Source organism: Ziziphus jujuba, chromosome 8, assembly GCF_031755915.1.
Source record: "Ziziphus jujuba cultivar Dongzao chromosome 8, ASM3175591v1".
NCBI lineage: Eukaryota > Viridiplantae > Streptophyta > Magnoliopsida > Rosales > Rhamnaceae > Ziziphus > Ziziphus jujuba.
The window spans coordinates 26,154,842-26,222,500 of NC_083386.1; the positions used below are offsets into that span (position 1 = coordinate 26,154,842).

The 67,659-nt window shown below is 35.3% G+C and overlaps 2 protein-coding genes and 1 pseudogene across 6 annotated transcripts; all 3 read right to left on the reverse strand.

Moving 5' to 3' along the window:
- Positions 1–892: 892 nt before the first annotated feature.
- Positions 893–44,503, reverse strand: LOC107423386 (uncharacterized protein At3g49055-like; annotated as a pseudogene).
- Positions 44,504–50,013: 5,510 nt separating this feature from the next.
- Positions 50,014–52,824, reverse strand: LOC107423559 (uncharacterized protein At3g49055). Its single transcript, XM_016033137.4, has 5 exons — positions 51,667–52,824; positions 51,213–51,289; positions 50,944–51,055; positions 50,727–50,843; positions 50,014–50,426 (listed from the first exon to the last, which is right to left on the reverse strand). Exons 1-5 carry the CDS (start codon positions 52,639–52,641, stop codon positions 50,085–50,087), a joined length of 1,623 nt encoding a protein of 540 aa, XP_015888623.3. The 5' UTR covers positions 52,642–52,824; the 3' UTR covers positions 50,014–50,084.
- Positions 52,825–53,141: 317 nt separating this feature from the next.
- On the reverse strand, positions 53,142–59,840 carry LOC107423689 (U-box domain-containing protein 32). 5 transcript variants are annotated; one of them, XM_025072988.3, is made up of 11 exons: positions 59,704–59,840; positions 59,235–59,628; positions 58,353–58,471; positions 57,916–58,037; positions 57,111–57,215; positions 56,626–56,750; positions 56,395–56,525; positions 55,847–55,996; positions 54,703–55,230; positions 53,730–54,479; positions 53,142–53,540 (listed from the first exon to the last, which is right to left on the reverse strand). In XM_025072988.3, exons 2-11 carry the CDS (start codon positions 59,449–59,451, stop codon positions 53,361–53,363), a joined length of 2,427 nt encoding a protein of 808 aa, XP_024928756.3. In that variant the 5' UTR covers positions 59,452–59,628; positions 59,704–59,840; the 3' UTR covers positions 53,142–53,360. The 5 variants fall into 5 exon arrangements, with proteins under 5 accessions (XP_024928756.3, XP_024928753.3, XP_024928758.3 ...); XM_025072985.3 differs by having other exon boundaries at positions 55,847–55,993; positions 58,353–58,474; XM_025072990.3 differs by having other exon boundaries at positions 56,632–56,750; positions 58,353–58,474; positions 59,704–59,839.
- Between the last annotated feature and the right edge of the window lie 7,819 nt (positions 59,841–67,659).

Consider the following 67,659-nt stretch of genomic DNA (forward strand, 5'->3'; position numbering starts at 1 on the left):
TTCTACTCCGATAATGGAGGAGAATTTTTGAAACTAAAACCTTTTTTTGAGGCAAATGGAATTAGTCACTTTCTTACCACTCCCCATACTCCACAGCAAAATGGGTATGCTGAACGTCGTCATCGGCATATCTGTGAAACTGGTCTTTCTTTGCTATCTCAAGCTCAATTGCCGCTCAAATTTTGGTCCTCTTCCTTCACCACTGCTGTTCATTTAATCAATAGGGTGGAATTGATGATGATGATAAAAATAGTTTTCTGATTGAAAGGAAAATATTAACAGATGAAATGTGGAGTACCGATTAGGAATTTAAAAATGATAGCAGTGAATTGGTCATTTCAAACTGTTTCAATATTTTCCTTTGAAAAACTGTTCAAAAAAAAAAAAAAAGAGCAGAACTTGTTAACGAGGGCTTGAATAGTATTTGCAATGGTTGGGCATATCATCCAACCATATCATTTCAGACATTTTCTTTCTTTCTTTCTTTATTTCTTTCTTTTTGTTTGTAAAGAAAAATTCTAGTTCCACTAATCAACGAGAAGAAATTCCACTAACCTAGTAAAATGTGAGTGTAAAAGAAAAAAAAATGAAGAGAAGTTACAAATATAAATAAAGTTTCATAAGAAGAAAGAATTGAAATAAATTATAAGGTTTCAGACATTAATGGAGCAAGTCTTGCATTTTGACAGCATCCTTCTTACATTCTTCATTGTATTGTTCATAGTAGCAGTACTCAGTTTGACAGCATCCTTCTTGCATTTTGACAGCATCCTTTTTACAATCTTCACTCTATTGTTCATAGTAGCAGTATTCAGTTTGAGTGCTCTCCAAGGCTTGCAGTTTGATAACATCCTTCTTACATTCTTCACTTTATTGTTCATAGTAGCAGAATTTACTTTGACAGCATCCTTTTTACATTCTTCACTCTATTGTTCATAGTAGCAGTACTCAGTTTGAGTGTTTTCCATGGCCAACATATGTGTCTGAGCTTGTATCTATTCCGGTATCGGCTCTCTGCTTCTTCTAATTGTTTTGACAGCTCTTCTACCAGCTCGCGGAGTCTTGCAGCTGTGCTGTCAGCCAGTTGCAGGGACTTCTCTGCTGTTGCCTGGGCAGCAGCTGCAAGTTCTTCTTTTTTATTTAATTTGCGATTTGATATGTCCAAATCAGTCTTTCTTTTCTCTAGTTCTTGGGTGAGAATGGCAACCTAATAAAACAGAAATGTGAGAAAATAATTCTTGAGGATTAGTACAAAATACATGAGGAAGAAAAAAAAAAGTAAGATTAGATATATATATATATATATATCTAGTTTTGCTACGAAGAGAAGAGGCTCTCTCCATATCTTGAGAAACTTAATGCCAGATAACATTTTAGGAGTCAATTTTTCTTCAAAATGTACAAATTCACAATGTAAACATTTTTTGTTAAGACTTGTAAATTTGGAACAAAATTGGCCCACCCGAAATGGTGTTTGACATTATATTCTCACTCAATTGCAGCCTTTGCTTTAAATAAATTTGATCCATGATTTTTCACTTTTTAACTGTAGTCTCTATAATTTGATTGTGATGTTTCATATCTGGTTAATCAATTGCAGCCTCTAAAATTTGTTTTAAATTAAATTTAATCCCTCATTTATCACATTTTAATTGTAGTTCCTATAATTTGATTACCGTTTGAAAATTCGACTCTCTCTCCTATGTGATAACTTATATTACTTTTATACCCATAATAATTAATTTTGTTTTTTACTTTATTTTTTTACGCCACTTTTTTCATGTTCATTTTTATTTCTTTAAAATAAAATGAAAGAAAAGGAAAAATAAAAAACAAAAAATAAATGCATATGTTCTAAAGAATAATGCGCATTTTTTTTAAAATGTGCAATTACATATTTTTCAAAAAAAAAAAAAAGTAATGTGCATTAAAAAGAAATAGATTTTTTTTCATATTAGTTTTTTTTTCCCCTTTTTTTTCTAGTTCATATATATATTTTTAAATATTTTAGTAAAAAATGTATCAAATTATATTTAAAGTAGTTCTATCGACATTATAAGACATACTAAATATACTACAATCTATGTATTGAAACTTATTTTTGCTAGCTACATTAATAATTTATACCTATTTTATCTTAAAATGAAACCTACATGCATAACAACTCATAATTTTCTTCAATATCTTTAATAAAATACCATAATTTTTCAAAATCTATATTTTGTGATAAGGTTCCAAATTGAAATTCCACATCACAGTCACTCTCTTCTTCTTCTCATTCCTCCCCTTCTGCTTCTCATTGACAGACAAATAGAAGAAGACGAGGAAACTTAAGTAAGTAGTCTTCCACAAAAGAAAGATTGTAAAATGGTTCAATTTTTATATCCAAAGTATATATATATATATATATCAATAATGTTACGACAGGTTGTATATACAGGATAGCGAAACATACCAATATATGTAAACCGGACAATTAATCATTGATAAATTTCATCAATAAATAAGTGTAGATCTAATTGTACAAAGGAATCAGTTTGTAATTGTAGTGTATTTAATAATTTATTATTCTTCTTCTTTTTTTAATAATTAAGATTCTTTATGACATTTTATTCATGAATATTATTAAAATACTAAAAAATTATTAAAATTATAGTGCAGCTAGTATGTTTTGTAGTGTAGATAGAATTGCTTTTATATTTAATAGTTAATATATTGAGTTGAAAGACCATTTTTGTAACAGCTCAACCCACCCGTATGCGATATTGTCCTCTTTGGACCTGGAGAATCTTCTTACAACCCAGCCCTCAAGGTTTTAAAAGGACTCACAAGGGAAAAGTATCCACACCCACTTATATGGAGTGTTTCGTTCCCCTTTCCAACTGATGTGGGACTTCACAATTTTACCCTTCAATTGTTAAGTTTAATGGATTGTTCTAACGATAGGTTTATAATTGAATTGTCAGAAAGGTTAAGAATTAAATTTGGTTTATTAAACCTCAAAGGTTGCAGTTACTAGTGTGTGTGTGTGTGTGTTTATGTATGTGCGTATATGTGTTTGTAACTAACAAACCTAAAACAAAAAGGGATAAAATCTTTTTACCACTGTGTCACGTTGTTCAATCTCATGTTTCCCAGATTGAATTTCTAATTCACATGCTTCCCTCCATCTAGCAACCTCTGCTTCAGCTTCTTTTATTTTCACCATGAGTCTCTCAACCTTATGTATTCAAAAAATGAGGGAATAAGTGAGAAAAAAAAATGTTGGAACGCAAGTAAACAACCATAGCATTTCTTAGTAATTGAAATGACCTACATTTTGAGCCAACATCCTCTCTCTATCTTCTAACTCCTTGATATATAGCATGTTTTCAACAATATCTTGAGCATGTTTCTCTGTAAGACTCTGCAGGTGCTCATTATTTGACCTGGCAAAGAATCGGCAATTAAGTAACAGAAAACCGCTCAATGTGCTAACTAGGTTCAATAGAGCAGGTTTTTGCTCTTAGAGAGCTCTATCACATTTTAGTATTATCATTATTTAAACCATTCTATAAAATAACATCATTTCTTTTTTTCTTTTTTCTTTTTTTTTTAATATCAAAATACATTTTCGTAACTGAATGATCATATAATATAATAAATAACAAAGTGATCATATTTTGATAATGAAATACCTAGACTCTTCCAAAGATCTCCTCAATTGAGTGATTTTAAGGTTTAAATTCTTCATTATCCTCTCCACAGTTGATGCCTGATAAGAACAATTACAAATAACAGAACAATGCTCAAAGGTAGATTTGTTATTTGCCAGAACAAACTGAGATAAATAGACATAAATAGGTGCATCAAAGCAATAAAAACATTGATAAATTCACAACAAACTTAAAAATTTACTATTAAAATTTAATGGTTTTCTTTTCTTCTTTTTTTTCTATCTTTTTTTCCAAAAGAAGAGTTGCTATTCATCACTAGTTAGGAACACAATCGGTAAATTTCAATAAAAGTTCAATTCGATAGCAATTTAAAGCACTTTTTCCTTCTAGCCAATTTAACTTAAACAACGAAAAATGGTAGAAGTAAAAAGGGAACAAAAGCAGAACATACCAGGCTTTCAACCTCCTCTTCACGCTCACTACTATCACCAGAAGTATCCACCTTAGTTCTTGAACTCTCCAATGAATTCTCACCACTCCCAAACCCAATGCTCTGCAACCCACTTTCCACAATCTGCAAAATGGCTGCCCTTTTCTGCTCAATGTTCTAATTCAACCTACTCAAGCTCATCTCCACAGCCTCCATCTCCACCAAAGCAATCTTAAGCAAACTATTTATATTTTTCTTCTCCTCTATCAAACTCACCACACTGTTCTCCAATTTGATCTTTTCCTTCTTCCTTGATTCTTTATACTCATACACTTTCAATTCAGCCACTTTCATAATGTTTGTGACCGCATTAACTCCTTTGAAACCGCCTTTAATTCTTCTTCCAATTCAAATTCTACACCCAGCTCATCTATCTCTTTTGTATAAATTTCAACCTTTTCTTTATCAGCAAAGTCATAGGTGATCTTAATCAATGTCTCCTTCACCAAACGGAGCGATATCGAGAGTTTTAGCATAAACACATTGCTTTTTTCCTTTGCAGATTCCAATCTTTTCACTCTCTCTTTACAAATTGCTTTTCTATCTCACAGCTTTGCTTCTCAACTTGCAAGCACCTATTTCTGTTCTCACAATCGCTTAGTTTTTCCTCACAATTATCTTTTTGAATAGACTCTCCCGTGACCGTGCCAGCAACCTAGCTAGCCCCGCCAACGGCATCGGCAACCCAAACAATGGCATCGGCAACCCAGCCAACGGCCGTGGCAGTGGCAGTGTCCCCTACAATGGCCCCGCCAACACCCAGGGCAACCATCCCGGGAAGAGCCACGGCCATCGCATGTGCCTAGAAAGAAAGAAAGGCCTTCAAAAAATTATCTAATATATGTATTTTTTTTTTTATTCGTGAGGTAAACTTTGTAGTAATTTTTTTTTTTTTTTTTTTTGAAACAAAGAAAGTTTGTTTAGGGACTTATAAATTCCTCTAAACTTTTATATTGGAATCAATCAAGCATTTCTATTGGTAAATAACTCTAATTAATTTTTTTGGTAAATAACTAAGCTAATCAAGTTGACATAAACAAATTTCTTTCAAAAAAAAAAAAGTATTCTACAATTTGAACAAGCAATATTTAATGTCCAAAGAAAACAAGTTGAGGTCCAAACTGTCCAAGGGGTGTCGGAGTTGACTTTTTATTCATGCAAATTTGAGCATTGACTCATGCATGGTTGTGAAGTGCTAGTCGATACGAGTCCGTAGACTAGCGGCACATCCGATTTGGACATGTGGTTTGAAAGTTATGGACCTGTAAAGTTTTTCAAATACTGTATTATTTTAATATTATTTTTTTAAAACGCGTAACGATGTGCCACGTGTGACTTAATGAAGGTGACCATGTGTCACCATGTTGAGAAGCCACATGTCAACCATGTGTAATATCAAATTATTTTTATTATTATTTTAAATAATAATATTATTTAATTGATTTTATTTAATCATTTTTATTTTCCTTTTTCTTTTTCTTTTTCTTTCCTTTTTCTTTTCTTTTTCTTTTTCTTCCTTTTTCCCCACGTGGGAAAACGCCCTTCCCTTTCTTTTCCTTTCCTTCCCTTCTTCTTCCCCGAGCCCGACAGAGACAAAACGCACAGCTTTCTCTCCCTCCCGTCGTCTCTCTCTCTCCCGTGTTTTTCAAATTCCGGCCACCCATACGCTACACGCGCCGGCCACCGTCCAAGCCCACACGCCGACGAGCTCACCAGCCAAATTTGGCGACCGGCCGGCCGGCGACGCGCCCAAATCGGGCCAGCGAAGTCGCGGTGGCGGGTGGAAATTTTTCTGGCGATTTCGCCGTATTCCGGCCAGACCAGTCTGAATTAAGCCTCATCTCCCCCTATTTTGGGTCCTCTAAGTTCAAATATGGCCTCCAATCTAAAAAATTTGAAGCGGTTTGCGAGATACGAGGAATTGAAAACCGACCGAAACTTTCCGGCCACCTCCGGCGGAACTGGGGTCGATGGAGACCGGATTTGTAATCCTCGTCGCTCAAGCTTCGATTCAGTATATTATTCGACCATTTCGGTTAAAGTTTATTTTTGACCCCCCGAGGTACCGGGTATTATTTACCCGAATAAAATATTAATTTATTTGACTGTGTGTGAATTGTGTTCTAGGAGCACCGGTGAGTCGTGGAATTGATCCCATGGTGGATCATGGTTTAATTGCGTGCTCCAAGTGGGTGACCCACCTTTAAAAATATTTTTGGGGTAATTAATTGTATTTATGTGGCGTATTTTAAATATAATCGGGAAAAATATTATTTATATATATATTTATCCATTGGTGCTAAATGAAATTTTGGGATCATTAGAAATTCCCGATTATTATTTTATTGTGATTAAATGGTATTTATTACACATGAGCAAGTATTTTCAATAATTAATTGTGTTTGGATTTTATATTGTTTTCAGGCATAATTGGGATAAATATTTTGTGAAAATATTTGTTTAAGTTGGTGGTTTAATTTTATAAATTATGCCCGCGGTACTTCAATCGTTAAATCTCGTATTACGAGAAAAGTTATGGTTTTATGTGTTATTGATGTTTTCGTACCGGTTGGTTAAATTAAAAATATGTGGGATGGTAAGTGTGAAATTTTAATGTTTTTCCCACGGTAATTTTGGAAAACGGTACGGTTGGTTAATAATGTTTATTTTTAGACGCACTCATACAGTATTGGTGTTCTGATGTATGGACACGTGGTAGCACGCAGGTATTATGTGGTTTAGCACGCGGTTATTATTTCTCCCGTTGTTGCCATTGGACCGTGGGCAGGCAAGTTTGTTATTGGCCACAGCCGCCCCCCTCCTTGGCCGGGGATGGTTTCAGCAGCGGTACTGTCGAGACGCCGAAGTGCCGTTTGCAGGTTTCTCTCTTTAACCACCCCCCCCCCCCCCGCGCGCGCGCGCCAGTCGATGCTCAGGACGCTGGGTATCGGAGGGCATCACCGGTATATGGTGTGGTGCATCAGGTGTAAATTGTAAATAATGTTTTAAACCCCAAAGGTGTTCAAAATTATCTACTATAGTTTATTATGTTTTAATTATATATTGGGGTATGTATTTATTTATTTATTGTTTATCAAATGGTTTAATCCCTTGGTTTTCGGGAAGTACGTACATCGGGTTTTGTGAAAAGGTTTTAAAAAGGGAACATTTCAAACGGAGCGATTGGTGAGAGTTTTGAGGGAAATTATTATTTCCAACAGTTATTATTATTTATTTATTTATTTATTGTTGGTATTTATTCAATTCCCTTAATTATTATTATCATTATTTTATTATTATTAAAAGTGTTCAGTAGTTAGGGTCACTCACTGAGATGATTAGCATCTCACACTCTTAAATTCTGTTCCCCTAGGTCCAGGTTGGAGACGTTGATTGTACGGGGCGAGCCCAACGTCTCAGTCCGTTGCCGAAGGTTCAAGAAGTTTTTCTTCCCTTTTTCCTCTCCATCCTGTATTACTTCTTATATGTCATTGTATAAATTCCATATTTTATTGTATAATGCTCTGTATACTGTATTGTTTTATTTATGCACTGGGTTGCTGCTGTTGTTTTTTTATTTTGAAGTGCTGAAATTTGTGGAACCAATTTGTAGTATCGTGGGAGGAATAAGGGGATGTTTATTTTTGAAGTGTGTTTTCAGTGCAGGTAATTTTTGGTTAGTCCTACCCTTAGGGGAGGTGCTGCCGGATTTTCCGTTGGAAGGTTCGGTGGTATTTCCCTGGGATCAGGGCTTGTCTAGGATTCCGGGGAAGGAATTCTGGACGGGTCCTGACACTAGGCATCAAATGAAAAGTACACGCAAACTAAAAATATCAAACAATAAAGCTCCTAACCTTGTTTATGACTCTTGGCACCAAATTGAAAGTAGATGAATTAAAAGATCAAAACTAAAAACATCAAACAATAAAAGCTCCTAACCTTGTTTATGACTCTAAGACACCAAATCGAAAGTACGAGAATTAAAAGAAAGAACCATGCAAACTAAAATTACAAACAATAAAGCTCCTTACCTCCAGCTGCAAGCTTACGGACCACATGTAAAGCTTCTAAACAGATCCATGCAATCAGTTTCCACGTGCACATTATCACTCGCTCTGTTTGGTAACCTTTTCTTCTTTTTTTTAATTAATTTAACTATGTAGTAATACAACATTGCATGAATATAAGGGTTTTTTTTTTTATCTTTTTGCATTATTTGATTAAAAAAATGTAATCTTTTTTTAACTTTTTCCCTTTTTTTTTTTTGGGGGGGGGGGGGGGGGAAAGGTGTTACATGTTTCTACTGTATGAGAAATTATTTAATACATCATGTGTATTGACTTGGAAAATGATATAATACACACATCCAATAATAATATGCCATATTTTAAAATTTTACATGTCATATTATTATCCAAGGGAGCAGGAGTAAGAGATTTTAACACCGTTAGCCTTCCAATTTTTCACTTCCGGATATTTTGCAACTTTACAAAACTGATAAGGAAGCTTCATTGATTATCCCATAAAAGAACCTAATTTATATTTTAAATGCTTAAATAAGCAATCCTCCAGAAATAATTTTAAAACCCTTAATTATAATTCCATTTAGTATCAAAAACAAAATAAAAATAAAAATAAAAAATCCAATCCATATAACTTTGGCAAATCATCAACCTCATTCAAATTGAACTATATTCAAAAGAAAAAGAAAAATACAAATCAAAATATTTAAGTCCTCTTTTGCTCACTAGGTTCTGCATAGAGGAGAACATTCATTCTTATTAAGCTTTTCTTTTTTTAAGATTCGGTACAAGAAAATATCCCTTTAATCTTGAGATGCAAATAAAGGGAATAGAATAAGAGGAAATTATGAATAGAAGTTGAGAAACTAACTCTAACACTCCGTCCCGAAGTATATCGAAAATTTCTAAAATTTGACCAAGGTTGACCGAGTTTGATTGTCGTTGACCGAGAAGGGGCCAAATGTTGACTTTTTGCTCCTAATGGAATTTCACATTGACCGAGCTACCGTAAAAAAAATACACGTTGTCACGAGTTCATAGACTAATAGTACGTCGAAAACGGAGCTACGGTTTGAAAGTTATGAGCAAAACAAGTTGATGTCTAAACTGTCCAAGGGGTGCCGGAGTTGGTTTTTTGTTTATGCAAAGTTGATCTTTAACTCATGCATGGTTGTGAAGTACTCATCGATATGAGTTTATAGACTAGCGGTACGTCCGATTTGAACATGTGGTTTGAAAGTTATGGACGTGTAGAGTTTTTCAAATACAGTATTATTTTAATATTATTTTTAAATATGTGAACAGTGTGCCACGTGTGACTTAATAAAGGGTGCCACGTGTCACAATGGTGAGATGCCACATGTCAATTATGATTAAATACCATATTATTTTATTATTATTCTATACAATAATATTATTTAATTATTTCTTTTATTTTCTTTTTATTTCTTTTTCTTTTCTTTTTTTTTCTTTTTTCTTTTTTTCCTTCCCCCACGTGGGAAAACACCCCAGCCCCCTCAGCCTTTCTTCTTCTTCTTCTTCTTTCTTCTTTCTTTTCCTTTCCTTTTCCTCCTCTCGGGTCCTTACCGTTTGTCGAATTCCAGCCACCGAACGGCCACACGCGCCGGCCAGGGAAGGAGCCTATTCTTCGGTGATGCCACCCTCTAAATTTCCCAGCCAAATGCCGCCGGACGTGCCCAGATCGGGCCGATGAAGTCGGCGGTGGTGGGTTTGAGTTTTCCGATGATTCTCGCCGTTTCCGGCCAACCCAATCCGATCTTCCACCCCTTTCCTCCTATTTTGGGTCCTCTGATTTCAAATATGGTCTCCAATTGTTTAAATTCGAAGTGGTTCGCGAGTGATGAGGAGGTGAATTTCGGCCGGTACTTCCCGGGCAAATTCCGACCACCATTGGCGGAATTGGGGTCAGTGGAGGCCGGTAATGCAATCCTCGTTTCATAAGCTTCGTTTTAGTATATTACTCGTAAATTTTGGTTAACGTTTGTGTTTAACCCCCTGGGTACCGGGTATTATTTACCCGAATAAAATATTAATTTATTTAAGTTGTGTAATATTGTTGTTCTAGGAGCACGTGTGCATCGTGGAATTGATCCCATGGAGGATCTTGGGTTAATTGCGTGCTCGAGGTGAGTGACCCACCTTCAAACTTAATCTCGGGTGTTAAATTATATTTATTTTGTGACAATTAAATGTTTGGATTTAATATTTATGTGTTAAATATTTAGCAAAATTATATTTGAAATTTTGATGCCACAATTTGAATAAATTGAAATGTATATGTGCATTAAATCATATATGATTTTTGACAAATTATGGAAATTTAGATTTTATGGAAATTCGATATTTAAAGGAATTATGATTTTTAACATTATTGATTTATTGTTGAAATTATTATGAGTTTATTTCAAACAATAAAAATACATTTATATGGATTTATGAATTTTGGAAATTTTATGGGATTTTAATGAAATTATGCCTATCTTAAATTTTAAGGATTTAAGGTTATTATTTTAAAAATTATGCTAATGCATTTGAATATTGTGGATTGGAAAATTGATACATCTGAAAGTTGATGGATTCAAAATTCATGGAATTTATGCGATGAATTCATGATGATGATTTATAAAGGAATTGTGGAAAATTTACGAGTTTAATTGGATGGAATAAACCCGATGGTATTTATAAGATTTTGAGATTTGAAAATAAAAATATTAATTTTATGATTATTAGATGCACCATACACGTACTGGTGTTCTTTATACATGGATATGATTAGCGCGCAGGTGGATGTGATGAGTGCGCAGGTAGGTGTGAGTAGCGCACAGGTGATTATGGGGTTGTCCTTTGATTTCAATTGGAGATTTTAATACAAATTTTATGGAATTTTCTTATGTTTTTAATTACCTATTTATATTAATGTTTTAACAATGCATTTTATCTTGATTTTACTATTTATATTGATTTGATGATTTTAAAGAGATCTTACTATGTTCTTACCATTTATTTTGAATAGAGGTTTTAATATGATTTAATTTTTTCCTCTGCTTAATTGTTCAATAAATTGATTTATTTTAATTCCTTAATTATTCTATGAATTGTTTTAATGTGAGTTTTATTAATATTTCAGTATTAATTATTATGACATGCATTAATTATTTAGTAATTGTTATAAGTTATTTTCATTTCAATTTATTTTATTATAAATTTGGATTCTTGAATTATCGTATTTTATTAGAAAACTATTGATTAATTGTTTTCCTTGGTTTTTGAGGCATACAAATAGCGGGTTTTATAAAACGTTTTAAAAGGGGAACCTTTTCAACGGAGTGAATGGTGAGGGTTTTGAGAGAAATATTTTTTCCAATTAATTATTACTTATTTATTTATTTATTCTTAATTAATCACGTGTACTATAATTATTATTACTATTATAATTGTATATTAGATTGGGTTATTCACTGAGATGATTAGCATCTCATATTTTTAAATTCCATTCTCCTAGGCCCAGGTTGGGAGACGTTGATCGTCCGGGGCGAGCCCGACGTCTCAATTCATTGCCGAAAGTCGAAGAAGCATTTCCTCCCTTTTTCCTCTCCATCTTGTATTGCATTCTTTATCTGACATTGTATTAATTTCGTATTTATTTGTATAATGCTCTGTATACTGTATTAGACACATTTTATTAAATACTGCATTAATTCCCTATTATTATTTTGGAGTGCTGTAAATTGTGGAATTATAATGTAGTAATGTGGGAGGAATAAGGTGGTGTATATAGAAGTGTGTTTTCAGTGTAGAAAAATTTTGATAAGTCCAACCCTTAGGGGAGGTTCTGCCAGATTTTCCATTGGAGGATCCGGTAGGGTTTCCTTGGGATCAGGACTTGTATAGGATTCTGATGAGGAATTTTGGACGGGTCCTGACACTAACAGTGTTAAAATCGCTTTAATCTTGCTGTACTATAGTATGACATGTTTTATTTTAAAATATGGCATCTTCTCATTGGATGTGTGTACCACATCATTTTCCAAGTAAATACACATGGTATATTGAATATTTCTCCTATGTAAACCATTAGTAGAGGTCCTTTCTGCTCAATAGCAGTATGTAAATTCTGCTTAAACTTTCGTATATTTCATTCTTACAAACCATATCTTATAAAATGTTAATCCACTAATCTTGGTATAAAAATAATCGTTCCTATACGTACATCTTAGGATGCCTATTATATTGGTATTATGACAACCAATGTGTATTATGACAACCAATGTGGATAGCTGCAAGAGACTAGCAGGCTATCTAGTATACAATCCCACATCGTCCAGGTGTTGTATAAGGAATGATTCAAATATAACGATTTGAAATATCTCTAAAGTTATGTAACAGCCCAGACCACCCGCATGCGATATTGTCCGCTTTGGGCCCAGCCCATACGGTTTTGTCAAAACATGTCGCTAGGGAAAGGTATCGACACCACTTTATAAGGCATGCTTCGTTCCCCTTTCCAACCGATGTGGGACTTCCAAGGAAAAATAGTTCAAAGATAGGTGATCTCTTGGGAAGCCTTAAATAAAAAAATTTATGCATGTACACAGTCAGAAGTGTGTCAGCGAGGACTCTAGGCCCTAAGGGGGTGGACTATGACACGCTAGGCCCCAATAAAGGTGGATTGTGATCATCAATGTGGACAGGTGTAGGAGATACCAGTAGACTACCTAGTGACCAATCCTACATTGCTCGAGGTGTGGTATGAGAGATGGTTCAAATGTAATGATAATCAATCTCATAATACCAATGCCTTTTCAAAATAGTTGATGACTTGGGTGTGGTATAAGAGATGGTTCAAATGTAATGATAATCGATCTTATAATACCAAGGCCTTTTCAAAATAGTTAATGACTTCGAGATTCGAAAGAGCTCCAAAGTTAAGTGTGCTCAAGTGAGAGCAATCCAAGGATGCGTAACTTTCTAGAATGCCTTAAACAAACAACCGTATATCGAGTGTCGTAACTAAATTTGAAAAAATATCGACAGAGAGTAATAGGTCCATCAATAGATGAAGTTAAGTATGATCAGACAAGAGTAATTCAAGGATGTGTAACCTCTTAAGATGCTAGGCCCCAAGGGGGGTAGATTGTGACTATCAATGTGGGCGGGTGCAAGAGGTACCGGTGGACTATAACACCCCGTCCCAAAGTATGTTGGAATTTTTGTACGTTGACCGAGGTTGACCATTGACCAACAGGGTCAAAATTTTGACTTTTTGTTTTGGGTGGAATTTTGCATTGGCCGAGGCACCATTGCAAAGTACATGTCATCCTGAGTTTGTAGACTAGTAGCACGCCGAAATCGAAGCTATCGTTTGAAAGTTATGAGCAAAACAAGTTGAGATCCAAATTGTCCAAGGAGTGCAAGAGTTGACTTTTTGTTCGTGCAAAGTTGAGCTTGACTCATGCATGGTTGTGAAATACTCATCGATACGAGTTCATAGAATAGCGGCACGCTTGATTTGGACATGTGGTTTGAAAGTTACGGACCTATGAAGTTTTTCCGAGACAGCATTTACTACTCATGGATCTGTATGTGTGTGAACAGTGATGCCACGTGTCGAAAAAAGGACCCACCCGTGAGTGCACAATGGCACCCACGGGCGTTTTGACTGGTTGAGAAGGGAAAGGAGGAGAGAGAAAGAGGATAGAGAAAGAGAAAGAAAAAGGGGAAGGACTGACCAACCACCGTTCACCCATTTCTGGCCACCAGAACAGTACACGCGCCTAACCACCATGACCCACCCATCAAAACCGGCCGGCCAGCCAAAAATTACGGCCAGATTGCCTGCGACATGCTCAGATCGGGGTGTTTTCCGGCGACCAACCTGTTTCCTTCTCTGGTCAATTTCTCCCCGATCTAACCTCTGTTTGCCTCACCGTCTATCCCATCCATTTTCCCATCCTCCGATCTGCATTTCCTCCAAAAATCACGACCAATGGCCACCGGGCGCCGCGGGCGGTGACGGCTTCCAGTGACCACGGCGGCTAGTCTGGAAATCGACTTTTTGGCGAGTTCCTAGTTAAACCGCCCATCCTTTCCCACTAGTTTCGACCCCCTGAACCCAGAACTGAGGTCGGTTTCCTCCAACTTGCGGCGGTTTGTTAGATCTAAGGATCCAAACCCGACACCTTTCCGACGAGATTCCGACCACCTCGGGTCCGATATCCGGAAAGTAAGACCAGACTCGTATTCCTCGTTTCACAAGCTTCGATTCAGTATATTACTCATAAATTTTGGTTGTCGTTTGTGTTCGCTCTCCGGCTACCCATTTGGGAGTTACCCGATTAAAATATTAAAATAATTAATTTTGTGTATTATGGATATTTTAGGTGCATGTGTGGCTAGTGGAGTTGATCCTGCAGAGGATCTCGATTGATGTACGTGCTTGAGGTGAGTGACCCACCTTCAAAATTATTTTGGGATGTTAAAATATATATATGTTGTGTTAATTGGTTATTTGAAAAATATGTTTTATGTGTTGAATATTTAGTAAATTTATATTTGGAATCTTGATGCCAAAATTGAATAAATTATAGTTATTTGTGCATCAAAAAGTATTTTGATTTTAAGAATTTTATGGATATGGGATTTTATTAATAATTGTTAAATTTTATTGTTGGAATATTGTGTAATTAGAAAGTTTTCGTGTGAATTTTAATATATGTTTAATATTTGAAGGGATTTCCATTTAATTTTACAATGCCGATTTATAATGGTTTTAATATGTGTTGTTGCGAAAAATGTATTTGAGATTTTAAAGGAATTATGGTTTAAAGTTTTTAATTAATTATTGTTGAGTTTGGTGTTGATTTTATAATGCATAACAAATGCGTTTACATTATTTTAAGAATATATGAATTTCATGTGGTTTTAATAATATTTTTTGCATGATTTTATTTTAAAGATTTCAAGAAAAATATTGGTTTATGTAACAGCCCAGTACCACCAGCATCAAGATATTGTCCTCTTTGGCCCAGGGTTCACTCCCTCTCTCCCCCCTGGCCTCAAGGTTTTGTCAAAACGCGTTTTAATGGTTAGAGGTCCCACCTCTTTAACCTGCCAGTCCCACTGGCCCGGGCCTCCCAGGCCCAATCAAGATATTGTACGCTTTGGAGTATTCCAGGCCGTAGCCCCCCTCACGGTTTTACTTTCCCTCCCACGAATGCGTCTTGAAGGGAGAGGTATCCACAGTCTTATAAAGACCGCTTCGTGCCCCTCTCCAACCGATGTGGGATGTTACAATCCTCCCCCCTTGGGGCCCAGCGTCCTCGCTGGCACACCGATCCGAGTCCGGCTCTGATACCACTGTAACAGCCCAGTACCACCCGCATCAAGATATTGTCCTCTTTGGCCCAGGGTTCACTCCCTCTCTCCCCCCTGGCCTCAAGGTTTTGTCAAAACACATCTTAATGGTTAGAGGTCCCACCTCTTTAACCTGCCAGTCCAACTAGCCCGGACCTCCCAGGCCCAATCAAGATATTATCCGCTTTGGGGTATTCCAGGCCGTAGCCCCCCTCACGGTTTTACTTTCCCTCCCAAGAACGTGTCTTGAAGGAAGAGGTATCCACAGCCTTATAAAGATCGCTTCGTGCCCCTCTCCAACCAATGTGGGATGTTACAGTTTAAGTTATGGTGCTCACAAAATATATATTTATGCCCTTGAAATATTATCTGGTTGATTTTATGATATGGGAAAAATTATATATTATCGATGGATTTATGCTGGTGATATTAAAGAAAAATGTGGGAATGTGAATTTGAAAAGAGATATAATTCCCACGGTAAGTTTTGGAAAAATTGTTATTTTTAAAATAATATGGTTATTTATATTAGATGCACTCATACAGTATTGGTGTTCTGTACTGTGTATGTGGATGAGCACGCGAGTTATAATGTCTCCCGTAAGTTGCCATTGGACCAAAGGCAGGCAAGTTTGATATTGGCCATAAGCCGCCCCCCTCCATGGCCGAGATGACGGTTTAAGTAGCGGCGCTGTCGGGATGCCGAAGCAAACCATATGCAAGTTTCTCTCTTTAACCTCCCGCCGGAAGGTGCTCGGGACGCTGGGTATCGCAGGGCATCACCGGTATATAGTGTGGTGCGTCAAGTATTATTTTTCTAATATAAATTTCAAATCCTAAAGTTTTAAAATCGTATTTAAATTAAATGTATTCAATTAGTATTTTTCTAAAATGTATTCATTCATATTTTATGACGCTTATTTTAAAATAATGTTTTTAAAATGCATCTTGCCATATTTTTATTATATAGATTGATTGAATATTTCAAAATGAATTTTATAATATATTTTTATCATTTATTTTACATGATTGTTTTTAATTATTTAAACTATATTTTTGACACTGTTTATTTTAGTTTATTAAATCAAATTTTACGAATTATATATTAAATTTCACTTTTATGTTATATTTCTTTAAAGCAAGTATTCTAAATTTATTTTATTATATTTTATTCATATTTGGATTATTTAATTATGTATTAAATTAATTATTTCTTGATTTTTGGGGCATAAAATATTGGGTTTTGCAAAAATATTTTAAAAGGGAAACTTTTCCAACGGAGTGAATGGTGAGGGTTTTGAGAGAAAATATTATTTTCAATTAATTATTAATTATTTACTTATTTATTCTTAATTATTCAAGTGTACTATGACTATCATTGCTATTATAATTGTATATTAGATAGGGTCACTCACTGAGATGATTAGCATCTCATACTTTTAAATCTGTTCCCCTAGGTACAAAGATTGGTAGACGTTTGTCCGGAGCGAGCTTGATCTTCGTTGCTATCGTATTTCGAGGAGTTCTCTTTCTTTTTATTTATTTCTATTGTAATATTTCTTTCGTCCTTTGTTGTATGACTTCCATACTTAATTGTACCCTATGATGCTCTGTATACTGTATTGGATAGATTTTATTAAATACTGCATGAGTTTCCTGTTTAATTTATGGAAGTGCTGTTTATTGTGGAATTAAATTGTAGTAAAGTGGAGGAATAAGGCGGTATATATATATAAGTGTGTTTTCAGTGCAGGAAATTTGTGGTAAGTCCAACCCTTAGGGGAGGTTCTGCCGGATTTTCCATTGGAATGTCTGATAGGGTTTCCCTGGGATCAGGGCTTGTCTAGGATTCCGGTGAGGGATCTTGGATGGGTCCTGACATAGACTATTTGGTGACCAATCCTACATTGCTCGAGGTGTGATATGGGAGATGGTTTAAATGTAATAATAATCAATCTCATAACACTAAGGCCTTTTCAAAATAGTTGGCTTCAAGATTCAAAAAAACTCCGAAGCAAGTGTACTTAAGTGAGAGTAATCCAATGATGTGTAACTTTTTAGGAAGCGTTAATCAAAAACCATATACCAAGTGTTGTAGCTAAATTAAGGACAATATCAGCAGAGAGTAACAGGTCCATCAATAGAGAAAGTTAAGCATGATGAGACAAGAGTAATTCAAGGATGTGTAACCTCTTATGGAGCCATTTGATATGGCTAAATTGGGAACAATATTGACAGAAAGTGACAAGTCCATCAGTAGAGGCGAGAGTAGTCCAAGAATAAGTGACCTCCTGGGAAGCCTTGAACAAAAAATATCTAGTTAAGCTTGTTCAGGTGAGAGTAGCTCAAAGAACAAGTCAAGCGTGCAACTAAATTGGGGACAATATTGGTAGAAAGTGATAGGTCCATCAGTGGAGGTGAGAATAGTCCAAGAATGGATGACCTCCTAGAAAGCCCACAACAAAAAATCCCACACCTAGTTAAGTGTGATCGGGCTAAAGTAGCTCAAAGACCAAGTTAACCATGTTCAAGCAAGAGTAATTCAAAGATGGATGACTCTTGGGAAGCCCTAAATAAAAAACCCCATATCGAGTTAAGTATGCTCAGGTGATTAGTTCAATGATGGATAACTTTCTAGGAAGATCTAAACAAAAGATCCTATATCAAGTCCACCAGTAAAGGCGGAGTGTTATAGGTATAGATTGTAAAGAAGTCTACTAGTCAATTTGGTGTCAAAGGCTTAAATGTTGTGTAAATCCCATACTAGCAATGGTTAAGTGGAAAAGGTAAAATGTACTGTTTCCCTTTTTTTAATTTTTTTTTTTTCCATTATTGTAGTTGCCACTCTTGAGTTGCATTAACTGTGAAGTGCATAGTTTGGGACGAAAATACGGTGTTCAAGTTTCAGATTTTTGTCAGCCAATGAGTTGGATTTGATCTAAAGTGCTCAAATTGCTCCATTCCAGTAGTTGAATTCATTAGCAGCAAAAGAGGTGAAATTACTGTCATAGATCTTTGTTTCCTATCTCCCCTATTCTCATATGCTTGAGATATTTGTGTCTATTAGAGTGCACAAAATGTTTTGAGAATAAAACAACAAAATATGATTACATTGGATAGCTAAAAAGGACACGACAATATATATGTTGGAATATGCAAAAACGTATTTAAAATTGGAGACTTGGATAAAATGGAGGAGTGGACCCGAGACAATACAATTGAGAGGAAGAGAATTAAAGTTCCCTCTTCTTTACAAAATGGGGTCAAGTTTTACAATAAGTGTAACACCCCGTCCAGAAGTACACCGGAAATTTCTCAAATTTGACCAAGATTGACTGGATTTGACGGTCGTTAACCGAGAAAGGGTCAAATGTTGACTTTTTGCTCCTGATGGAATTTTACATTGACCAGGATACCATTAAAAATTACACATTGGCACGAGTTCATAGACTAGTAGCACGTCAAAAATGGAGCTACAGTTTGAAAGTTATGAGCAAAACAAGTTGAGGTCCAAACTATCCAAGGGGTGCCGGAGTTGACTTTTTGTTCATGCAAAGTTGAGCTTTGACTCATGCATGTTGTGAAGTAGTCATCGATACGAGTCCGTAGACTAGCGGTACACCTGATTTGGACATTTTGTTGAAAAGTTATGGACCTGCAAAATTTCTCAAATACAGTATTATTTTAATATTATTTTTTTAAATATGTAAACAGTGTGCCATGTGTGACTTAATAAAGGGTGCCATGTATCACAGTGAGGAGATGCCACATGTCAACCTTATTTAATACTATATTATATTAATATTATTTATTTATTTTATTATTTTATTATTTTTATTATTTTATTATTATTATAAAAAAAAATTTTCCTCACGTGGGGAAACACCCACGAAAAATGGCTTTCTTTTTCTTTTTCTTTTCTTGTTTTCTTCTTCTTCCTTCTTCCTTCTTCCTTCCTTCTCCCTCTCGGCTCCATCACATTTCTCCTTTTTTTCAACCATATGAAGCCACAAGCACCTAATGGGGAGGAAGAGGGGGAGGATTCCGGCCAGCAGCAGGAAAATGGTGGCCAACCATCGCCGGATCAGGCTTCGTTGCCAGCGACGGCAAGGTTGGCTTCGTCAGCGATCCGGCCACCACCGGGCCAAATTGATACTCCTTTCCACCTATTTTGGACCTCTTGAGCTCGATTTTGTGGTCCATTAAGCTCAATTTCCTGTCGTTTGAGAGATACGACAAGTTGAAGTTCTGCCGAAACTTCCCATCCATTCTGCCGGTCCCTGCCGATCAAATTGGGTCCAATGAAGGTAAGTAATGCGATCCTCGTCTCCTTAGCTTTCCATAGGCACCTTATTTGTGAATTTTGGACACCGTTTATGTTAAACTCTCCCGGACACCGGATATTATTTATCCGAATAAAATATTAATTTATTTGAGTTGTGTAATATTTTTGTTCTAGGAGCACGTGTGCGTCGTGGAATTAATCCTATGGAGAATCTTGGATTAATTGCGTGCTCAAGGTGAGTGACCCACCTTCAAATTTATTTTGGGATGTTAAAATATATATATTTTGTGGTAATTGGTTATTTGAAGAATATGTTTTATGTGTTAAATATTTAGTAAATTTATATTTGGAATTTTGATGCCAAAATTGAATAGAATTAAATATTTGTGCATTATAAAATATTTTGGTTTTAAGGAATTTGAGATTTTGGTAATTATTATCAAATTTCATTGTTGGAATATTTCATAATTGAATATTTCAAAAATATGTTTATGTATTTGATATTAAGAGAATTTCTATATAGAATTATATTGCCAATTTGTGATAAATTTTTTTATATATGTGTTTTGGTGCAAAAATACATTTTGGGACTTAAGATTCATGGGTTAAAGTTTGATTTAAATTATTGTTAAGTTTAATGTTGGCATTATGATGGTGATTTATATGAATTTAATTGCATTCGAATTTGATATAGTTTTTAATATCATTTTTGGTACAGCTTGATTTTAAGGATTTGAAGAAAAATATTTGTTTTAAAAGTATTATGCTTCAAAAATATTTTTATGCATTTAAATATTATGGAATTGATTTATTTATGGTGAAAGTGATGGATTTTAAAGTGATGGATTTATGATGAGGATTAAAGAAAAAATGTGGGATTGTAAATTTGAAAAATGGTATAATTCCCATGGTGAATTTTGGAAAAATTTGGTATTTTAATAATAAACTTGGTTATTTGTTTTAGACGCACTCATACAGTACTGGTGTTCTGTACTGTATATGTGGATGAGCGCGCAAATTATAATGTCTCCCATGAGTTGCCATTGGACCGAGGGCAGGCAAGTTCTATATGGTGCACATAAGCCGCCCCCCTCCATGGCCAGGATGACGGTTTAAGCAGCGATGCTGTCGAGACGCCAAAGCGACCGTATGCAAGTTTTTCTCTTTAATCTCCCGTCAGATGGTGCTCGGGACACTGGGTATCATAGGGCATCACTGGTATATAGTGTGGTGCGTCAAGTATTATTTTTCTGATATAAGTTTCAAATCCTAAAGTTTAAAAGCCGTATTTAAATTAAATGTATTTAATTTGTTTATTTACTTATTTCCAATTAGTATTTTCTAAAATGTATTTATTCATATTTTATGTGATTTATTTTAAATTAATATTTTCTTTTAAATGCATCTTGCCATAAAAATATTATATAGATTGGTCGAATATTTCAAAATGAATATTATAATATTTTACTATTTATTTTACAGGATTGTTTGTAATTATTTAAATTATATTTTTGACACTGTTTATTTTAGTTTATTAAATCAAATGTTACGAATAATGTATTGAATTTCACTTTTATGTTATATTTCTTTGATGCAAATATTCTAAATTTATTTTATTATATTTCATTAAATTTTATTCGTATTTGGAATATTTAATTATTTATTAAATTAATTACTCCTTGATTTTTGGGGCATAAAAGATTGGGTTCTGCGAAAATGTTTTAAAAAGGGGAACTTTTCCAACGGAGTGAATGGTGAGGGTTTTGAGAGGAAATATTATTTCAATTAATTATTATTTATTTACTTATTTATTCTTAATTAATCAAGTATACTATAATTATTATTACTATTATAATTGTATATTAGATTGGGTTACTCACTGAGATGATTAGCATCTCATATTTTTAAATTTCATTCCCCTAGGTACAAGGATTGGGAGACGTTGACGTCCAGGACGAGCCCAACGTCTCAGTTCATTGCCGAAAGTCCAAGAAGCATTTCCTCCCTTTTTCCTCTCCATCTTGTATTACTTCTTTATCTGTCATTGTATTAAAGTCATATTTATTTGTATAATGTTCTGTATACTGTATTGGACACATTTTGTTAAATACTGCATTAATTCCCTATTATTACTTTGGAGTGCTGTAAATTGTGGAAACAAATTGTAGTAATGTGGGAGGAATAAGGTGGTGCATATAGAAGTGTGTTTTCATGTAGGGAAATTGTGGTAAGTCCAACCTTTAAGGGAGGTTCTGCCGGATTTTCCATTGGAGCATCCGGTAGGGTTTTCCTGGTATCAGGGCTTGTCTAGGGTTCCGGTGAGGAATTTTGGACGGGTTCTGATAATAAGCCTACATGCATATGTATAGAGGAGAAGAGATGGTGGAATTCAAATTCAAATTGAATTCTCGTTTGATGGAGTTTAACTTGAAATTGAATTCTTCTACGATAGAGTTCAAACTGAACTTGACTTCTCCTTAGTAGTAAAGTTCAAATTGAATTTGTCCTCTCTTCCACTTAGTCAACAAAAATGGCTTAATGGATAAGGCCAATGATGCTTCCTTCCTTAAGTCATCCTCTCATCCTTTTACAAACACTTTGCCATGAAATTACAAATTATTATTATAATAATTATTAGTTCACTTTTTAACACCCTCTCTTAATTTGTAATTTTGGCAAAGCTCTTGAAGTCTTCTAGCTTTTCTGTTGTTATTGGCTTTGTAAAAATTAATCGTCGCATCTTCTTTGTATTTAGTTTTACAGATCCATTTGAGTCCAATAACGTCTTTGCCTTCAAATAGATCCACCAATTTTGGGAGTGCTTTCCCGATTCCATGCTGCTAATTCGTCAAAGATAACATCTCTAGAAATTATCAGTTTAGTTGTTTTTGGATTGTATAGCCAATAACCTTTTGACTCATTGCTGTATCCAAGGCATATATATTTCTCTCCTTTTTCATCAAATTTTTCTCTGTATTGTGAAGGGACATATGCATAAGCTATGCATCCAAATACTTTGAAAACTTGTACTTGGGGCTTTTGTTTGTTCCATGCTTCATATGGAGTCTTATAGCTTTTGTTGTAAATCTATTCAAAATGTAAACGATAGTGTTGACGGCTTTTGCCCAATAGTCATTTGGAAGGCCTTTCTCCTTTAGCATGCTTCTAGTCATTTCTGCAATTGTTCTATTTTTTTCGTTCTGCTACACCATTTTGCTGCAGGGTGTGCCGAACAGTGAGCCATCTTTGAACTCCATTTTTCTTGCAGTACTCTATAAAATGTTTAGAAATGAATTCTCCACCACGATCTGTTCAAAGTGTCTTCGGTGGCTTTCCGACTTGCTTTTCTACAAGTGCCTTGAATTCTTGGAATACTGAAAAAACGTCTGACTTTTCTTTCAGAAAATGTACCCACATCATTCGGGTATAATCATCAACAAACAAAAGGAAGTACCTTCTTCCATTCAGAGATGGAGTTCGAGTTGGTCTAAAAATATCAAAATGTACCAATTCTACTGGTGCCTTTGCTCTTCAAGTATTTTTGGGAAATGGCAATCTATGCATTTTTCCATATATGCATCCCTCACAGAGTTTATCTATGTGGGGAATATGAGGTAGGCCTAAAACCATATTTTTGTCTTTTAATAATTTTAGGCCATTATAATTTAAATGCCCATATCTTAGATGCCATAAGTATGACATCCAATTTTTCACTTTGAAAAGCTAATTTTTCATCATGTGGCATAATAAGAGGAAAAACATTATTTTGATTCATTTTTATTTTTGCCACCATGATGTTTTTATTTTTATTGATAATTTTGCTTTCTTCTCCATCAAAAATTACAGAATAATTTTTTCGCAGTAATTGGCCAACACTTAAGAGATTTGATGTTAAACCAGGAACATAAAGCACATCATGGATGAGTTTAGAGTTACCTCCTTTGGAGTTTATTGCTATTACTCCTTTTCCTTTAACTGCATGTGGCTTTCCATCTCCAAGCTTTACTTCGGATAAAATTTTTTTATCCATCTTCACAAAGAGTTGTGGATCACCTGTCATATGACTATTGCATCCACCACCCAAATACCTTGTATGTTTTGATTATTGTTTAACAGACATACATGAATAAAATACTTGACTATCTTCAACCTTTTTAAAATAGTTAACTTCATTCATTTCTTGCAGGTCTTTATACCAACAATCTCTTTGTGAATGATTAGAAATTTTGCACTTTGTGCATTTAAAACGACAATCTTTCGACTCATGCCCAGGTTTTTTGCAAATAATGCAATAAGGTTTATAATTACCCGGGAAATTTCTTTGCTTATAATTGTTTCTTCCTCCTCTGCCTCAGCCTTGAATACCATGTCCTTTTCTGAAGGAACCTCCTCTTGTTGAGTTACTTGTTGAGGTTGCCGAATTCCTTTCTGTGATGTTGCAATTTGATTTGAATGCTTTCTCCACAGGTTGGTTAGAAAACCTGCTCATTCTTTTTTCATGTGCTTCGAGATAGCCAAATAGTTTATCCAAAGAATATGTTTTCAAATCTTTGGACTCTTCTATAGCTGCAACTATATGCTCCAATTTTGCTGGCAAACATCTGAATATTTTTCCTACAATTTTTTGTTCAGCAACAGTATCTTCATAACTTCTAATTTGATTAATAATTGCAAAAGCTCTAGAAAAGAATTCTTGAATAGTTTCATTATCTGTCATTGCTAAATTATCAAATTCTCTCCAAAGAGTTTGAAGTTTAATGGAGATCACCTTTTCATGACCTCCAAATTGTTGTTTCAGAATTTCCCATGCAGCTTTAGATTTTGTTGGATTTGATATTCCAGGGAACATACTTTTACTTACCCCTTGTTGAATGAAAAGTAGTGCTCGTGCATCCCTTTGGATGTTCTGCTTGTACTCCTTCTTTGCTGCTTCCGTGCAAGACTACAGTTGCTCCAGACTTGCAGGCTCATCATAGCCTTCTTCAATGATATCCCACAAATCTTGTGAGATAAAAAGAGTTTTCATTTGGATGCACCAAAAATCATAACTCTCACCAGTAAAGATGGGAATTAGATTTTGGGCATAACAAAAGATTTATTGGTTATTGACTGCCATAGGTATTTTATAACGGGGGCAAGAACAAGTCTCCGATACCAAATTTGTTGGATAATATGCAAAGAGGTATTTAAAATTGGAGACTTGGATAAAATGGAGGAGTGGACCCGAGATAATACAATTGAGAGGAAGAGAATTAAAGTTCCCTCTTCTTTACAAAAGGGGTCAAGTTTTACAATAAGCCTATATGCATATATATAGAGGAGAAGAGGTGGTGTAATTCAAATTGAAATTGAATTCTCCTTTGGTGGAGTTTAACTTGAAATTGAATTCTTCTAAGGTAGAGTTCAAACTGAACTCGACTTGTCCTTAGTAGTAGAGTTCAAATTGAATTTATCCTCTCTTCCACTTAGTCAACAAAAGTGACTTAATGGATAAGGCCAATGATGCTTCCTTGCTTACGTCATCCTCTCATCCTCGTACAAACACTTTGCCATGAAATTACAAATTATTATTATAATAATTGTTATTTTACTTTTTAACAATATAATGCCTGACACAATAATGAAACACTTATCAGATACAAATTCTAAGTATCAAAACATCGTGGCGGACATTTAAGGCTTGCTTTTTTTCTTTTCTAGAAATTAGAAATCTAAAAGGAAATTACTTTTGCTTGCAGGTATGCCAACAAAAGACATGACGAACAAAAGAGAAATGAATTTGGCAATCCTGGCCATCAAGATTCAAAATGTATTAATTGTTCATTCCAAAACTACCTAGCTTGTATATGTAAGTTGCCTTTTGGAGACAAACCAAATATGACAGGAAATTGCTGCTTTCTTGGACTTTAGTTCTGCCAGTCTCCCGTAAATAGTATTCATCTGCTACAACCCACATGACAAGCCACCTAACATAACATCATGCTAAGCAATAATTTCAACAATTAATCCCTTTCTCAACATTTTCCATCTCAATCAATACTTCATTTTAAAAAATAAAAATAACAATAATAATAATGACAATAATTTCCGGCATTATTCAGTCATCTGAAAGATCTCTATGATGCATATAAAATAATCACATTTTAGACTCATCACAAGTTTGTTCAGTTTGAATTTAAAGTCGAAGGAAAAAAATTATGCTCCATATGTTCCCTTGAAGTGTATGCATGAACCTAAATATAAACTCAAATTCATTGCATGCACACGACAGTAAGTCAATAACTAATTACATGAAAGAATGAACAAAAAAAGGCGCTATACCACTGCCTGGGATAGAAGAAGTGGGTATTCACGTAATTTTTATGCCTTTTTAGTTCCGGATGTGCTTGTACCATTTTCTGTTTCATTTTTTTAGCAGGAAGATTTTCATCTGCTGCAAATAATAGAAATCAGAGTTATCGTACAGTGCATGTTACATTATAAACCAATTCAATACTACAAAAAACAACGGCTAGATAAGAGCTACCAATTGAAAAAGGAAAATTATTTAACACAAACTACATTAGTGAAGTAAACAAGTTCATTATATCTCTAAATGATACGCTCATGTGTGACATGTGCTTCTCCAATCAGAATCGGTACTTCTCAATGAAACTGACAGACAGACAAATATGCTCAACCAAAAAACAAAATCAGAATCATATTCAGAGAACAGTGTAAGTTGTGGCAATGTCTGTGTTGTATGCACCAGTTGATTAAACTTTGTTTGTCAATTTGTCCTTTTTTACAATCTATTCCAAGGTGAGTCCAACATTAACGGACATATAGGTCCTATATATGCAAATTATTCACATAAGATATCTCATAGACTTCACATTATATTGCAAATCAAATGACAAGATTTTGTGGAGTGGAATTGATGATGATAATGAAAATAGTTTTCTGCTTGAAAGGAAAATATTAACAGATGAAATGTGGAATACCGATTAGGAATTTAAAAATGATACCAGTGAATTGGTCATTTCAAACTGTTTCAATATTTTCCTTTGAAAAACTATTTAAAAAAAAAAGAGCAGAACTTGTTAACGAGGGCTTGAATAGTATTTGCAATGGTTGGGCATATCATTTCAGACATTTTCATTCTTTCTTTCTTTCTTTCTTTCTTTCTTTTTTTTTTTTTTTTGGTGAAGAAAAATTCTAGTTCCATTAATCAACGAGAAGAAATTCCACTAACCTAGTAAAATGTGAGTGTAAAAGAAAAAAAAAATGAAGAGAAGGTACAAATATAAATAAAGTTTCATAAGAAGAAAGAATTGAAATAAATTATAGGGTTTCAGTCATTAATGATGGAGCAAGTCTTGCATTTTGACAGCATCCTTCTTACATTCTTCATTGTATTGTTCATAGTAGCAGTACTCAGTTTGATAGCATCCTTCTTGCATTTTGACAGCACCCTTTTTACATTCTTCACCCTATTGTTCATAATAGCAGTATTCAGTTTGAGTGCTCTCCAAGGCTTGCGGTTTGACAGCATCCTTCTTATATTCTTCACTTTATTGTTCATAGTAGCAGAATTTACTTTGACAGCATCCTTCTTGCATCTTGACAGCATCCGTTTTACATTCTTCACTCTATTGTTCATAGTAGCAGTACTCAGTTTGAGTGTTCCCCATGGCCAACATATGTGTCTGAGCTTGTATCTGTTCCGGTATCGGCTCTCTGTTTCTTCTAATTGTTTTAACAGCTCTTCTACCCGCTCGCGGAGTCTTGCAGCTGTGCTGTCAGCCGGTTGCAGGGACTTCTCTGCTGTTGCTTGGGCAGCAGCTGCAAGTTCTTCTTTCTGATTTAATTTGCGATTTGATATGTCCAAATCAGTCTTTGTTTTCTCTAGTTCTTGGGGGAGAATGGCAATCTAATAAAACAGAAATGTAAGATACCAATTTTTGAGGATTAGTACAAAATACATGAGGAAAAAAAAAGTAAGATTACATATATATATATATATATGGTTTTGCCACGAAGAGAAAAGGCTCTGTCCATATTGTCAGAACCTTAATGCCAGATAACATTTTGGGAGTTTCAATTTTTCTTCAAAATCTACAGATTCACTATGTAAACATTTTTTGTTAAAGCTTGTAACTTTGGAACAAAAATGGCCCACCCGAAATGTTGTTCAACATTATATTCTCACTCGATTGCAGCCTTTGCTTTAAATCAAATTTGATCCATGATTTTTCACTTTTTAACTGTAGTCTCTATAATTTGATTGTGATGTTTCATATATGGGTTAATCAACTGCAGCCTCTAAAATTTGTTTTAAATCAAATTTAATCCCTTATTTATCACATTTTAATTGTAGTTCCTATAATTTGATTACCGTTTGAAAAGTCCACTCTCTCTCCTATGTGATAACTTATATTACTTTTATACCCATAATAATTAATTTTGTTTTTTACTTTATTTTTTTACACCTCTTTTTTCATGTTTATTTTTATTTCTTTAAAATAAAATTAAAGAAAAGAAAAAATAAAAAACAAAAAAAAATGTATATGTTCTGAAAAATAATGTGCATTTTTTTAAAAAATGTGCAATTACATATTTTTCAAAAAAACAAAAATAATGTGTATAAAAAAGAAATAGATTTTTTTTCATATTAGTTTTTTTTTTCCTTTTTTTTTTCTGGTTCATATATATATATATATATATATATATATTTGAATATTTTTTTAAAAAAAGTATCAAATTATATTTAGAGTAGTTCTATCGACATTATAAAACATACTAAATATACTACAATCTATGTATTAAAACTTATTTTTGCTAGCTACATTAATAATTTATACCTATTTTATCTTAAAATGAAACCTACATGCATAACAACTCAGAATTTTCTTTGATATCTTTAATAAAAATACCAAAATTTTTCAAAATCTATATTTTGGGATCAGGTTCCAAATTGAAATTCTACATCACAGTCACTCTCTTCTTCTTCTCATTCCTCCCCTTGTGCTTCTCATTGACAGACAAATAGAAGAAGACGAAGAAACTTAAGTGCGTAATCTTCCACAAAAAAAAGATTGTAAAATGGTTCAATTTTTGTATCCAAAGTATATATGTATATCGATAATGTTACGACAGGTTGTATATACAGCATAGAAAAACATACCAATATATGTAAACCGGACAATTATTCATTGATAAATTTCATCAATAAATAAGTGTAGATCTAATTGTACAAAGGAATCAGTTGTAATTGTAGGGTATTTAATAATTAAGATTATTTAAGACATTTTATTCATGAATATTATTAAAATACTAAAAAATTATTAAAATTATAATGCAGCTAGTCTGTTTTGTAGTGTAGATAGAATTGCTTTTGTATTTAATAGTTAATATATAGAGTTGATAGACCATTTTACCCTTCAGTTGTTAAGTTTAATGGATTGTTCTAACGATAGGATTATAATTAAATTGTTAGAAAAGTTAAGAATTAAATTTGGTTTATTAAACCTCAAAGGTCGCAGTTAATAGAGTGTGTGTGTGTAACTAACAAACCTAAATCAAAAAAGGGATAAATCGTTTTACCACTATGTCACGTTGTTCAATCTCATGTTTCCCAGATTCAATTTCTAATTCACAATGTAACACCCCGTCCCGAACAACATCGGAATTTTCTTCATGTTGACCGGGTTTGACTAGCGTTGACTAGGAGGATCAAATTTTGACTTTTTGTTTCGGATAGAATTTCATGTTGGTTGAGGCACCGTTGCTGAGTACACATCGATCCAAGTTCATAAACTAGTAGCACATCAAAAACGGAGCTAACGTTTGAAAGTTACAAGCAAAACAAGTTGAAGTCCAAACTGTCCAAGGGATGTCGGGATTGACTTTTTGTTCATGCAAATTTGAGCTTTAACTCATGAACGATTGTGAAGTACTCGTCGATACGAGTTCATAGACTAGTGGCACATCCGATTTGGACATGTGGTTTGAAAGTTACGGACCTGCAAAGTTTTCCAAATACTGTGATATTTTAATATAGTTTGACTTGAGTGAACAGTTTGTGCCACGTGTTGTGTTTTCAACCAATCCCGTGAGTGAACAATGTCACCCACGGGTGGCTTTTATTTTGGCCAAAACACATGTGGGCCGCCGGGAGGGGGGGGAGAGAAAGAGGGGAGGAGAGAGAGAGAGAGGAGAGACCACCACCACCGGCCACCGTCATTTCTTCCATTCCAGCCACTTTTTTCATACACGTGCCACCCCACCACCTTCGCCTCCTCATTTCCTGCCAGCCCACCAAATCCCACGGCCAGCCGTCCACCGATGCGCCCAGATCAAGGCTTTTTTTTTTGCAGCGGCGTTGATTGCTTCAAACCCTGATTTCTCCCTATCCCAACATCCATTTGCCTCACTGCCAGTCCCATCCATTCACCCGTTCTTCAATCTATCTTTCCTCCAAAACTCACGGCCAGTGGCCACCAGACGCACCGTCGGGGGTGACGATTCCAATGACCACGACAACTCGTCCGGAAATCAATTTTCGGCGAGTTTCCAGTTGCACCGCTCATCTTCTCCCACTAATTTCGACCCCCTGAACCCAAATCTGGTGTCCACTTTCCCCAATTCTTAATGGATTGTGAGAATCGAGGGTCTAAAATCCAAGAGCTTTCCTGCGAGATTCTGGCCACCACAGATCTGATCTCCAGAAAGTAAGACCATATCTGTAATCCTCGCTTCGCAAGCTTCGATTCGGTATATCATTCGTAAATTTTAGTTGTCGTTTGTATTCACTCTCTAGGATACCCGTTTGTGAATTACCCGATTAAAATATTAATATATTTGATTTTATGTAATGTTGATATTTAGGTGCACGTGTGGGTAGTGGATTTGATTGTTGTGGATTTTATGAGGTTTAAATGACATATTTGATTCAAATTGGTTTTTTTGAAGATTTGAGGAAGAAATATTGATTTAAATAATTATGCTTCAAAAATATTTATGCCATTGGAAAATTTGTACATTTAAATTGATGGAATTGAGAGTTGATAGATTTGAAATTGTGGAATTTATGCGATGGATTTATGATGATGATTTATGAAGGAATTGTGGAAAATTTACAGGTTTAATTGGATGAAATAAACTTGGTGGTACTTATGAAATTTTCGAGATTTTGAAAATGTATCAATTTTATGATTTTTAGATGCACCATACACGTATTGATATTCTTTATACATGGATATGATTTCCACATAGATGGATGTGGTTAGTGCGCAGATAGGTGTGAGTAGCGCACAGGTGATTTATGGGGTTGTCCTGTGATTGCCATCGGACGAAGATAGGCTGCCTCTCCAGGGTCGGGACACCTGTTTGTAGCGACACGATGGGACGCCATGCCACCGTATGTCAGGACCTGATCCCAGGGAAAACCTACTGGACCCTCCAATGGAAAATCCGGCAGAACCTCCCCTAAGGGTTGGACTTACCACAAATTCCTGCACTGAAAACACACTTCTATATCCATCCCCTTATTCCTCCCACATTACTACAAGCTGATTCTACAAATTTACAGCACTCCAAATGAATAACAATAATCCAGTGCATAATTAATATATAAATGTCCGAGACAGTATACAGAGCTTCATGAAGTACTATTAAATATAGAATTAAACAAGGATGAAAGAAATATTACAATTAAAATAAATGAAAACAAAGATAACTTCTCGAACTAAGACAACGACAGAGATTAGGTTCGCTCTGGAAGAACATCTACCACCCTTTGCACAAAAGGGAACGGAATTTAAAAATATCAGATTCTAATCATCTCACTGAGTGACCCTATCTACTGAACACTTTTAATATTAATAATATAATAAATAAAGGAATTTAAGTAATACCAACAATTAAATAAATAAATAATCATATACAATTGAAAGTAATAATTTCTCTCAAAACCCTCACTATTCACTCCGTTGGAAATGTTTCCTTTTTAAAACATTTTCACAAAACCCGATATTCGTATTTCCCAAAAACCAAAGGATCAATTAATTTAATAAATAATAATTAAATAACCCAAATATAAATAAAATATAATAAATACTTTTTGAACACTTTGGGTTTGAAATTTCTATCTGAAAATTTATACTTGATGCACCACACCAAATACCAGTGATGCCCTCCGATACCCAGCGTCCCGAGCACCGACTGACGGGGAGATTAAAGAGAGAAACTTGCATACGGCACTTCGGCGTCCCGACAGCGCCGCTGCTGAAACCGTCATCCCGGCCACGGAGGGGGGCGGCTGATGCGCAATATATAAGACTTGTCTGCCCTCGGTCCAATGGCAACTCACGGGAGACATAATAACTTGCGCGCTAATCCACATATACAACCAGAACACCAATACTGTATGAGTGCGTCTAAAACCAATTATTAAATCTCTTATTACCGTACCGATTTTCCAAAAATCACCGTGGGAATTATACAAATTTTCAAACTCACCATCCCACATTTTCCTTTAACATTTCCGGTACGAAACCATCGATAACAATATTCAAATAATTTTCTCGTAACACGAGGTCCAACAAATAATATTCCACGGGCATAATTATAAAATTTGAGACCACCAATTTAAACAAATATTTTTCTTAAAATATTTAAACCAATTATGCCCAAGAAAATTAATATAAAAACCCAGACATAATTAATTAATGAAAATACCTTGCTCATGTGTAATAAATACAATTAAATCACAATAAAATAATAATCGGGAATTTCTTAATAACCTAAAATTCTGTTTAGCATCAATGGGTATATATATATATATATATAAAATAATATTTTTCCCACAATTATATTTAAATTCCACCACATGAGCAAATTCTAGATATCAAATTAACACAACATAAATATAATTAATCACCCCAAAATAGTTTTAAAGGTAGGTCACTCGCCTTAAGCACGTATATCAATCAAGATCCTCCGCAGGATCAACTCCACTACCCACACGTGCACCTAAAACATCCACAATACACCAAACCAAATATATTAATATTTTAATCGGGTAACACCCAAATGGGTACCTGGGGAGCAAACCCAAACGACAACCAAAATTGACAAGTAATATACCGAATTGAAGCTTGAGTGACGAGGATTACAAATCCGGTCTCACTTCCCGGAGATCGGACCCAAGGTGGCCGGAATCTCGCTGGAAAGCTTTCGGGATTCAACTCTTCGATTCTTTCAAACCGTCGCGAACTGGAGGAAAAGGACACCGGATTTGGATTCAGGGGGTCGGAATTAATGGAGAGGGACCGAAGACGGCACTGGGTACTCGCCGGAATAGGGATTTCTCCGGCGAGCCGTCGCGGTCACCGGCAACCGTCGCCGCCGCCGGCGCGTGCGGTGGCTGGTGGCTGAGATTTTTGGGGGTTTTGTAGATCGAGGGGAGAGGGTCTCAACGGTACCAGCGGTGACAAGAATGGAGGCCGGAATGTGGAGATCTCGGCGGTTGAAGGAATAGGCGTCGCCGCCAGAACAAGCCCCGATCCGAGCGCGTCGCCTGTCGATTGGCCGTGAAATTTTGGGGTTTGGCCGGGAATGGAGAGGCACTCCCGTCTGGCCAGCGCGTGTGGCAAGAATCAGCCAAAAAATTTGACAACTCCGGTGGCCGGCGATTTTCTCTCTCCCTCTCTCTCTCCTCTCTCTTTCTCTCTCCTCCCCCGTCGTTTTGCCAAATAAAAGCCACCGTGGGTGATACTATTCACCCATGTGGACCACTCAGATGTCAACACATGGCATCACTGTGCACTTAAGCCAGATATAATAAAATATTACGGTATTCGGAATACTTCACATGTCCATAACTTTTTAACCAGATGTCCAATTTAAGCGTGCCACAAGTCTATGAACTCGTATCGACGAGTACTTTACAACCATATGAAAGTCAAAACAAAATTCTACAATGATAAAAAGTCAACTCCTGGCACCTTTTGGACAGTTTACACCTCGATTTGTTTTGCCCATAACTTTCAAACCGAAGCTCCGTTTTCGACATGCTACTAGTCTACGACCTCGGGCCATCATGCACTTCGCCACGGTACCATGGTCAACTAGAAATTTCAACTGGAACAAAAAGTCAACTTTTGATCCACTCGGTCAACGGTCAACCTCGGTCAACGTGCAAGAATTCTGATGTGGTTTAGGATGGGGAGTTACAACCTTCCCCCCTATAAGAATTTCTTCCTTGAAATTCCGCACGTCACTGGAACAAGTAGGGATACTGATCACGCATCTGCGCTTCGGGCTCCCACGTTACTTCCTCGATTAAATGATTCCGCCATAAAACTTTAACTAAAGGAATAGTCTTGTTACGTAGCACCCGCTCCTCGCGATCCAAAATCTGCACTGGTTGATCTACATACGAAAGATCTTCCCTTAATTCTATGTCAGGAGTCTTGAGTACGTGTGATGGGTCTGCAATATATTTCCATAGCATCGAAACATGAAATACATTGTGCACTCGGTCTAGCTCTTCCGGTAATGCTAATCTATAAGCCACGGGGCCAATCCTCTCCGTAATCTCGTAAGGCCCAATAGAACAAGGACTCAACTTACCTCCTCGGCCAAAGCGTACTACTCCTTTCCATGGAGATAACTTTAGGAATACCCAATCTCCTACTTCGAATTCTAAATCCTTCCTACGCACATCGGCGTAACTCTTCTGTCGATCTTAGGCAACCTTCAACCGATCCCTAATGATCTTCACCTTGTCCAAGGTCATCCGTAAATACTCAGATCCAACTGCATTATTCGTTGCAAGGAGTCTCTCTTCTCCTACTTCACTCCAGCACAAAGGTGTCCGACATTGCCTCCCATATAAGGCCTCATACGAGGACATCCCAATACTCGCCTGATAACTGTTATTATAGACAAATTCTATCAATGGCAATTGTTCATCCCAGCTACCGTGAAATTGCATGACACAAGACCTTAGCATGTCTTCTAATGTCTGAATTGTGCGCTCAGCTTGTCCATCAGATTGTGGGTGAAAGGCGGTGCTGTAGTTAAGTCTTGCTCCTAATGCATCAGCCAACTTCGGCCATAGTCGTGAAGTAAAACATGGATCTCGATCGGATACGATGGCTAGCGGTACTCCATGAAGACTCACAATACGTTGCACGAACAATTGGGCTAATTTCTCGGGTGAAAAACGCTCTCGTACCGGCAAGAAGTGTGCCGACTTGGTGAGATGATCGATGATCACCCAAACACTATCATATCTCCTGGGTGTAGAGGGAAGCTTGAACACAAAATCCATATTGAGTTCCTCCCACTTCCATACGGGAATAGGTAAGGATTGGAGCAGTCCTGAAGGCTTCTGTCTTTCTGCCTTTACTTGTTGACAAATTAGGCATTTTGATACAAAATCTACCACTTCTCTCTTCATGCCAATCCACCAATAATACTTAACAAGCGTTCAGTACATTTTGGTACTCCCAGGATGCATCGCATATATCGAGCTATGCGCCTCTTCTAAGTTCTCCTTCTTGAGTTCTGGAATATCAGGAACGCAAAGTCGTCCTTTATACACGAGGGCCCCATCCCTCCTTATGGAAAACTCCGGATCAAGACCTTCTTGTACCTTGCTCTTAATTGTTCTCAATTTAGGGCCTTCCATTTGAGTCTCCAATATACGATCCACTAACACCGGTCGCACCTGAAAACTAGCCATAAGGACTCCCGAAGGATGCATATGCATTAACACCCCCATTTTCTTCAACTCCACCATGAGAGGTAGTTAGATGGCTTGAATGTGAGCAAGAGATCCGATAGCCTTTCTACTCAAAGCATCTGCCACTACATTCGCCTTGCCCGGGTGATAATCAATCACACAGTCATAATCCTTCAATAACTCCATCCATCTCCTTTGCCTCATATTTAATTCCTTTTGAGTGAAAATGTACTTGAGGCTTTTATGGTCGGTATAAATTTGGCATGTGGCCTCGTACAAATATTGTCTCCACTTCTTTAGAGCAAAGATTACCGCCGCCAATTCTAAGTCATGCGTAGGGTAATTTTGTTCGTGCTGCTTCAATTGCCGTGATGCATACGCTACCACCCTTTGATTCTGCATTAGCACGCAACCCAACCCTTGATGGGATGCATCATAATAGACTTCAAAACCTTCATTCCCATTAGGTAAAGTTAAGACAGGTGCGGATGTTAACCTTTGCTTCAATTCCTGAAAACTCTGCTCACACCTGTCCGTCCAGCTAAATTCAACCTTCTTTCGAGTTAAGTTATGAAGCGGTCTAGCAATTCTATAAAACGACAGTAGTATCCCGCTAATCCAAGAAAACTTCGTACTTCCCTCACAGTGGTGGGGCGCTCCCAATTCAACACTGCCTTCACCTTATCAGGGTCCACATAGATACCTTCGGCCGACACGATGTGTCCGAGAAAACCCACTTGATTTAACCAGAACTTGCACTTGTCGAATTTAGCATAAAGCTGATGCTGTCTTAGAGTTTGGAGCACTCTCTTCAAATGCCTCACGTGCTCCTCTTGGCTCCTAGAATAGATCAGGATGTCATCTATAAATACAATGATGAAACGATCCAAGTACGGACGAAACACTCGGTTCATCAAATCCATAAAAGCTGCTGGGGCATTGGTAAGTCCGAATGGCATCACTAGGAACTCATAATGTCCGTACCTCATTCTAAAGGTAGTCTTAGGAATATCCGACTCTCAGATCCTTAACTGATGATACCCAAACCTTAAGTCCATCTTGAAAAACACTTTGGCACCTTGGAGTTGGTCAAATAGATCATCTATCCTTGGCAACGGATAACGATTAGGGATGGTCACCTTGTTAAGTTGTCGGTAGTCGATGCACAGTCTTAGACTACCATCCTTCTTCTTCACAAACAATACTGGAGCTCCCCATGGCGATATGCTTGATTTAATAAACCCCTTATCTACTAAATCTTACAACTGGACCTTTAGCTCCCTTAACTCCGCTGGAGCCATTCGATACGGTGGTAGAGAAATAGGCACAGTACCCGGAATTAATTCAATGGGAAAGTCAACTTCCTTCTCTGGAGGCAATCTCGGTAACTCCTCAGGAAACACATCCAGAAAATCCCTCACAACGGGTATGTCTTCCAATATGACCTCACTTACTCAGGTATCTATCACATGAGCTAAATACCCTTGGCAACCTTTATTCAGCAGCTTCTTGGCGGTGAGGGTACATATTAATCTCGGCAAAGGCCTCCCAACTTCCCCACGAAATACCACTTCAGGCAAACCTGACCTTCTAAATGTAACTTCTTTACTATAACAATCTACAGAAGCATGGTTCCTTGCTAACCAATCCATGCCCAAGATTACATCAAGTCCGAATAGATCCAACAGGATCAAGTCCGCTTCCATCACTTGATCTTCGATGCAGAAGAAACACTCCTTGATCAACTGGCTAGGCCACAAGGATTCTCCTGCAGGAGTGGCTATTTCTAATAGACATCCTAAAGAAGTAGGGGTCATACCGACCCGAGTGACAAATTCCTTTGAGATGAATGAATGTGTTGCTCCCGGGTCTATAAGCATAAGTGCGTCATTACCAAAAATATTCAAAGTACCTGTAACAATGTCAGGTGTGGCCCGGGCTTCTTGCTGCGTCATAGCAAACACTCGACCTTGACCCGTCTGCTGGGGCTTCCTTCTTCTACCTCGACTCGATCCTGCAGATGGTTGGGCCGATCCTGAAGAACCTCCTACTGCTTGACTCCCCTGGGAACTCTGACCCTGAAATACACCAGTATGCTGTGCTCGCCGACCTGGCCCTAGCATACTGCCACTACCATAAGGGCACTCCCTCCTTATGTGGCCTGGCTGCCCACACTGAAAACATATACCATCCATCTGGCACTGCCCGGAATGCTTCCTCTTACAAATTGGACAAGTTTGTGCAGGACCAAAGTGTGACTGCTAATACGAGCTTATATCCCCACTGATCGAATGGCGAGCTGTCTGGCGCATACGATAACTGCCTCTCCGCTGAAATCTGCCTCGTGGGCTCAGTCCACCACTACCCGATGAGCCTGAACTATGGCTCTTCTTAGATGCTTCCTGACTAGGTGCCCCACTATATGAACCTTCAAATGATCTACGCCTCGAGGGTTTGCGCATCTCCACCTCCCTCTTTAGCTCCAACGCTGCATCCCTAGTGGACTAATAGGTAGGATGCACTGATCCAACAAGGGTGAGGGCTGTCTTTTCGTTCAAGCCATCTATGAACCTCACCTTCTTCGTATGGTCATCGGGAATCATGTGCATGTAGAATTCGGATAATTCCTGAAACTTTCTCTCGTACTCGAAAACAGTCATGTTCCCCTGTCGCAACTCCTCGAACTCTCTCCTTCTTGCCTCATGGTAGGCAGGAGGGCAATATTCGGTGGTGAAGGCAACCTTAAACTGATCCCATGTATAGCTTCTACGAGTCTTTTCTACTTTCCACCACTTCCGGGCGTCTCCTTCTAACATAAAACCAGAGATCCTAACCATATCTTCGTCGGGGCACTGCATCCCCTTTTCTAGGATTTTCTCCATGTTGGATAGCCAATTTATGGCTGCAGCTAGGCCTTGGCTTCCATCGAAATTCACGGCTTCCAATCGTCGAGCCTGATCCACGGATTGATTACTAGAGCTTGAACTCCCTAAGGCTCGAGTTAGTTAAGAGACAAGATGTCTAATGCTTAATCGACTCCTGGAACTCTCAGCTGAGCGTTCCCGAGTACTACGTGTGTCCCGCCTACGCATCGTAGCAAATTATGAAGAAATAAACAAGAGTTTAGAAATAAAGACACTTAAGCACGATTACAAAAGGGAGAATTTTACGGATGGGCTGTACAGCAATGCACAGTCCCTTAGGATTATAAGAACCTATACTCTGATACCAACTGTCAGGACCCGTCCAAAATTCCTCACCGGATCCCTAGACAAGCCCTGATCCCAGGGAAACCCTACCAGACCCTCCAATGGAAAATCTGACAAAACCTCCCCTAAGGGTTGGACTTACCACAAATTCTTGCACTGAAAACACACTTCTATATTCATCCCCTTATTCCTCCCACATTACTATAAGTTGATTTCACAAATTTACAGCACTCCAAATGAATAACAGTAATCCAATGCATAATTAATACACAAATGTCCGAGACAGTATACAGAGCTTCATCAAGTACTATTAAGTGTAGAATACAACAAGGATGAAAGAAATATTACAATTAAAATAAATGAAGACAAAGATAACTTCTCGAACTAAGACAGCGACGGAGATTAGGTTCGCCCCGGAAGAACGTCTCTCATCCTTTGCACCTAAGGGAATGGAATTTAAAAATATGAGATGCTAATCATCTCATTGAGTGACCCTATCTACTGAACACTTTTAATATTAATAATATAATACATAAAAGAATTTAATTAATACCAACAATTAAATAAATAAATAATAATAAACAATTGAAAGTAATAATTTCTCTCAAAACCTTTACTATTCACTCCGTTGGAAATATTCCCTTTTTAAAACCTTTTAACAAAACCCGATATTCGTATTTCCCGAAAACCAAAGGATCAATTAATTTAATAAATAATAATTAAATAACCCAAATATAAATAAAATGTAATAAAATATAATAAATACTTTTTGAACACTTTGGGTTTGAAATTTCTATCTGAAAATTTATACTTGACGCACCACACCATATACCAGTGATGCCCTCCGATACCCAGCGTCCCGAGCACCGACTGGCGGGGAGATTAAAGAGAGAAACTTGCATACGATGCTTCGGCATCCCGACAGTGCCACTACTGAAACCGTCATCCCGACCACGGAAGGGGGCAGCTGATGCGCGATATATAAGACTTGCCTGCCCTCGGTCCAATGGCAACTCACGGGAGACATAATAACTTGCGCACTAATCCACATATACAACCAAAACACCAATACTGTATGGGTGTGTCTAAAATCAATTATTAAATTTCTTATTACCGTACCGATTTTCCAAAAATTACCGTGAGAATTATACAAATTTTCAAACTCACCATCCCACATTTTCCTTTAACATTTTCGGTACGAAACCATCGATAACAATATTCAAATAATTTTCTCGTAACACGAGGTCCAACAAATAATATTCCACGGGCATAATTATAAAATTTGAAACCACCAATTTAAACAAATATTTTCCTTAAAATATTTAAACCAATTATGCCCAAGAAAATTAATATAAAAACCTAGACATAATTAATTAATGAAAATACCTTGCTCATGTGTAATAAATACAATTAAATCACAATAAAATAATAATCAGAAATTTCTTAATAACCCAAAATTCCGTTTAGCATAAATGGGTATATATATATATATATAAAATAATATTTTTCCCACAATTATATTTAAATTCCACCACATGAGCAAATTCTAGATAACAAATTAACACAACATCAATATAATTAATCACCCCAAAATAGTTTTAAAGGTAGGTCACTCACCTTAAGCACGTATATCAATCAAGATCCTCCACAGGATCAACTCCACTACCCATACGTGCACCTAAAACATCCACAATATACCAAACCAAATATATTAATATTTTAATCGGGTAACATCCAAATGGGTACCCGGAGAGTGAACACAACCGACAACCAAAATTGACGAGTAATATACCGAATCGAAGCTTGAGTGACGAGGATTAAAAATCCGGTCTCACTTCCTGGAGATCGGACCCGAGGTGGCCGAAATCTCGCCGGAAAGCTTTCAGAATTCAATCTTCGATTCTCTTAAACCATCGTGAATTGGAGGAAAAGGATACTGGATTTGGATTCAGGGGGTCGAAATTAATGGAGAGGAACCGGAGACGGGACTGGGTACTCGCCGAAATAGGGATTTCTCCGGCGAGCCATCGCGGTCATCGGCAACCGTCGTCGCGGCTGGAGCGTGCGGTAGCTAGTGGCTGAGATTTTTGGGGGTTTTGTAGATCAAGGGGAGAGGGTCTCAGAGGTACCGGCGGTGACAAGAATGGAGGCCGGAATGTGGAGATCTCGGCGGTTGAAGGAATCGGTGCCGCCGCCAGAAAAAGCCCCGATCCGGGCGCGTCTCCGGTAGATTGGCCGTGAAATTTTGGGGTTTGGCCAGGAATGGAGAGGCGCTCCCGTCTGGCCAGCGCGTGTGGCAAGAATCGGCCGAAAAATTTGACAAATCCGGTGGCCAACGATTTTCTCTCTCCCTATCTCTCTTCTCTCTCTCTTTCTCTCTCCTCCCCTGTCGTTTTGCCAAATAAAAGCCACCGTGGATGATACTGTTCACCCACGTGGACCACTCAGATGTCGACATGTGGCGTCACTGTGCACTTAAGCCAGATATAATAAAATATTACGGTATTCAGAAAACTTCACATATCCATAACTTTTTAACCAGATGTCCAATTTAAGCGTGCCGCAAGTCTATGAACTCGTATCGACAAGTACTTTACAACCATATGAAAGTCAAAACAAAATTCTACAACAATAAAAAGTCAACTCCCAGCACCTTTTGAACAGTTTACACCTCGACTTGTTTTGCCCATAACTTTCAAACCGTAGCTCCGTTTTCGATGTGCTACCAGTCTACGAACTCGGGGCATCATGCACTTCGCCACGGTACCATGGTCAACTAGAAATTTCAACTGGAACAAAAAATCAACTTTTGACCCACTCGGTCAACGGTCAATCTCGATCAACGTGCAAGAATTCCGATGTGGTTTGGGACGGGGTGTTGCACCGTATACCAGTTTCTCTCTTTAATCTCCTGTCTATCGGTGCTCAGGATGCTGGATACCGTTGGCACCACTGATACATAGTAGGTGCATTAAAATGGTTTTCACGACATGATTTTCAAATATGAAATATTTTAAAATCTTATTTTTAATAAAAATGTATTTAACGGTGTTTTATTATTTATTTATTTAAATTTAAAGGTTTACACAATTTTTTATGAAAATGTTTTTACGAATTTATTATTCAAGTTGTTTTGGTATTTTGAAATCAATTCTAATATATTATATTTTCTTTCATTTTATTTTATTCCTACCATTTATTTTAAATGGGTGTTTATTTTGATTTAATTATTCATTTACTTAATTGTTCAATTAATTGATTTATTCTAATTATTTAATTATTTCTTGAATTGTCTTAATATGAGTTTTATTGATATTTTTGTATTATTTGTTTATGATATATTATTAATCTTTTAGTAATTGTTATAAAAGTTTATTTTCATTTCTATTATTATTCTCATTCTAATTTTGGATTCTTAATTTGTTGTGTTTTATTTGTAAATTATTTGATTAATTATTTTATGAATGTTGGGCTATAAAATATCGGATTTTGTGAAAATGTTTTAAAAATGGAACATTTCCAACTGAGTGACTGTGAGGGTTTTGAGAAAAAAACTATTTTCAACTATTATTACTAAACCATTTATGTATTTATTTGTTTAATTATTATTTATTTATTTACTTATTACTAAATTACTTAATTATAAGTAGTTAGTAGACTGGATCGCTCACTGAGATGATTAGCATCTCATATTTTTTAAATTTCATTCCCTTAGGCTCAGGTGGTAGACATTATTCGATCAGGGTGAGCTCGACAGTTTGACCATTTCTGAAGGACCAAGAAGTCTCCTTTTCTTCATTCCTTATTATGTAATATTTCTTTCTATTCTGTTTGTAATAACTATCACACTTGGAATTTGATTAATGCTCTGTATACTACATTGGATGTATTACTTAATTAATTATGCACTGATTTACTGTTATTTATTTGGAGTCCTGCAAATTTGTAGAATTAAATTGTAGTAAGGTGGGAGGAATAAGGCGGTGTATATAGAAGTATGTTTTCAGTGCAGAAAGTTTTTGGTAAGTCTAACCCTTAGGGGAGATTTTGCCAGATTTTCCATTGGATGGTCCGGTAGGTTTCTCTGGGATCAGAGCTTGTCTAAGGTTCTGGTGAGAAATTTTGGATTGGTCCTGACACACAAGCTTCCCTCCATCTAGCAACCTCTGCTTCAGCTTCGTTTATTTTCACCATGAGTCCCTCAACCTTATATATTCATAAAATGAGGTAATAAGTAAGAAAAAAAAAATGCTAGAATGCAAGTAAACAACCATAGCATTTCTTAGTAAGCGAAATGACCTACATTTTGAGCCAACATCCTCTCTCTATCTTCTAACTCCTCGATATATAACGTGTTTTCAACAATATCTTGAGCTTGTTTCTCTGTAAGACTCTGTAGGTGCTCATTATTTGACTTGGCAAAGATCGGCAATTAAGTGACAGAAAACCGTTCAATGTACTAACTAGGTTCAATAGAGCAGGTTTTTGCTCTTAGAGAGCTCTATCACATTTCAGTATTATCATTATTTAAACCATTCTATAAAATAACAACTTTTTTTTTAAATCAAAATACTTTTTTGTAACTGAGTGATCATATAATATAAAAGAATAACTGAGTGATCATATTTTGATAATGAAATACCTAGATTCTTCCAAAGATCTCCTCAATTGAGTGATTTTAAGGTTTAAATTCTTCATTATCCTCACCATAGTTGATGCCTGATAAGAACAATTACAAATAACAAAACAATGCTCAAAGTAGATTTGCTATTCGCCAGAACAAACTAAGATAAATAGACATAAATAGGTGCATCAAAGCAATAAAAAAACATTGATAAATTCACAACAAATTTACAAATTTACTATTAAAATTTAACCCTTTTTTTTTTTTTTTTGGTTCTTTTTTCCAAAAGAAGAGTTGCTATTCATCACTCGTTAGGAACATAATCGGTAAATTGCAATATGAAAGTTCAATTCAATAGCAATTTAAAGCACTTTTTCCTTTTAGTCAATTTAGCTTAAACAACGCAAAATGGTAGAAGTAAAAAGGGAACAAAAGCAGAACATACCAGGCTTACAACCTCCTCTTCACGCATAAGTATCCACCTTAGTTTCTGAACTCTCCAATGAATTCTCACCACTCCCAAACACAACTCTCTGCAACCCTTTTCTGGTCAATGTTCATATTCAACCTACTCAAGCTCTTCTCTACAGACTCCATCTCCACCAAAGCAATCTTAAGCAAACTATTTATATTCCTATTCTCTTCTGTCAAACTCACCACACTGTTCTTCAATTTGCTCTTTTCCTTCTTCCTTGATTCTTTATACTCGTTCACTTTCAATTCAGCCACTTCCATAAGGTTAGTGACCGCCATTAACCCCTCTGAAACAGCCTTTGATTCTTCGTCCAATTCCAATTCTACACCCAACCCATCTTTTCTCTTTTGTCCAATTTTCAACCTTTTCTTCATCAACAACGTTATCGACGATCCTAACCAATCTTTTCTTCACCAAAAGCAGCGACTGGAAGAGTTTTAGCAGAAACACATTGCTTTTTTCCTTCGCAGATTCCAATCTTCTGATTGTTTCTCTATAAATTTCCACCTGTATCTCACATATTCGCTTCTCACGTTCCAAGTTTTCAATTCTCTCCTCACAATAGCATAGTTTTTTTTCACAATAATCTTTTTCACGCTTCCCAATAAAGTAGCCAGCGATCCCGCTAACAATCATCGCCTAGGCCCACATAGAAAAAAGGCCTTCAAAAAATTATCTAATATATGTATTTTTATTTTTATTTTATTTTTTTTGTGAAATATATTTTCTAATAATTATGTCTTTTCGAAACAAAGAAAGTTTTTTTTAGCGGCTTACTAATTCCTATATTGGAATCAATCAAGCATTTCTATCGATGAATACCTCTAATTAATTCTTTTGGTAAATAACCAAGCTAATTAAGTTGACATGAGCAAATTTCTTTCTTCCAAAACAAAACCAAAAAAAAAAAAAAAAACAAACAATATTCTTCAATTTTAACAAGTAATTTTTAATGTCAAAAGAAATATATATATATATATATATATATATTGAATATCTTTTTAAAAAAAAATATTTAGGGCCATACTCAATTCTTGCCTAAGGCGTCCAAGTAGGTTGAGTTGGCCCTGATCCACGTCTATCTTCCAAAAGAAAGAGAGAGAGAGAGAGAGAGAGAGACAGAGACAGAGAGTAATAGTTTCAGAACTACGTGCCAATCAAAGAAACGGTGGGAAGGATCGGTATGGTAGGTACTTTGGCTTTGGCGCGGGATTTTTTATTCCTCGTTCTGTATTATTTTTTTCATTTTTTTGGGTCAAATGGGAAAATTTTTATTGATAAAATAAGTGGTGAATCAAAATACGACGCAGGATGGTTTGTGAGGGTCCAATTTAATGGAAAAGGGTGCCCTGTTTACTATTAAAGGCACTAAAATGGAAAGTACATGAATTAAAGGAATCACGCAAACCAAAATTATCAAACAATAAGGCTTCTAACCTTTTTTATGACTCTAGGCATCAAATGAAAAGTACACGCAAACTAAAAATATCAAACAATAAAGCTCCTAACCTTGTTTATGACTCTTGGCACCAAAATTGAAAGTACATGAATTAAAAAGGTCAAAACTAAAAACATCAAACAATAAAAGCTCCTAACCTTGTTTATGACTCTAGACACCAAATGGAAAGTACGAAGATTAAAAGAAAGGACCATGCAAACTTCAATTACAAAAAAAATAAAGCTCCTTACCTCCAGCTGCAAGCTTGCGGACCACATGTAAAGCCTCTAAACAGATTCATGCAATCAGTTTCCACGTGCACATTATCACTTGCTCTGTTTGGTAACCCTTTTTTTTTTAATTTTTTATTAATTTAACTATATAGTAATACAACATTGTATGAATATAAGTTTTTTTTTTTTTTTTTTGGCCTTTTTGCATTATTTGATTAAAAAGGGTATTCTTTTTTTTTAACTTTTTTCCTTTTCTTTTTTTTTTGTAAAAAAGGTATTACATGTTTATACTGTATGAGAAATTATTTAATATCATGTGTATTGACTTGGAAAATGATATATTACACACATCCAATAATAATATGCCATATTTTAAAATTTTACGTGTCATATTATTATCCAAGGGAGCAAGAATAAGAGATTTTAACACCGTTGGCCTTCCAATTTTCCACTTCCAGATATTTTGCAATTTTACAAAACTGATAACGAAGTTTCATTGATTATCCCATAAAAGAACCTAATTAATATTTTAAAATAATTAAATAAGCGATCCGTCAGGAATAATTTTGAAGCCCTTAATTATAATTCCTCTGATATCAAAAATAAAATAAAAATAAAAATAAAAAATCCAATTCATATCACTTCGGCAAATCATCAACCTCATTCAAATTGAACTATATTCAGAAGAAAAAGAAAAATACAAATCAAAATATTTAAGTCCTCTTTTGTTCACTAGGTTCTGCAATAGAGGAGAACATTCATTCATATTAAGCTTTTCCTTTTTTAAGATTCGGTACAAGAAAAAATCCCTTTAATCTTGAGATGCAAATAAAGGGAACAGAATAAGAGGAAATTATGAATAGAAGTTGAGAAACTAACATTGTTAAAATCCCTTTAATAGGTTCCTTTGAGTAGATTTAGTTTGGAAAGTTTGTATTAGCACATTTTGTCCTTTTCTAACAGTTAAAAGTTTAAAAGTGTCACAGCATTATAGAATACAAGAGTAGAATATACATCACCTTGGGTAATGTGAACAAGTCACAGGAAATTTTATTCTTCTAGTCCCCTACATTGCTTTCTATTTCTGGTTAGGAGATATGACTGTGCCATGTCCTAATGTATATGTATAATTTGAATAAATTTTCATTTACTACAAAGTACAAACTGAGAAATCTATATCATCTCTTTCTGGCATTTAGCTGCTTGAAGTACATTTATCAGCAAGGAATGTGCACATTTTCTACTACAAAGACCTAGAACATCATCAAAAGGAGGGGAAATCTTGTTCAGCATCGTAATGATCTTACGTCATAGGCATCCTAGTTCATTAGGGTTGAGAAATAAGAATGTAAATAGTGGTGGTCTACCAGTAAGGGAACTGAACAGTCTTGATATGTGGGAGACAGTTAAATCCTGAGGTTGATTTTCCAAAGCAAAGGAAAATGAGACAAGTGGATATTGTGGTTCTACACTTTGTTTGATTTCAAAGCCATGTTAGTTTTGGCAGAACTCCCAGGTTGGCCATTGCTTTCTCCCCTGAAGTGCAGATGCAGAAGTGCCACAAATGATCATGAGAATTATGTTCGCCCATCAACTATAGAAGACAGACACGCGTGCACCATCGCTTGAAAATGCTTGATAAGGTTTTCTCTCTTATGAATATAGGTTTATAATAGTTTTATCTACTTGAGGTTTCGTTATGCTTTTGCCATATTGGAAACTAAGCATTTTCCATCGTCATGAGTTATGCCATACTGGATAATGGAATTTCTTGTTAGTAATGACTTTTTCGAGCTTTGAATTTGAATATATCTCCTGTGATAATGATTTTATGCCAAATTGGAATTAATATCTCTTTTTTTTCTTTTTTTCTCTTTTGATAACTTTATGTTGGTTATATCTCATGTTTTGTTGATCTTTTTTTTTTTTTTTTTTTTTTTTTTTTTTTTTTTTTTTTTTTTTTTTTTTAATGATGCCTGATGTTGTTTATATCTTAGGATTCTACTAAAAATAGGATATCCTAGGGGCATTTTGGGACAAAGAAAGTATTTTTCATATCGTTATTTTATTTTACTTATAAATAATTACTACCTTTTTGTGCCAATCCATTTATTCTCTCTGTGGCTCTCTCTAGAAGATGCAAAAGAAGTTGTATCATTCAAGAATGTGTAACTCTGGAGGTATACCTTTTCTCTCCCTCATCTTTTGTTTGGTTGTTTACATATGATGCTATCTTCTAAATTCTTGTGGCATGTGCATGCTATTTATGCATGAAGTATGTTAGGATCTTTGGTTCATTTTTCAAGCCTCCTACAGATGGAATTTGCTCTATAGTGGAAAAGGTAATCAATAATTGCAGCAAAAAAAGCATTGTGAAATGTGGGATGAAAGCATAACAAATTTTTATAATTTCTTCTAGGATGTTCCTGTTGAAGAGGGTCACCTCGAGGAAGTTACTCTTAGTGTCAATAGCAGTGAAAAAACACTCAATTTTGACAAAGAAGGTAGCATATTTTATTTGATTCGGACCTTGAAATCTGAGTTTATATACGATGAGATGTGAATTTATATGACTTAACTCTTCTTTTGGACCTGTTCTCTCATGTTATAGTTCACAACAGTGAAAAGGAAAACAAGATTTCGCTTGGTGATAAAGAAGGGTCGCCACTTAGTGCAAGACTACAGGAAATATCAAACAATCTGAAATCTCTATATTCTGCAACTCCACCCCATGTGTTAAGATGCCAGAAGAGAATGATGCTTCATCTTATGCTTTAGTCCCCCTTTACACTATGGAACCAAAAACTCCCATGGTTGATCAAAGTATAACAACAAATGATAGATGGGAGGCTGATAATTTTAACAGTCCTAGGGAAACATTCTGTATGCGCAGTTCTGGAGTGAAGGTTTGATCTAACCATTCTTTCTTTACAAATAATTTCATGAATTTCTCTTCTCATATATTATGCTGCTTATTTTGTTATTGCAGAATTCCACTGTTCAAGAGTGTCTCAAGTTTTTCAATACCACAAGCAGGTACATGCTGCTGGTCATCTTTATAACTAACTTTATAAATTATTTTTAAAAGTTTCATTCAAGAATTCTTTCAAGCTATGTTTCGTTGTAATTCTATGAACTTATTGTCTTTTCCTTTGTTCCTTATCAGTAGAGAAGAATTGGAAAGATTAAAGGTGAGAAACAAACAAATTTATTTTTCTCAGACAGGATCTCTAGTACTTTCTTACATCTAAAGGGATTTGAGATTTTTCTTTTTCATAGGGGATTGGAGAGAAGAGAGCATCATACATCCTTGAACTTCATGAAGAATCTCCAAAACCCTTCAAGCGGGTAAGTATCCTCAAGAAAATCTTTTTTGCTTAAGCAATTTTGTTCAGATGATTTCTTTGAATCCCTGGTACTACGGAATCAATATTTTTTTTTCAGGTCGATGATTTATAAGAAATCGGACTTTCAGCCAGGCTGGTATGTTCTTTCATTTCCTTAGACTATTTATGTTCTCATTTAACTGTCTTCTTTATTATTTTGTCAGAAAAGTTTTCGGTAGAAAAAATCTGTAGGCAGTATTATATTAACTGTTGGGTTGTTTTTCCTTGTTTGCTTTTTCTATTTAGGTCAATGGAATGATGAAAAAGGAAGTTGGGGAACCTTTCAATAAGCCAAACAAGTATTCTAGTATCTTTTCTTTGCCTGTAAGATTGCTAGACATATATGGTTGTGGCAATATGAACTTGCCATGGAATATATTGATCTTCCTAACTCTTGAAATGTGAGTTGTGGCAATATCTGTGTTGTAAGCACCAGTTCATTAAACTTTTTTAGTGAGTTTGTCCTTTTTAATGATCTATTCCAAGGTGAGTCCAACATTAGAAGACATGTATGTCCCATATATGCAATTATGTACATAAGATATCTGATAGGCTTCACATTTTATTAAATATATATATATATATATATAAAATTATAAATAAAAAAACTATTCATCTTGGCACTGGAAAGTTTTGCAATTTCCATCACTGCCAAAGTAGAGACTCAGCGGATTTCTTTGTTTAGTTTGCCACATCAGGAACTTGCAAATCAAACGACAAAGGTACTGTGGCTCCGATTTGATGATGATGATTAAAAAAGTAGTCTGCTTGAAAGGCAAATATTCTTGCATGAAATTTGGAAAACCGATTAGGAATTTAAAATTGAAAGAAGTGAATTGGTCATTTCAAACTGTTTCAATATTTTCCATTGAAAAAAATGTTTCCAAAAAATATCAGTACTTGTTAACAATGGCTTGGATAGCATTTGCAATGGTTGCGCGTATAATTTCTGAATTTTTCTTCTTTTCTTTTCTTTTTTTTTTTTTTTTCTTTAATAAAAAAAAAAAAAAATTTCTAGTTACACAAATCAACTAGAAGAACTTCCACTAACCAAGAAAAATGTGGGTGGACAAAAGAAAAACAATGAAGAGAAGCTACAAATATAAATAAATTTTCATAAGAAGAAAGAACTGAAATAAATTATAAAGTTCACACAGACATTAACGGAGCAAGGCTTGCATTTCTGGCAGCATCCTTCTTACATTCTTCGCTCTATTGTACGTAGTAGCAGTGCTCAGTTTGAGTGCTCGCCATGGCCAACATAAGTGTCTGATCTTGTGTCTGTTACGGTCTTGGCTCTCTGCTTCTTCTAATTGTTTTGACAGCTCTTCTACCCGCTCGCGGAGTCCTGCAGCTGTGTTGTCAGCCAGTTGCAGGGACTTCTCTGCTGCTGCCTGGGCAGCCATGGCAGCAGCTGCAAGTTCTTCTTTTAGATTTAATTTGCGATTTGATATGTCCAAAGCAGTCTTTGTTTTCTCTAGTTCTTGGGTAAGAATGGAAACCTATTTTTGAGAATTAATACAAAATAAATGAGGAAAAATACCAAAAAAAAAAAAAAGGAAAGTAACAATTAGTGGGATGAGGCATTAGTTCTTTCTCTCATTTTCGAATCCACTAGAATGGAACAATGAATCTATTTCGTCATCTCTTTGCCAATAAAAATAAATCAGAATTCTCATGTAGAATAGAAGGAAATACGAAATTACTATGACCCTTATATATGATTCGATTAAATTCTGAATAATCAGAAATGATGCTGTGTAACTAACAAACCCAAGTCAAGGAAGGATAAATCTTTTTACCACTTTGTTACGTTCTTCAATCTCATGTTTCCCAGCTTCAACTTCTAATTCACAAGCTTCCCTCCATCTAGCAACCTCTGCTTCAGCTTCTTTTACTTCCATCAGGAGTTCCTCAACCTTACAGTCATAAAATGAGAGAATAAGTAAGGAAGAAACAGAGTGCTGGAATGCAGAGTAAACAACAATAATAGCATTTCTTAGCAAGTGAAAGAACTACATTTTGAGCCAACACCCTCTCTCTATCTTCTAACTCCTTGATATATAGCATGTTTTCAGCAATATCTTGAGCTTGTTTCTCCGTAAGACTCTGTAGGCGCTCAGTGTCTGACCTGGCAAAGAGTCGGTAATTAAGTAACAGAAAACCACTCAAAACGTACTCAAGTATATATACAGGTTCAATATGTTGCTCTTTGAGACGTTTTACCACATATCAATATTACCATTATTTTGACCCAGTCTGTAAAAATAACATCAGTATTTTCATACCTAGATTCTTCCAAAGATCTCCTCAATTGAGTGATTTCAAGCCGTAATTTCTTCATTATCCTCTCCACGGTTGATGCCTGACAAGAACAATCACAAGTAACAGAACAATGCTCAGAGTAGGGCAAATATCCAATGCTCAAAAGTAGATTTGCTATTTGCCAGAACAAACTAGGATAAATAGACATAGATAGGTGCATCAAATCAATAAAAAACATTGACGAATTAACAACAAGCTTACAAATTACCAATAAAATTTTCATGGTTTTTTTAACAAAACAGTTGCTGTTCATCACTAGTTATAAACACAATTCGTAAATTGCAATATAAAAGTTCAATCCAACAGCACTTTAAAGCACTCTTTCCTTCTAGCTAATTTAGCTTAAACGACAAAATATATATATATATATATATATATATATATTTGAAGTAAAAAAGGAACAGAAGCAGAACATACCAGGCTTACAACCTCCTCTTCACACTCACTACCATCTGACTTAGACCCAGCACTAGCCCCAGAAGAATCCACCTTAGTCCCTGAACTCTCCGACGAATTCTCAGCACTCCCACTTCCCTTCATAAACCCAAACCCAACTCTCTGCAACCCTCTCTCTGCAATCTGCAAAATTGCCACCCTTTTCTGCTCACTGTTCCCCTTCAACCTCTTCTCCACAGCCTCTTTCTCCACCAAAGCAATCCTAAGCAAACTGTTTATATCCCTATTCTCTTCCGTCAAGCTCACCACGCTGTTCTCAAATTCCCTCTTCTCCTTCTTCCTCGATTCTTTATACTCGTTCACTTTCAATTCAGCCACTCCCGCAAGCTTCGTGACCGCCATTAACTCCTCCGAAACCGACTTCAATTCTTCGTCCGATTCCAATTCTACACCCAACCCATCACTCTCTTTTGCACAATTTTCAACCTTTTCTTCTTCAACAACGTTATCGATGATCCTAACCAATCTCTCCTCTGCCAGACGGAGCGATTCCGAGAGTTTTAGCAGAAAACCATTGCTTTTTTTTCTCGCAGATTCCAAGCTTTCGATTCTCTCTCTGTAAAGCTCGGCTTCTTTCTTAAGCTTCTCTTTTTGATTCTCTTCCTGCTCGATCCTTATCGCGAACCCATCTTCCTTTTCTCTTAGAGAAGCTTCGAGTACGCGAATTCTTTCGGAAAGCGTGTCCCTTTCGCTGGTAATTTCGCCGATCGCTTTGACTAAATCGGCATTGTTAATCACCGCCTTGTCTCTTTCCTGCTGGAGGAGATTCAAGCTTTCCTCCATCGCCGCGGAGGTCGATAGGAGGCTTTGGTGTGAGTAGCGAAGAGAGTCGAGCTCGGCGTGAAGATCATGATGTTCGGAGAATTCCGTGGGAGACGGTGAATCAGGGCCGTTGATATGGATTTCTGTGGGAGTTTCTTCTGACGTGTTTTCCATGACGGGTAGAGCAGTGGATTTTTAGGGATATCCATGACAAGTGCGAAGAGAAAGAGAGAGAGAGAGAGAGAGAGAGAGTTTCAGACCTACCAGTCAAAGATGTTGAGAAGGATGGTATGGTAGGTGTTTGGCTTTGGCGCGGGACTTCTTTTTTCTTTTTTTTTCTTTTTTTTTTAAATCTCGATCAACATGTTTACTAGGAAAAATATTTTAATTTTATCAAAAAATATATATACATATATTTTTTAATGTTATTTGAACTATTTAGTAATGCTACATTGTATGAACATAATATAAGGTCTTTTTTTTCTTCTTTGCATTATTTGATTAAAGAGTGTTTATATTTTTTTTTTTAATTTTTATTTCTTAAAAGACCTTACATGCTTCTATTCCATGCAGACCATTAACAGGGGCCTTTTATGCTCAATGGCAGTTTGTAAACTTCTGCTTCAAAAAAAATAAAAAAAAAATCCATATATTTCTTCTTATTACATACCATATCTCATAAAATGGTAATCTATTAATCTTGGTACAAAAATAACCGTTCCTGTACATCCTGGGATGCCTAGTATTACATTGGTATAGACTGTAAAGAAGTTTAGTAACCGATTTGGCATCAAAGGCTCAAACGGTGTGTAAATCCCATACTAACAATGGTTAAGTGGAAAAAGTAATAGAATGTACAATTTCCTTTTCTCTTTTTAAATTATTTTTTCCCATTATTGTAGTTTCCACTCCTGAATTGCATTGCAAAGTGCATAATTGGGGACCAAATTACAGTGTTCAAGTTTCAGATTTGTCATGGGAGAAGTGTCGTGGCCGCTTTTCAACCATCCTTTTATTGCTTCTGCTTCATACGTGAAGCCATCTGCTGCTATATGTGGATCTGTCATGACTTCCTGCAAATGCAAATAAAATAGAAGCAGTCATGAGAAATTGCCGTGCCCATGTTGTTCGTGATCAGAAGCAAAGAGTGGTGGTAGAAAGAAAGTTAACTAAAGTTGAGCCATGTTCTACCGAAAATGCAAAGCAACATACTTAGTGATTACCTGTAAAATAGGACAGACAAAATGGGAGATAGTGATTACCTGTAAAATGGGACAGACAAAATGGGAGGGTGTCCGTTGAAGCTTCCTGGAAACCACACATGGTTCTGAGGAAATACATGAAGTTCTCATTGGCTCAAGGACATTGCATAATTCAGACACAAGGTCTGGCCGATTCGCTGGGTCCTTATTGCAACACCTCAATGCCAAGTGAGCCAACAGTTCAGCTTGCTCTAGTGGCCAGTCCCCAGCTGAAGAGTCTAACACTGCATTTGTGTCACCGTTTTCTAGTGCGCACTTCACATCCTTCACCAGCCCCCGAAGTGGTTGGGCAGTTAATAGTTGTAATAGTATAACTCCAAATGAGTAGACATCTGATTCTGGTGTAAGCTTTCTAGTCTGTAGATACTCCGGATCTAAATACACAGAGGTTTCATCTGTGTCATTAGATATTGTGGTTGAATCAGCCAGATCCTCATTTTTCTGGATCAGAGAAACAACACCCAGGTCTCCAAGTTTGCTGACAAAATTAGCATCAAGGAGAATTTTACTGGGTTTCAAATTTCCATGAACAATGCAAGGCTTATTTGAGTGAAGGAAGATCAAGGCAGAGCATATGTCAGTAGCAATGCATGTTCGAATTTGCCATGGAAGAGAAGTATTGTGTTTGCGGACAAGGTGATCCTCAAGGCTGCCATTTTTAAGATACTCATAGACTAGTGATCTAGATTCAGGGCAGCTTCCTACAAGCATTAACAAATTTGGATGCCTTACCCTGCTTATAATCTGTACCTGATGAAATTCAATCAAGCAAAGGGAAACTATGTTAAAATTTCAAGAGTAATAATATTTTGGCTGTTATTTCAAATTGATATTGATTGATGAAGCAAAGTTTACTTCAAACCCATTCCAACATTTTTAATCTCCTGGTATCATAATGCATATTAGTGAAATAGACTTGGTGGGATTTTGAACAAAATATCAAGCACTGTATAAATCTGGGAATAGGATTTACCTCACGTTGGAAGTCAAACTGGCTCTTAGAGCCATATGAGGGCAACATCTTTATAGCAACATGCATGTGGCGAAGAATCCCTCTATAAATACTTCCATACCTTCCTTCAGAAATCTTCCAGGACGGGTCAAAATCATTGGTTGCCTCATTGATCTCCATGAAAGAGAATACTGGGAATTCTGACCTATCAAAACTAGCAGTTTCCCCTCTTATCAATCTTCTAAGATGTTCAACTTCTTGGACTGCATTTTCACGCTCTATCCGCAACCTATCCCGTCTCTCCTTAAAACTTATCAAGAGTTCCACAGCTGAGATGATCTTCTCCTCCAACTCCTTCACCTCACTTTGGGACTCAGCAATTTGGGTTTTGAGCACTAACTTTTCTTTCTCGATCACCTGCAGTTCTTTCATGAATTCGTCATGTTCATCCTTCATCATTTCCACTTCTTCCTTTACTCTTGCCAGATCTTCTTCCATCTTTTTTCTTTGACTCATCTCTCTACCACACAAGCTTTCAAGTGCTTTTGCCTGTTAGGAAGAATGAAAAGTGAAAACCACAAATTTTTTGGTCAAAATTTTAAATTCAATCGCATCTATTATGGGGTAGGTATAATCATATAAAGAAGCACATGAACAGGCATTACATCTTGCAGATAGACTGGTTCTGGTGGTGCTAGTAGGAAACTTAACAGTGACCTATCTTAGAAAGGGACAAGGACAACAAGAGAAAATGTGCATTATATCAGCAAAACAAGTTAAGCTTGAAAACAGAAGCTGCAATTGCATTTGATCAGGAGTTCTTTTGCTTGTGTTTTTGGAATCAGGAGGAAATTCACATCTTGATAAACACAACATTTACTTTTTTTTACTTTTTTACTTTTTTTAAGATAAGCCAAAAAGTTATAGTATAAACCACATCCTTTGAAGATCTAAGAAAAATGTTCATTAATAATTCATTCTGTTCTGAGATGCAGAAAGCTTTTATTTTCTGCAATCGTCTATTTTCAGGCAAGTATCTTTTAAATTATTAGTATTATTTCTTCAGACTTGAGATTCTAATCTGAAACATTACTTTTGGAAACTATCATCTCCTAGCAACGAATAACAAGAACAAGAAAAGAGAGAAGTTGAATATAATGTTTACCTTGCATTCGGCCTCCACAATATTTTCTTTCTCTTTCCATTGCTTCACTGCCTCTTCAAATTCTTTCCATTTTGAGCTTTTACTGTCCTCGGTATCTCGTTTTACTCCAAGATAACTTCCACAAACTGCCTGTTCTGAGTCTCTCCACTGCTGCAAAATGTAAGAACTATCATAAGTAGTCAAACGTTTTACCTAAAAAGTCATGCTTTAATTACTGGAATATGATATTCATTAGGGCACAGAAAACCTTTCCTTAAAAAGATTACTACCGTGAATTATTATTTGCAAAATGTATTCTATTAACTGCTCCAAATACGAAATTAAATTTAAAATGAAAACCAACTCTTAGCATTACAATTTTAAGATTTCATATTTTCATAGTTTTTTTTTTTTTTTTTTTTTTTTGGTTACTTGAAATAATAGTATGCATGAAAAATCGGTTCCCTCATAAAATATTCTAGCAACATCCAAGCAAAATAAAAGATCATGCATGCAAACTTCATTTGGGGACTGCACAATGAGGATGCAGTTGAATAATCTTCTCTCACCTCAACTGAGAGCAAAGTTATCAGCTTTGAAGTGTCATCCATTGTACTGGTGGACCAACTAGAATGTGCCAAGCAGTTAGAACTCAACCTTCTTGACATTTCTTCCAATTCATTTGCATCTTCCCCTATATCTGCATATCTCTGTAACAAAGTTAACTCGTCTAGTATATCTTATAGGACAGCACACAGTATAACAAGCATACTAAAAGAGAGTTTTGTCAAAAAGTGTACCCGGACCCGTAAGCCAATGAGTTGAATCTGATCTGAAGTGCTCAGATTGCTCCATTCTGGTAGCTGAATTCATTAGCAGCAAAGGAGGTGCAATTTCTGTTTCAGATCTTTGTTTCCTGTCTCCCCTGTTCTCATATGCTCAAGATATTAGTGTTTATTATAGTGCAAAAATAAATGATTTAAGGATAAAAATAAAGTATATAATTATGGCGGATGGTGAGAAGGGCAGCCGACACAATAATGAAACACTTATCAGTTACATATTGTATGTACAAAATCATCGCAGCAGCCATTTTAGATTTTTTCTTTTCTGGAAATTAGAAATCTAAAAGGAAACCACTTTTGCTGGCAGGTGTGCCAACAAAAGACATGCAGGAAAAAAAATAATAAAATTTGGCAATCTCAGTTATCAAGATTCAAAATCTAATGATTATCAATGAGAAAGTAGGCCCATCAATCATCTTGTTCATTCAAAAACTACCTACCTTGTATATATGAGGTGCCCTTTGCAGACAAACCAAATATGACAGGAAACTGCTGCTTGTTGACATACAAAAGCTGCTTTCTTGGACCTTAGTTCTGCCAGTCTCCTGCAATCTCAGAATGAAAAATGTCAATTAACTTAAAAATGATTGCACTAATTTCTCTCATCAAAGAACTCAGCCAATAGTCAAAAGATTTTTTCTCAATAAGAGGGCAAAACTACTAAAAGCGGTTTAACAGTTTTATGTAAAATAGACGTACTAGCAATAGGACTAAAAGAGTAACTTAAGAAAGAACAATAAATTTCAAAAATCAGAAACTATCTCTTGAACCCTCAGTAAGATCATTAAAATAACATCTTTTCCATAGAAGTAGTCTGATAAAATTCCAATGAAATAGAGGCTATTATCCACTAAGTGAAAAATATTGAGGTAAGGATGCTCCTATTTCTCTTTATTGGATATCCATACCAATTACATATTAAATAATGAACATTGGTGCCTATATCCCATATAAGCATAATACACCTAGTTATCCTCTCCACTATGCAATTCACTTTTTCCATGAACATCTACATGAGACCATGAAAGTTCTAGATATCTAGAAATGTATATTCTCTAAGTAATATTGACACAGTCATTGATGAAGTTGAATGGTTTTCTTGGGAACTCATAACCAGCTGAACTACATCAAAAAGCCTCCTTAAGACAACCCTATGTGCATTTTTGCACTTCAGATTCATCACACAGCATATGTCCACCAAATAAAACTGCAGATACAAAAAAGTGAAGGGCAAGTAAATATTACTCAGTGTAGTATTCATCTGCTGCAGCCCCCATGACAAGCCATCTAACATCATGCTGAGCAATAACTTCAACAATCCCTTTCTCAACATTGTCCATCTCAATCCATGCTTCATTTGCCTGCACCTACAGAAACAATGCAATTTCTGATAAGAAACAAACAAGTTTTAATATATGGCATTATTCAGTATTCCAAAAGATTTCTATAATGCATATAAAATAAGCACATTTTAAACTCATAACAAGTTTGTTGAGGCAGAAACTTAAGTCTAAAGAGAGAGAGAGAGAGAGAGAGAGAGAGAGAGAGAGGGAAAAAAAAAAAAAAACTATGCCCCATATGTTCCCTTGAAGAATATCATGAACCTAAGTACAGATTCAAATTCAGTGCATCCACCTGAGAGTAACTAATTGTTCAAGAGAAAGAATGAAAGGACATTATACCCCTGACTGAGCTAGAAGAAGTAGGTATTCATTTAGCAGGTCACGTAATTTTTGTCTTTCGAGTTCTTGACTTTGTTTAACTGTTTGTTGTTTCATTTTATTGGCAGGAAGATTTTCATCTGCTGCAAATAACAGAAATCAGAGTTAACATACAATGAATGATATATTATAAACCAATCTAATACTATAAAAACAACAGCTAGATGAGAACTACCAACTGAAAAAGAAAAATTATTTAACACAAGCAACATTAATGACAAAGTAAACAAGTTCATTATAACTCTATATAATGCACATACACATGTCCTCCGTCAGAATCAGTACTTCTCAATGAATGTGACAAACAAATGTTCTCACCCAAAAAACAAAATCAGAATCACATTCATATAATCTCTGCACCAGAGATTTCACTACTCTACAAAAATGATAGTAAATCACTAACGAACAAATCCCCTTTTTTTTTTTTCCCCCTTTATTTCTTTCCAAATTATAGATTTTCACTTTAACCAATCAATGTAAACTTTTTGCATCTAATTCGTTCTCTTCTCTCCACTTTACAAACTCCAAAATATAAAATAAATCAAAATATGATATCTTAAATTGACTTAAAGAAGAAGGAGGAGGGGGGGAACAAATTTCTAAAATCCTTGCCTTTTTCCCCCTTTTTAAGCAAAAATTACAACAAAAATATAAACAAAATCAGAATCACATTTTTTTTCCGGGTCCTGCAAACACACCGATTCCAAACAAAAAAATTTCCATTAAAAAAAAAAAAAAGTAGTTTTAACTAAAATCAACCAAACAGATAACAAGCAGCTCAGAAAAATCGAACATATTCGATGTTTAAAAATCTCAAAAAAAAAAAAAAAAAAAAAAACTCACGCAGCGAGAGCTCAGATGAAGGCTGGTGGATATGGAGGACGCAAATATTCTTGCCTATAAAATTCTGAACCGCCCAAAACAGCGTAGTCTCACTCTGCTTCACGTCCTTCCCTACAGCAACAAAAATAGTATCTTCCACATCCAAAACATGCTCTTCTTCATCTTCTTCTACGATATCTACGACGCTCCCCATCCTCACAAAATCACCGAATTTCATTGATTCTGTACTACGCGCGTCATTGGTATCTCTATCTTCTTCACCAGCACTTCTTTTTTCACTTTTGAGATAAAAATGACTTTATAAAGTGCTTCATCGTTAAAGTTGTGAAAAACATACCACGGTGTATTTTGTGTGTATTTCACAAAGGTCCCCAGGAACAAATGCAACATCCACCTGGCAATCAAAATTTATATATTATACTTTCATAAAAATACAAAAATAAATATAAACGATAAACATTATAATTACCAAAATATGAAATATTATAATCCTTTGACTTGTTTCGTAGCATGAATTTTCCAATCCGATTGAAAACTCGTTGTGTAAAGTAAGAATAAGATCAATTAACTACGTCATTGACCCTCTTGATTTAGTAATGAATTCCCTTTGTTGTCCACTTACCCAACAATAAATCCTTTCTTTTTCTTTTTCTTTTTTTTTTTTCACTTGATTTTGACTTTACAGATTCATCAAAAAAGAAAAATCTAGAAAAATTCAAGCTCAGAAAAAAAAATTATATCTATATATATATATATATATTTTACTGGTATGCCAAAAAAAAAAAAAAAAAAAAAAAAAAAAAAAAAAAAAACCAAAAATGATGCACCAGCTTCGTAGCTTTGGCGTTTGCCAAACTTTTTCAACGTTGGTTTTGAAATATTTGGGCCACAGAAAGAAATAAATATTCAGCAAAAGAATAAGTCCTACTTTTCGAACTTTCTCCACTCGGTGACTTGCAAGAAGGTCTTTATCGCGTAAATTGTAAGTTTGCCTTTAAATGCATTGTCGTTTTGCAAGGACCGATTAGCCTTCTATGAAGTGCTATGGCTTTTTGCTTTATTAATTGGCCGGATCATTAATATATAATAAACATATAGTATAATTTATTATAACTTCCTCCTACTTTACTTGCCATTTGATCGATTACAAGTTGCAAATTCATTTAAAGCTTTGCATTTTTCTTTACTGCACTGCATGCTTATTTCGAATCGATCGGCTTTATAGTTAAAACAAAATTTATTGGATTTAATTAATATAAATAGTGAGTATTTTATTGTGAAGGTCATTATCCCTCAAATTGTTTTAGCTGTTGTCATGCAGTGAATGGAGCCACATGAGTTAAAACTACAAATATATAATATTTTTTTCATATTTTTTTTTTAAAAAAAAAATATATATATATATATATATATTTAAAAGAAATAAAGAGAAAGTGAAAGTTTGGTAGGAAAGATAGGACACTCAATAAAGTTTTGTTTTAATTTTGCGTAGTTTTAAGGAATTTTCTCATTATTATTATTATTATTATTATTATTGTTGAATAATCTTGGACATATTTCATTGTAAATTGGTAAATTGAATACAAGCCCAAGGATGTATTACAATTAGAAAAGTATACTGGTGGAGGAAATTTTTGACAGGGTAGGAGGGATGGGATTGACTTTTCACCAAGAAATACGCTCGGTCGCCAACAAATACATTTCCAAAATGGAATGAACGTCTTTTTTGGTTTTGGACAACGCGTTACAATTTTTATTATTATTATTTTTTGACAGAGGTCATTGGACAATATATATAAATATATATATATATATATATATAATACTACAATTTCAGAAGAGGCGCATTTTTCATCCAGATTGAAATTTAAACTGTATACTTAAAAATGTATACTGTTGGATGAAGCCAACAAATACGATTTTTGGACAATGACACAAACTAAAAAGAAAAATATTAACCTCCATTTAAAGATAAAATTAAATAGTTTCTGAACTCTCTATTCTCATTTGGTTTTTTTATAAATATTTTTACAAACGATAAAAAAAATTAAAATATTAAATTTTATCAATCAATTTTTATTACGTATCAAAATTTTATGAAATAATTATATAAAAATATGAGATTTTTGGACCATCTAATTTTTTTCCCCCCCATCCGTTTATTGTAAAATTCAATACATTGAGGCTTTTGATTGACCTTTACACATCTGACTATAATTTGTAGGCCACCTCAGTAAAACTTTAAAAGGTTTTTGTTATGCAAGAAAATGAAATTGGAAGGAAGGAATGGAGAACAGTTTTTATAATGTGTTTGGCAAATGATACTGAAGGAAGTAGATGGGAGTTGAAGGACTTTTTAATCGTTTCATATCAAAATTAGTGGGTAGATCGATAAAAATGATAGATTCATTAATAATATCATAATTTATATTTTATAGTTTTTTGTCATAATATTTTTTTTTGGGTAATCAATAAATTGTAAACTTATGTTATTTTCTTTTACCATAAGTTGCCTTTTTTTTTTTTTTTCTATCCTATTTTTCATATCATATTAAATACAGGATGATGAATTTCTACCTACAATAATTATATATACAATTAAGCTCATATAAAAAAGAATGTTAGGATTTTTTTTTTTCAACTTTTAGATCGTTTTAATTGTTAAAATTTTAAATTGCCTTTAATAATTATTAGACACTGATAAAATTAATTTTTTTCTAAATAAAATTTTAATATATCACAAAATCAATATTTTATTTTTTTTTTAATTTTAAATTCTAGATTAAAAACCTAATCATAAAATCGTCCTAATAGGAATTTAATTCCATATACATCTATATAATATATATATATATATATATATATATAGAGAGAGAGAGAGAGAGAGAAGAAGAAGAAGAAGAAGAAGAATATTTTTTAAATAATAATAATTCTACTTCGAATCTCTTTTACCTAATACAATGAAATGTTGGTTTTTCTCCATAATAATAATAATAATGGTCCACATTTATTCCATCCTTATGCACAATTTTTGTTATTCCATAATGTTCAAAACGTTATGAATTTAGCACCCATTAACTGCACGCATTTTGGAATGGCTCTGTGATGGGCAGAGCATGCATAAAGATTGTGCATACAATATTTTTGGGTTCCCTAAGCCTACTTTCTCAATTTAAAAAATACACCATCAATTTAGAGAGAAATAAGGTTTAGAAGACCTTCTAATATCCTTGAGTGTTTACGAGGCAACAGCAATGGCTGAAAGTACGTTTTTTCGATCCAATTTTTAATTCCGCATTGATCTAATTGCTATATAGAAATATTGAGTATGTTTGGATCGATATAGTTTTTCTAACATTTGGATTCTAATTATTGTATGTAGATATTATTTATTTATTTTTGTGTGTATAAAATTTGTTGTTGATATATATGCAAAATTCAATTAAATAATATTATGCATATATATATTTATTGAATTTATTTGCATTACTTATGTTTTTTTATGCAAATATTTAGTTCATTATTGTGAATTGGGTAATGATGGTGATCCAAAGATTTTAATTAATTAGATATTAGCCACAACATCTTTAATTAATTAGGATTATATATTAAGTTTAAGGATCACATTATAACATTAGTTGTAGTTAATCATATGTGATATAATAAAATCTACCCACAGGAATTTTATTATATTTGTATGTTTAATTAGGATAAAATATCAAATTATATTTTTTAATCTACCCACAGGAATTAAGAAAATGAGCATAATTTGATAGTTTTATCATGAGGCAATTACTAAAAGAATCTAATTGAATAGGACTTTCACCCATAGGTAAGTTTTATGTCATTAGGTTTATTAATTTAAAGCATGATTTACATTGGTAAAACATGAAATTGTTGTTTGTAGTCTCAAAATTATAAGTAATGAGCATGTATGTTTTAAATATTGCAGTTATTCAACCTGTTAATTTCTCTGATATGAAATGCGATGTTCCTGAACTTAAGGGTGACAACTATAAGGTTTGGAAGGAAAGGATTCTCCTTCATTTAGGGTGGATGGATGACAAGATCCGTCCCGAGAATCCTCACAGGACCTCCCGGGTGATCCCGCCTAAGGAAATCCCATTAGACAATCCCTAGAGAATATCCAATGGAACTTCACCTTAAAACGTAGACAATCAAACACCAGCATTAACCTTAATACTTCAATATATATATATATATATATATGTCCACAACAGCATAAAGTCCACAACCGGCCTACTGTACTACAGGCCATGATTACACACATAAGTACCATGGTTTCTACTGAGTTCCATATTTAAAATCAAAGCATTCTAAGAGTGTCAACGAAGTTTAGGAGTACAATAAGTAATAAATAAGTCCAGAAGATAACAATAGATAAAGAAAGGATAAATACGGCTGCTGTAGTGAAAGGAAACAAGTGATAAGCTGTGCACGAGGTAGACTGCTACTAGCTGCCTGGGCCTAGGGGAACAAATTTAAAACAATAAAACGTGAGATAAACAAATCTCAGTGAATGGCATAGTATAATAGAAAAATAATAATTTATTTTTGAAAAATCTTTCTCTCAAGACCTCTCGTTCCACTCATTTGAAAAGTTCCCCATTTAAAAATTATTTCACAAAACCCAAACTTGTATCCCAATTTACTATATCATAAAATCGATGCTCAAATATAAAATAACCGCTCATTGTAATATTATAAAATGTCTCAAATCAAGTTATAAATATTTGAGCATAAAATATAATAAATACAATTCCACCAAATAAATATGAAAATGCAGAAATCACTACAATGTTTTAAATCAACAATATGTTCAAACGTACACAATGTACCAAACGATATACTAATCTGTAACCCGTGGGAGACACCCATCTCACGACCCTCAATATACGAAAGGTGTCGTGGAAATATCAATTAACCGTCCGGACGTACCTAACCTCATGGTCCGTGGCAATAATAAACTGTTGGATGATACCAACCTCACGGCACCGTGGTAATAATAATAAAACGACGGATAAACCTGACCTCACAGTCTGTGGTAATAATAGATAACCGTTGGATGAAACCAAACTCACGGCACCATGGTAAACCCAGTGCGCTGTAATATAATATAATATAATACTGATCCAAGATATTGGCATTATATGATACATCAATTTAAAAATAACCAATATACTATCCTTGAAACAATCTTATAAGATTATATATATACTTTTCCAAATGATACTGTATCATAAATCATAATTTAACATTTAGACTTCCACCACTTATTTCAATACTTCAAAAATCTTAAAACATCATTTCATATGAAAATCAAAAATACCACAGTGAAATATATTCACCATAAACCAATTTTAAGCACATAAAATTATAAAATATTTGATCATGCTTAAAATTATATAATTTTCAATCTGGTTTCTCAAACCAAATGGTTTCCAAAATGATTTAAAATCTCAATTTAATTACCAAGATATTTAAATACCACAAGTTTATTTATGGACCCATTAAAATTGAAAATCGCTTAAAATATTATCAAAAGTCATATAAAATGATAACACATATATGTGAAAGTAAATATTTATATATGCATAAAACAACATTTCAATCAAATGGTATATACATAAAATATTTAAACCACATATATTATACTATATACCCAAAACATTTAAAAATGATATAACCACTCACAGTACTGTAGATGCTCACGCCTGCTCCTCTATAGGATCGCCTCCAGGCTTAACTCGAATGCCTGTAATATAATAAAATATTTCTCAGGCTCCAAACAACTAAACCAGAGACACTTGTATAGCCCAAATATCTCAAAATGATTTACAGTACTACAAAATTGCACAAATTGGACACTGGATAGTCCAATTATACCGCGTGTCCTTAGGACCCGGTACCCAAAATTAAGGATTTTCACCCGAAGCCTATTATTTCAAAATCGAACCACCTAATGGGTCCTAATAATATCCAATTTCACTAATTCAACTCCAATTTTAACTAATTTGACCCATTTTGTCCAAATACAGTCCCCAACTTATCCGAAAATTAACTAATTGATCCAAAAATGGAAAAATTATCAAACGACCTCCAAAATTCACAAACTTTATATTGACGGGAAGCCCAATAGACAAGGAACTACCAGTATGCTCACTTTGGTCCAAAGTTTCCTCCGATGGCCGGAAAACACTGTTGAAGCATCGGCCGAACTTCCCGTTGTCGGATCTTTCAAACGGTGAGGAATCTGGACAAAATAACCATGGAAATGAGCTCAGAGGGGTCGAAAATAGTGGAAAAGATGTATGGGTTGGCATGAAAAATGAGAAAATCCGGCGACCCACCTCGCCAGCTGCCGCGGAATTCGCTGGCCCGATCTGGGCGCGTCCGGCCGCTTCTTGTTATGAAATTTCACGACTAAGCTCACCTTCAAGTGAACTTTCTAGTTGGCTGGCGCGTGTAAGTGGTGGTTTTCCAGAAATGGGCAAAACGACAGTGATCTAGTTCGACGGTAAAGGGTCGAAACGACCCAATTCGGACCTACAGGTCTGAAGAAAGAATTTCTCAGGTTTTGGGGAAGAAATGGGTATTTTGGGCTTTGTTTCCTGTTTGACACACTTACTAGGCTTATATAAAGTCTTGGGTCACTAAAAGATAAAAATTGGAGACTGACTTGGACACTGATATAAAACTAATGCTTAAAACTTCTCAGAACCATAACTTTTTATCCGTAACTCAGAATTTGGCATGCTGCCAGTCTATGAACTCATATCGAAGAGATCTACACAATGGTACCTCAGTCAAACAAAAAATATTGGCTATTGAAAAAGTCAACTTGAACCTATATATTGTTCATTTGGTCAAACTTAGTCAATTTGGTCAAACTTATTTAATCATGTATATTTTTTGGTACGGGGTGTTACAATGGACATTGACTATGCCATTAGGAAAGATGAATCTCCTAAGATTATTGAAACCAGTACTCCAGACCAAGTTGGTCTTTATGAAAAATGGGAGCGATCTAATCGCCTTTCAGTCGTGTTCATAAAGACCAAAATATCTGCTGTTATTAGGGGTTCTGTTGAGCAATACAGCAATGTTCGAGAATTGCTGAAGGCTATTGATGCTCAATTTGTGACTTCAGACAAGGCATTAGCAGGCACCCTAATTATGCAATTCTCATCCATAAAGCTCATCAGGATTAGAGGCATGCGTGATTATATCAAGCGCATGAGGGATATAGCGGCTCAACTGAAAGTATTGGAAGTTGAAATGTCAGAAACTTTCCTGGTTCACTACATTCTGTGTGCTCTGCCCCAGCAATATGGTCCTTTTAAGATTTCATATAATACATATAAGGATAAATGGTCAATTAATGAGCTGTTGACCATGTGTGTACAAGAGGAGGGAAGGTTGGCAATGGAAGAGGGTGAGAAAGTGAACTTGATAGTTCCAGGAAAGAAAAAGGATCAAGCCAAATAAAAGGGAAAAAGTAAGATTCCTCCCCAATCGGACATCAAGAAGGAGTTAAAGTGCTTCTTTTGCAAGAAGAAAAGGCACCTAAAGAAAAATTGCTCCAAGTTCAAGAACTGGCTTAACAAGAAAGGTACTCAACTTTCACTTGTTTGTTATGAATCCAAATGATATATGTTAATCAAAACACTTGGTGGATTGACTCTGGTTCTTCAATCCATATGACCAATTCCTTGCAGGGATTATAGACTTGCGGAAGCCAGTGGGAAGTGAGCAAAGCATCTACTCTGGAAATAAGATGCCCTCACATGTAGAGGCTGTTGGAATGTGCAAGCTAGTTTTAAATAGTGGTTTCATTTTGTCTTTAGAAAGAACATTTTATGTTCCTGGTTTTTCTAGAAATTTGATTTCGGTTTCCAGACTTGTATCAGTTGGATATTCATTTCATTTTTCAGATTCTGGTTTTCGTTTGTCTAATAAATCTGAAATTGTTTGTTATGGTACTTTGTCTGATAATCTTTTTCTTCTCAATTTACAAAATGATGAAAACTATGCTACTATGCACGTTCATGGAAATGTTGGTATTAAACGATGTACTGTGAATGAGAAATCCTCTATGTTGTGGCATCGGAGATTAGGACATATCTTCATTGATAGAATTAAAATGTTGGTAAATGATGAGGTACTTAGTACTTTAGATTTTACTGATTTTGAGACTTGTATAACCTGTATTAAGGGCAAGCAGACTAACAAGTCAAAGAAGGGTGCCAAGAGGAGTTTTGAATTGTTGGAAATCATTCATACGGATATATGTAGTCCAGAAATGGATGCATACCGAGATAAGTACTTTATCTCTTTCATAGATGACTACTCACGATACATGTATCTTTACTTGCTTAATAACAAAAACGAAGCACTAGATGCT

What these genes read in the sequence shown, in the direction of transcription:
- LOC107423559 (XM_016033137.4), bottom strand. Translation starts at nt 52,641, where the DNA reads ATGGAAAACACGTCAGAAGAAACTCCCACAGAAATCCATATCAACGGC. An exon ending in AAGAGGAGGTTGTAAGCCTG is followed by an intron (nt 51,290 to 51,666) that starts GTATGTTCTGCT and finishes TGTTCTTGTCAG; the next exon opens with GCATCAACCGTGGAGAGGAT. An exon ending in AGAGGGTGTTGGCTCAAAAT is followed by an intron (nt 50,844 to 50,943) that starts GTAGTTCTTTCA and finishes TATGACTGTAAG; the next exon opens with GTTGAGGAACTCCTGATGGA.
- LOC107423689 (XM_025072983.3), bottom strand. Translation starts at nt 59,451, where the DNA reads ATGAAATTCGGTGATTTTGTGAGGATGGGGAGCGTCGTAGATATCGTA. An exon ending in TTCATCTGAGCTCTCGCTGC is followed by an intron (nt 58,475 to 59,234) that starts GTGAGTTTTTTT and finishes TGTTATTTGCAG; the next exon opens with CAGATGAAAATCTTCCTGCC. An exon ending in GGGCACCTCATATATACAAG is followed by an intron (nt 56,751 to 57,110) that starts GTAGGTAGTTTT and finishes ATATGAGAACAG; the next exon opens with GGGAGACAGGAAACAAAGAT.